Source organism: Sus scrofa, chromosome 18 (assembly GCF_000003025.6).
Source record: "Sus scrofa isolate TJ Tabasco breed Duroc chromosome 18, Sscrofa11.1, whole genome shotgun sequence".
In the NCBI taxonomy this organism is placed as follows: domain Eukaryota; kingdom Metazoa; phylum Chordata; class Mammalia; order Artiodactyla; family Suidae; genus Sus; species Sus scrofa.
Window position 1 is genome coordinate 42,460,880 of NC_010460.4, and position 72,089 is coordinate 42,532,968.

Below are 72,089 nucleotides of genomic sequence, written 5' to 3' on the forward strand. Positions count from 1 at the left end.
GAACAGCAACCTACTGTCAAAGCCAGAAATGGAAGCTCCTTGTTTTAAAAAAAAAACCATAAATCTTCTGAATCTTTTCAGAAGGCTGAGTTCTAGAATGAGAAGTTACTAAGTCAAAACTTTTCGAGGGCTCTTGATATGTATGTCAAAAGGATTTCCAGAAAGGTCCCACCAATTGACATGCCTGATATAAGAGACCCTATCTCACCATATACTGTCAATAGCATTTTTGTACCTCATTTATTGATCTTTTTGAGCATGCCAAGCTGCAAAATCGAATCTAATCGTTGAAAAGAATTTCCTTCTACTCTTAAAGCAGTAAGTCCTGGACTGCTTTTCTCTCTGAGTTTGTAGAATTATCAACGGCCTCACTTCTTTAACTCCCTGTCTCCCTGAGAAACTAATCCGAAAATGCAATTCAGAGTTATTCCTGGCATCAGTATTTTCCTAACCACATACCCATGAACTGACATTCTCGGCAGTGTCCCGCTTGGCTACCCTTAGATTTGCTTTCCCAGGGCAGGCTCAGCTTTCTTTGTTTGCTTTTCTGTTGTCCCCACCTTGTTGCATTCCTGCTGAACTGAGCTAGTTCTGCAAATCTGATTAAATCTCAAACCAGGGCTTTGGACATGATGAAACGACAGCCTCCTTGCCAGCTTGCTGACATGTGATTCATTGCGTTGCTTAGGTGGCCATAAATCAGGAGATTGGCCTTAAGTTTCTGCCTGTGATGGCAAGAGGCAGAGATGTCTATGGGTGCTACTCCCACTGGTTTTGTGGGAATCACAGGTTTGGAAGAGACAGAAGCCAGGGGTGCAATGGGAGCCACTGTGAGGAAGAACGAAGAGTGGGAGTGGAGGAACGAGGGCCCTTGGGGAACGGCCATTCCAAGCCCTCGTCAGAGTGGAGCCAAGGCATGAAAAACCCTGAATCACCAAATAAGAAGGCAGTTCCCTTTCCAGCTCTCCCGGATTCATCATGATCTCATACAGAAAGTCTCAGTCGCACCTCTCAAAGGGCTTCTAGGAGAAAACAGACCTCAGTCCAAAAATATTTCCAGGCCAACACTGTCCAGCTGGAATTTAATAGCATGGTTTGTTTGTTTTTTTTCCTAGAGAATTTATTTTTGTGTTGCTTTCTATTTATTCCAAGTGACCTTTTTTTGTATACAAAGGCAATAGAAAATTTCCTTTAAAATTAGTCTATTAGAGTTGTGAAATAAAGTCTATTTATTTATTTATTTTGCCTTTTTAGGGCTGCACCCAAGGCATATGGAAGTTCCCAGGCTAGGGGTTGAACTGGAACTACAGGTTGCCGGCCTACGCCACAGCCATAGCCACGCAGGATCTGAGCCATGTCTGTGACCTACACCACAGCTCCCGGCAATGCCAGATCTTTAATCCACTGAGTGAGGCCAGGGATCGAACCCTCATCCTCACGGATCCTAGTCAGGTTTGCTACTACAGAGCCATGATGGGAACTCCCAAATAAAGTCAATTTAAAGCAAAAAAGTTAAGCAGATCAAAAGCACAGATGGGACTCAATTGTGGCAAAAAAAAATTTAAGTGACTATGGTGCCTGAATGACTGACATTCGGAAAACACTGTCCCAAAGAAAGAAAGTACTCTGAGACCTAGAGCTCTGTATTTAAAAATTATTCTTTCTCCAATTTAATTCATTCATTTGTTCATTGTTTGGTATAAGAGTGTTTTCAAAGAAACCTTTCTTTCTTTCTTTTTGATTTTGCAGATTCCAGAAAGAAATTGGAAATTGACAATAGTAGGAGAGACTGTCATTTTAACATACTCTCACTTGCTTCAAAGAACACATACCCGAATCTTTGAAAGGTATTTCTAACCACTAATGTAAATATACATTTAACGTTATCAACTGGCATCCCTTCAGGGAACTAATTTTCTAAAGCTGTGTATCCCTAAGTGGGTTGTAGAATTGACCGTGATAGACACGGCTGAAGTAGCGTCTAATAAATCAGCATACTTTATAGTAGAATGGTAACCAGTCACTCATTTTCATCCCTTTACATTCTTTATTTTTTTATTTTTATTAAAGTATAGTTGACGTACAATGTTATGCCAATTTCCACTTTACAGCAGAATGACCCGATCCTGCAGCCTTTACACTCTTTTGGTAAGACTCTCTTGCCCTTCTGTGGTTTAGCGTGGTAGCTCATACTGTCTCTTGCTCTATCACTCAGGTTGTAAAGTTATTGTGGGGGGGGGGTCCCCTGAGAACCTCTATAAGGCTGGCCGTTCGCAACTCAATAGGTAGAAGAAGAAAAAAGTGCACGTGTGTCAGAGATCAGGAGCCTCATGTGACTTGGGGAAAAAAACCACGAGAACCGCTGGACCTGAGTGTTACCAGATGTGGGCTCATGAAACATACTGTAATAATGTGTTCAGAGCTCTATGCATTTTTTTTTCCTAAGCTCCGTAAAACAAAAAAAAAATCTTTAAAACTATCTCCCTGGAATATGTGGGTTTTAGATGAAGGACAACGTGGCCAGCTCAAGGCCTTTCTACTTTCAAGAGCGTGACGCGTTTTATATACACAGGATGCCTGGAGAATGAAGTAGCCGAGGGATCTTACCTGAAGGAAAGCAGTCACTGCAGTTCTAGGGTAGCGCAGAGAAACTCAAGGTATTTTTAAGATACCCCGGTGAAAGACTTGGACCCCTGTTTCTACCGAGACAGGAAGTCCAGCCCATGCATGAGGTTTTCAAGTCTTTCCAGGGAGCTGGCCTCTCCTGGTCAGCCACTGCCCGGAATCCACGTGTCTCTGCTGTCCTGCTTCACTGCAGCGTGGCCATTGCTGCTCCTTCATTCCCTGAGGCACCTGTGTGTATCCGACCTGGCTGGAGATGTAAGGAGAGCTGTTAGGGGCAGGGGTACAGCACAACCCAGCACAGGCACTGATGACGGCGGCATCACTGTTCCAGGTGTCTGGACTCTGGCTACTATAGGAGACTCCCTGCTGGCCTTCTCTCCTCTGGCCATTTCCTGCTCAGACCTCCTTTCCCCCAACACTGTAGTTCCTCTGCTCCCCCTTCTGGGCCCTAACTCCTCCTAGGGTGTGGGGAAAACTCCAATCCCACTTAACATAATTGAGAAAATAATATTACAAATGCCTGTCCCAGTCCAGGATTGAGGCACGCTTTATTTATTTTAGTTTTATTATTTTCAGGGCTGCACCCACAACATATGTAGGTTCCCAGGCTAGGGGTCGAATTGGAGCTGCAGCTGCCAGCCTAAGCCACAGCCACGGCCACAACAGATCCGAGATGCGTCTGCAAAGTACACCACAGCTCGTGGCAACGCCAGATCCTTGACCCACTGAGTGAGGCCAGGGATCGAACCCGCAACCTCATGGTTCCTAGTCGGATTTGTTTCTGCTGTGCTACAACGGGACTCCCAGAGGCACACTTTAGCAAAACTTCGTAGTTATTATTATTTTTTAAATGTAAGGGTTTTCTCCCTCTGGTCCACCCTAGTAATGTAACCCAGAAGCAGAAGCAATTAAATTATGATTTTCACTCTAATATATCACTGATCAGTGTTGTAGGCATGACTCCTTATTCTAAATAGAGAAATTCCAGGACCAAAGAAAGGGGGTAGGGAGTGGATCTTTGCCATGACGTTTGTTTTGTTGGTGGTTCTGTTCGTCTCTTCAGACTTTGCACTGAGAGGCTGGCCCTGGATCCGGATCGCCCTTCTGGCGGGAAGACACACATGCAGCCAAAGATGAATTTGGGAAACGCAGCCACTTGCTCCTTTAACCATGGAAAAGCAGGGCCGCAGTGAGATGGAAGTAGCCCCGTCAGAGTCTCACTCCTACATTAAATTGTTGAAAGTCAACCGGGAGCATCTGGTCACCCACATCCGCAACACCCAGTGTCTGGTGGACAACTTGCTGCACAACGACTACTTCTCCGCGGAAGACGCCGAGATCGTGTGCGCCGGCCCCACGCAGCCCGACAAGGTGCCAGGGATGACGGGCTGCCAGCTTCAGTGGCCGGACAGGGCTTCTCCCGACTGACCTGAATGAAGGGCTTTGGGAGTTCAGTACCTTGGGTGGGATGGCCTATGGGAGTTCTTTACAGGACAGAAATGCGTATCAGCTTATCACACAATTACATAGTTTACGTCTGTGTTCATGTCGAGAACACATGCCTCTTACCCATTCTTTCTCTTTGCTGTGTTCATTGGTTCTCCAACAACTCATTTTCCAATTCACTTTTTACTATTTTTTTTAATGGCTGCACCTGCAGCATATGGAAGTTCCCGGGCCAGGAATTGAATATGGTCGCAGCTGCAACCTACACTGCAGCTGTGGCAATGCCGGATCCTTTAACCCAGTGCACCAGCCAAGATCTAACCCTCATTTTTACAGTAACCTGAGGTACTGCAGTCAGATTCTTCTTCTTCTTTTTTTTTTTTTTTTAGGGCCACACCCGTGGCATATAGAAGTTCCCAGGCTAGGGTCTAATCAGAGCCACAGCTGCCAGCCTACACCGCAGCCATAGCCACAGTGACATGGGATCCAAGCTGTGTCTGTGACCCAAACCACAGCTCACGGCAACACCTGATCCCTGACCCACTGATCAAGGCCAGGGATTGATCCCGCATCCTCATGGATACTAGTTGGATTGGTTTCTATGGCGCCACAACAGGAACTCCCTATAGTGGGGTTCCAACCCATTGTGCCACAGTGGGAACTCCCCAGTTCACTTTCAGTCAGTAAATTCTTTAAATAGAAAATGAACATGAAACACTAGCTGTGCTGCTCATTCCTTGCCTTCAGACTGGAGAGCTGCTGACTGCCGGGTGCGGCTCTGAGACTGGTCCTCGCCTCTGACTGAGGAGTGGCTGCATCCCAGCCTGGGGCCATGGTAAAGGATTTTCCACACTCCACTGGGAGAAGTCTTCCCAGCCCCTAGTTTCACTTTAGCTTTGTGTCGCCTTCTGAAAAATAGAATGTGAGACTCAACACTCCTTCTTGGAGAGTGGAGTGACGAAACTTGTTTGAAACATGATCTCTCTGGGCTCAGAGGAGACCAGAAGGGTGTCTGGGAGAAACACAATGGAACAGTGTTGTGATCCGCGCCCCCCCGCCCCCGGCGAACTTTTAATAAGACAGAAAGCTTTTTTAAGGTACACCTTACATGGCAGGCTGCCTTCCCTGCTGTGTGCCCCAGTGCCCACCTCATTAGACCCACAGGGTGAGTTTCTTCCCTCAGCACTCATTCCCAGAGAGCAGTAGTGTTAGGTTCAGGGGGAAGAGGAGGAGTTCCCTGGTGGCCTAGGGATTAAGGATCTGGCGTTCAATGGTCACTACTATGGTGCAGGTTTTATTCCTTACCCATGAACTTCTGCATGCCACAGGCACGGGCAAAAACAAACGAAGAACAAAAAAAAAAAAACCAGAGGAGAAAAGGAGGGAAAAGGGAATTCTAGGGATAGGCTCAGCTCTCACTGGGAGTGCGACTTTTTTTTTTTTTTTTTTTTTTTCTCCTGTTTTCCAGACTTCGCATGTGGCTCACAACATACATTTTTTCTATTTCTTAGGGCTGTACCTGTGGCATATGGAAACTGCCAGGCTAGGGGTCAGATCAGGGTTACAGATGCTGGCCTATGCCACAGCAACACTGTAGGATCTGAGCCACATCTGCGACCTACACCACAGCTTGCAACAATGCCAGATTCCTTAACCCACTGAGCGAGGCCAAGGATCAAACCAGCATTCTCATGGACACTATGTCAGGTTCTTAACCTGCTGAGCCACAATGGGAACTCCTGTTTTATTTTTAGTCTTATGGAAGCCTCTGGTTTCTTAGAACCTCATGGTTTTTCTTGCTCAGGTGGTCCATGTCATAGATTCTGGGCCTTTAGTATCTCACACCTGCTGGGTGGAGAGTCCAGCTGGAGGCTGTATACAGCCTGCGTGTGGGCCTCTCCAGAGGGAGGACACCCCAAGTGCCTGCTCATAGCCTAATTCTTTTCTTTCTTTCTTTCTTTTTTTTTTTTTTTTTTTTTTTTGCTATTTTAGGGCCTCACCCACAGCATATGGAGGTTCCCAGGCTAGGGGTTGAATTGGAGCTACAGCTGCCGGCCTGCACCACAGCCACAGCAAAGCAGGATCCAAGCCACATCTGTGACCTACAACACACGTCACAGCAGCGCCAATTCTCAACCCACTGAGCGAGGCCAGAGATCGAACCCATATCCTCATGGATCCTAGTCAGGTTCATCAACAGCTGAGCCACGAGGGGAACTCCTACAGCCTAATTCTTGTGCCCCAATAGGTGCGCAGAGTTCTGGACCTGGTGCAGAGCAAGGGTGAGGAGGTGTCGGAGTTCTTCGTCTTCGTGCTCCAGCAGCTCGCAGATGCTTACGTGGACCTCAGGCCTTGGCTGGCCGAGATCGGCTTCTCCCCTTCCCAGCTCGTTCAGAGCAAAGCTGTCGTCAACACCGATCCAGGTACGAGTCAGCCCAGGGCAGAAGGCAGTCACCCAGCAGGCAAGGCCCCCAGGGCTTGAAAATGCCATCTTTGTGGGCCCAGCAGGAGATAAAGGCAGTGTCCACCTCGCCACAGGCTCAGCAGCTGTGTTCCTTTGAGAAAAGGAGAGCTGCCCTTGTCACCCTCGTGCAGCCCAGGGGACCATGCTTGAACTGACCACACGTGGCCGGTCTGGTGGATGTAGGGGCCCGTGGAAGTGTAGGAATGGCCTCTGTTCTGACCTCTTGCTGACTTCCTTTTCTGACGTATATGGACATTTTAGTGGTTGTACAAAGTCGAGTTTGCATTTTTTTTTTCCCTTCTTAAAATCTTTCCAAATTTGATTCTAGGCAAAATATTCTTCTGTCACTTCAACTGTCTGTCCTTATTTCCAAAGCACCAGGGCCTCCGGTTAGTTAAATGATTAGTTCAATGGGTATTAATGATGTGCCCACCATGTGCCAAGGCTGGGTGTGCTGGAAACTAGGGGTACAGTGGGGAGCAGACCCAGATGTGATTCCTGTACCCCCTGACCCAGGGAGCTCAGAGGTTAATGCAGGGAATAAATACACAAATGTATAATTGCAAGTGGTGATAAGGACAACAGCAGCTCTAGGTGCTGTGAGAGCCCATAATTTGACCATGGTCGGCTCTGGGGACCTGGGGATCTTCCTTCCAGGCCTGAGGTCTCTCGGCTTTGAGACAGTTATTGGCAACATACAAGCCCTGATCTTTCAAACTCTGATTTTTTTTTTTTAAAGAATCCAGTGTGACCTTGAAAATAGCGTGACCTTGAAAATAACAACAAAAGACCACGTCCCAGACTGTCAGATGTGTATATGGTGGAATTCAGGCCAATCGGCAGAGTGTCAGGGCCACACTCTTGCTTCTGCGGCCCCAGCAGATACCCACCAACCATTGCTGCCTTCTTACCCTTCCTGCTCCCACCCGCCTCCCTTTGTTTCCCTCCCCCACGAAATAAGGAAAACATCTCTGTGATAAAGCGAAACACCTCTCCACGGGATCCTTTAGCCAGCTCCTGTGACTGTGTCATTTACTCTACAAGAAGCCAGATGTAAAAGACTACGTTCTCTCTGATTCCCCTTTTTTTTTTTTTTTTTTTTTTTTTTTTTTTCTTTTTTTGGTCTTTTTCCAGGGCCGCACCCACGGTATATGGAAGTTCCCAGGCTAGGGGTCTAATCAGGGCTCTAGCTGCTGGCCTACACCACAGCCACAGCCACACAGGACCCAAGCCGTATCTTCGAACTATACCACAGTTCACAGCAACGCTGGATCTTAACCCACTGAGCGAGGACAGGGATGGAACCTACAACCTCATGGTTCCTAGTTGGATTCGTTTCCACTGAGCCACGATGGGAACTCCGTTTTTTTTTTTTTTTTATTGTTGCTGTTGTTGTTGTTGTGATTGCATTTATATGAAATACCTAGGAAAGGCAAAATCATAGAGTCAGAAAGCAGGCCAGCAGTTTTCTAGGGCCAGGTGTGTGGCAGAGATTTTCTGCAAATGTGCTTATGATGGAGATTGTAGTATTGTAGTGACGTTTGGGTAACTTTACAAAAACTATTGACAACAATATCTGCTGTAAAATAAGAGAATTTATTTTATCATCTGTACATTTTGCTGACTAAAATTGTAAAATGCAGAAGTCACTTCACAAATTTTAAGCAGACAACCAAGTTGGACTAAGTTGGTAGGAAAGGATTATAGATGAATCTGGAACTGTGTATGTGTATCATTAAGGTCCCCGAACTTTGATTTGGTTATTTTTATTAAAGTGTATTTGATTTACAGACTTGTGCAAATTTCTGCTGTACAGCAAAGTAACTCAATCATATATATATGCATATACACATTCTTTTTTAAAATATTATTTTCCATCAGGTCTAACCTAGGATATTGGATGTAGTTCCCTGTGCTAAACAGTAGGACCTTATTGTCCATTCATTCCAAATGTAATAGTTTGCTATGTATTAACCCCAAACTCATAATCCATGCCACTTCCTCTCCCCTCCCCCTTGGCAGCCATGTATCTGTTCTGTGTGTCTGTGGGTCTATTTTGTAGATAGGTTCATCTAATGTCATATTTTAGATTCCATATGTAAGTGATACAGCATTTGTCCTCATTCTGACTGATTTCACTTAGTATGAGAATCTCTAGTTGCTTCCATATTGCTGCGAATGGCATTATTTCGTTCTTTGTTATGGGTGAGTAGTATTCCATTGTATACATGTACCACAACTTCTTAACTCGTTCATTGATGGACATTTAGGTTGTTTCCTGTCTTGGTTAATTTGAATAGCACTGCAATGAACATAGGGGTGCATATATCTTTTTGAATTATGGTTTTGTCCAGATATAAGCCCAGGACTGGGATTGCTGGGTCATATGGTAGTTCTATTTTCAGTTTTCTGAGGCATCTCTATACTATTTTCCATAGGGGTTGTACTGATTTACGTTTCCACCATCATGGTAGGAGGTTTCCTTTTCTCCACACCCTCTCCAGAATTTGTTATTGGTAGACTTGTTAATGATGACTGGTGTGAGCTGGTACCTCATAGTTTTGATTTGCATTCTCTAATAATTAGTGACATTGAGCATCTTTTTATGTGCCTCCTGGCCACCCGTATGTCTTCTTGGGAGAAATGTCTATTTAGGTCTTCTGTCCATTTTTTGATTGGATTGTTTATTTGTTTTGTTGTTGAGTTGTATGAGTTGCTTGTAAATTTTGGAGATTTTTAAGTCCTTGTGGTTGCATCATTTGTAACTATTTTCTCCCATTCAGTAGGTAGCTTTTTTGTTTTTATGGTTTCCTTTGCTGTGCAAAAGCTCGTAAATTTGATTAGACATGACTTGTTTGTTTTTATTTCTATTACCTTGGAAAACTGACCTAAGAAAACATTTGTATGGTTTATGCCAGAGAATGTTTTGCCTATGTTCTTCTCTAGGAGTTTTATGGTATCATGTCTTATGTTTAAGTCTTTAAGCCATTTTGAGTTTATTTTTGTGCATGGTGTGAGGGTGTGTTCTAGTTTCATTGATTTACATGCGACTGTCCTATTTTCCCAGCACCACTTGCTGAAGAGACTTTTCCCCATTTTATATTTTTGCATCCTTTGTTGAAGATTAATTGACCGTGAGTGTCTGGGTTTATTTCTGGGATCTCTATTTTGTTCCATTGATCTGTATGTCTGTTTTTGTACCAATACCACACCATTTTGGTTACTGTAGCTTTGTAATATTGTCTGAAGTCTGGAAGAGTTGTGCCTTCCGCTCCCCCCACCCTGAATTGGTTTGGCAATTCTGGGTCTGTTAGGGTGTCCTATAAATTTTTGGGTCATTTGTTCTAGTTCTGTGAAAAATGTCATAGGTAATTTGATAGGGATTGCATTGAATCTGTAGATTGCTTTGGGTAATATGGCCATTTTAATAGTCATCATTCCTCTAATCCAGGAGCATGGAATATTTTTCCATTTCTTTGAGTTGTCTTTAATTTCCTTGATTAATGCGTTGTAGTTCTTATAAGTCTTTCACTGCCTTAGGTTTATTCCTAGGTAGTTTTGGGTTTTTTTAGTATGATTTTTAAAAGGGGTATTTTTTTAATATTCCTCTTCTAATATTTCATTGTTAGTATACAGAAATGTAACCGATTTTTGAATGTTAATCCTTGTATCCTGCTACTTTGCTGAATTTGTTGATCAGTTTGAATAGTTTTTGTGTGGAGTCCTTGAGGTTTTCTATATATAGTATCATGTCATCTGGATAGAGTGACAAGTTTACTTCTCCTCTTCCATTTTGGACACCTTTTAATTTCTTTTGTTTGTCAGATTGCTGCAGCGGGAACTTGCAATACTATGTTGAGTAAAAGTGGTGAGAGTGGGCAACCTTGTATTGTTCCAGATTTTAGTAGAAAGTCTTTCATCTTTTCTCCATTGAGTATTATATTGGCTGTGGGTTTGTCATAAATGGCTTTTATTATGTTGAGAGATGTTCTCTCTATAACCACTTTGGTAAGAGTTCTTATCATGAATGGATATTGAATTTTGTCAAATGCTTTTTCTGCATCTATTGAGATGATCATGTGTTTTTTGACTTTTGTTAACGTGGTATATCACATTAATTGATTTGTGTAATTTGTGTATGTGGAACCATCCTTGCAAACTTGGGATGAATCCTACTTGGTCATGGGTATGATCTTTTTATGCTTTGTCAGAATTGGTTTACTAAAATTTTGTTCAGAATTTTGCATCTATATTCACCAGAGATATTGGCCTATGATTTTCTTTTTTGGTGGGGTCTTTGGTTGTGGTGTTAGGGTGATGGTGGCTTCATAGAATATCTTTGGGAGTCTTTCCTCCCCTTCAGTCTTTTGGAAGAGTTTGAGAAGAATTGGTGTAAGTTCTTCTTTGTATGTTAGAATTCACCTGTGAAGCCATTTGGTCCTGGACTTTTATTTGTATCAAGTTCTTTTAAATTATGTATACTGTTTCACTTCTAGTGATCAGTCTGTTCAAATTATTCATTTCTTCTTGATTCAGTTTTGGTGGGCTGTATATTTCTAGAAAGTTGTCCATTTCCTCTAGGTTGTCAAATGTGTTGACGTATAACTGTTCTTAGTATTCTCTTAGGTTTTTTGTATTTCTGATGTATCCATTGAGAGTTCTTTTTTATTTCTTATTTTCCTTATTTGGGTTTTCTCTCTTTCTTCTTGATGGGTTTGTCAGTTTTGTTTACTTTCAAAGAACCAACTCTCGGTTTTATTCCTTTTTTCCTATTTTTTTAATCTCTAGTTTATTGATTTCCTCTCTTTATGATTTCCTTCCTTCTGCTGACTTTAGGTTTTGTTTGTTCTTTTTCTAATTCGTTTTGGTTGTAGGTTTATGTTGATTATTTTAGATTTTTCTTCTGTATTGCTATGAACATCCTTCTAAAAGCTGCTTTTGCAGCATCCCATAGATTTTGTATAGTTATGTTTTCATTATCATTTGTCTCAAGGTATTTTTTAATTTCCTTTTTGATTTCTGCATTGACTCATTGGTTTTTTAGTAGCATGTCTTTTTCTCTCCATGCAGTCCATTTTGCTCATTCCTTTTCCTGTGGTTGATTTCTAGTTTCATGCCATTGTGGTCAGAGAAGATGCTTGAAATGATTCATATACTCTTAAGTTTGTTGAGGTTAGTTTTGTGCCCTAGTATGTGGCCAATCCTAGAGAATGTTCCATATGCACTTGAAAAGAATGTATATTCTGGGTTTTTTGGATGTAATGTTCCAAAAATATCAAGCATAACTGCTCTATTGGATCATTTAGGAGCTCTGTCGCCTTATTGATTTTCTGCCTAGAAGATCTGTCCATTGATGTGAGTGGGGTGTTAAAGTCTCCTACTATTATTGTATTTATATCAATTTCTCCTTTTATGTCCATTAGTGTTTTTTAATGTATTTTGGTGCTCCTATATTGGGTGAATATATGTTGACAGGTATAATATCCTCTTGTTGAATTAATCCTTTTATCATTAGTTTCCTTCTTTATCTTTCTTTGCGGCCTTTCTTTTAAAGTCTATTTTGTCTAATATGAGTATTGTGACTCATACTTTCTTGTCATTTCTATTTGTGGGAAATATCTTTTTCTATCCCCTCACTTTCAATCTATGTGCGTCCTTTGCCCTAAGGTGGGTATCTTGTAGGCAGCATACTGTAGGCTTTTTTTTTTTTTTAATCCAGTCTGCCACTCTATGTCTTTTGATTGGAGCATTCACTCCATTGACTTTTAAGATAATTATTGATAAGTATGTATTATTGCCATTTTAAGCCTTGTTTTGCAGTTGACTCTGTTTCTCCTTTGTTCCTTTCTTTTTCTTGTTATGGTTTAATGATATCCTTTTATTTTATGCCTATTCCTCATCTTTTGGTTTCTATGAATCTCTTGTTTGTTTTTGATTTGTGGTTGCCCTGTTTTTCAAGTATGTTAACCCCTTCTTGTATCTGCTTGCTTTAGACTGATAGTCATATGGCCTCAAAACACATTCCCAAAAAAAAAGAGTCCATATTTTCTTACTCTCCTTCATCGCATTCCTTACTCACATTTCATTATTTCAGTGTTCTTTTTTACATCTTCATGTTGATCCTTTTTCTGTTCATTGTGTTTATCATCACTTTCACAAAGGAGATTTTTTTCCTTTTTGATCTGTATATCAGTTTAAGCAATTTCTTTCCACTTATGATTCCTCTATCCTGTATCTTCCTCCTCCTTTCCTCTTTAGAGGAGACCTTTCCATATTTCTTTTAGGATAGGTTTAGTATTGCTATATTCTTTTAGTTTTTGCTTATCTTAGAAATCCTTTATTTTTCTTCTATTTTAAATAATGCTGAGTAGAATATTCTAGGTTGCAAACTTTTCCCTTTTAGAATTTTGGATATATCTTGCCACTGCCTTCTAGCCTGTATCATTTCTGTAGAGAAATCAGCTGATCGCTTTATGAAGTTCCCTTGTAATTAACTCTTTTTCTCTTAATGTCTTATAGAATCCTCTCTTATCCTTAACTTTTGCCATTGTTAGTATAATATTTCTTGGTGTAGGTCTCTTTGGTTCATCTTGTTGGGGACCCTCTGTGCTTCCTGTATCTGGTTATCTGTTTCCTTCTTTAGATTTGACATTTTTTGGCCATAATTTCTTTAAAAACATTTTCAATCCCCTTTTCACTTTTTTCTCCTTCTGGGATCCCTGTTATGCATAGACTGGCATGCTTTATAGTATCCCATAAATCCCTTATATTGCTTTCATTTTTTTTTTTCATTTGGTTTTCTGTCTGCCGTCCTGATTGGGTGATTTCCATTATTCTATCTTCCAGGTCATTTATTTGTTCCTCTGCACTATTCATTCTGCTTTTCCCTGCCTTTAGCTCAGCTTTTGTCTTGGCAAATGAACTTTCTAGTTTTTCTTGGCTCCTCCTTATAGTTTCGAATTCCTTTTAAAAGTATCCTGTATTGCTGTTGATAGCTGTTCTTAATTCCTTCACTATTTTCTTTACCTCCTTTTCAAACTCAGTGTCTGTTAGAAGAGGTCTGTTTCATTGTCTGTTCCTTCGGGAGAATTCTCCCGTTTTTTTAACTGGGCATGGTTCCTGTGCTTCTTCATTTTGCTTACGTTTTTCTTACTCTGAATTTAGGGAAAATAATTATCTATTATAATCTTGGAGAGCTATTCATATGCAGGAGTATCCCAGGTTGTGTTTACTAGTAGGTTTTTTTTGCTGCCTTATTTTTTTCTTTTTTTCCTCTGGCAAGGGCTACTTTTGGTTTGGATTCTTGCTGCCTCTTTTCTTAGTGCTTGCAGGCTATTATCCCCTTGATAGAGGGCGTGCAGGTGCATGGCCTGCACATGCTTCCAGGGGAGTGGGGGAAATGGGCAGCACCTGTAGGCAGTGCCTGATCGCCAGACCCTTGGCAGTGGCAGTGAGGTGGGGTTGGTGCCTGGGACCCTCAACAGCAGTAATGGCAGGGCATGTGCATTTCCAGGGAGGTGGGAACGACAGGTGGTGCTTGGTTGCAGGGCTTTCCAAGGTGGCAACCCATGGGGTGACTGGGGCAGCAGGTGGTGCTTAGTCATGGGACCCTCAGTGGTGGATGCCTCGTCCACCTGTGAGGTCTGAGATAGCTGTGTGGAGGTTTGCACTTGCCCCTGTAGCTCATGTAAGAGGCACCCTGCCACCTGAGAGCCCACGTGTACACAGAGAAAGAAGTTCTTATGGCGATGCCAGCTCCTTTCCTCTCGCACTCCCAGATGATGCTGCCTTGCTTCGCTGGTGTACCCAGGCCTCCTCCCATACTCTCTTGGGTGCTTCCGTACAGCTAACCATAGTCCTCTCCCCAGAACTGACCTCTGAAGCCTAAGCCTTAGTGCTGAGCCCCCACCTAAGTATCTCAGGCTGTGGCATGCTAGGTGGAAGGACCAGTCACCTATGTGGCTCTCTTTCTGCTTTGCCCTCCTCAGACTGGCTGCTGCACTTTTCTCCGAGGTTTTTATGCCCCCCATCCCAGCTGATCTCCCCATCATTAAGGTGTTCTCCCAGATTCCTTTCCTCTTTCATAGCTCCCTCTCAGGTGGGCTGGTTCCATCTGATTTTTTTTTTCTTTTCTCCTTTTTTCTTCCTTTTGTCCTATCCAGTTATGTGTGAAGGGGTTCTTGCCCTTTTGGAAGTCTGAGATCTTCTGCCATAAATGTTCTATGCAACTTGTTCTACATGTAATTTTTTCTTCATGTGTTTGTGAGCTCCATGTCCTACTTCTCCACCACCTTGATCCCAGACCCAAAAACTATTTTAAAGGGATTAATGGAACACCCTTTTTTGTCTGGAGTAAGTTTACTTTGTAGCTCAGGCTTGCTAAGAGCCCGGAACCCATGTCAGCGTGTTAACTCAGGTACTCTCCTGTGGGCAGGGCAGGGCTGCCCTGGGGCACGTGCTAAGCATTGTCGGTGATCCCCAGGCTTCATCCTGGGGACTGGGGCTGCAGTGCTTTGTGTGGTACAAGAAGCCTGGTTTTCCCCTTAGTTTATTTACTCAGTTGCAGTGAAGCATGGCCCCTTAGTAATCCATGTCAATGTCAAGTGTATCTTATCCCCAAAAGTTTTGGCATGGGATTTTGTGAGACTATCTGTTGTTTTAAGAGCAGTGTAATAAGCACAAGAAATTTCTTCCTTTTGCTTTTTTTTTCTTTTGTGGCTGCCCCCAGCATACAGAGTTCCCAGGCCAGGGATCAGATCCAAGCCGCAGTGTGACCTACAGCATCCTTTTAACCTCTTGTGCTGGATGGGGGATTGAACCTGCATCCTGGTGCTGCAGAGATGGGGCCAATCCCACTGCGCCACAGCCGGAACTCCAGTTTCTTCTTTTTCCATGCAAGACTTGCTTGAGCTGTTTGAGCAGGTCTCTGGGGTTGGGCTGGGGCGGCAACTTTGAGGGGCTTTGGTTTTTAGCTGGAGTTCAATGCCAACTTGCACAGAGGAATAAGGGAGGCTGTCTCAGACACTGATGCCTGTTGACTGGCTAAGTCTGAGGTCAGGCAGAGGGTTCAGGCCCAAGGACACACAGATTCTGGAGTGCTGGCTCTTTGCATGTGAGGAGTCCTTGCTCTTGGCCTCAGGGTCCAGGCTGTAGGTTTGTGTGGTTGCTTCGCCACTTGAGACCCCCCCCACCCCATGGATGCCCTTTCCCCCGTGCCTGCCTCTCTCTCCCGATCTGCCTCCACCTCTCACCTGGCCCCACTCTCCCTGCAGTGAGCAGATACTCCCAGAAGCTGCGTCACCAACTGGGCCGGGACTCCAAGTTCATCCTGTGCTATGCCCAGAAGGAGGAGCTACTGCTGGAGGAGATGTATACAGACACCATCATGGAGCTGGTGGACTTTGGCAACGAGAGCCTGGGCAGTGTAGGCAGCCTGGCCTGCCTCCTGGACCCCTCCACGGGCGTCCTTAACAAGGAGGGCGAGACCATTTTCATCTTCGGTGACGCAGGGGTGGGCAAGTCCATGCTGCTGCAGCGGCTGCAGAGCCTCTGGGCCTCTGGCCAGCTGGATCCTGGGCTCAAGTTCTTCTTCCACTTCCGCTGCCGCATGTTCAGCTGCTTCAAGGAGAGCGCCACCCTCTGTCTGCAGGACCTGCTCTTCAAGCACTACTGCTTCCCGGAGCAGGACCCGAGGAGGTGTTCACCTTCCTGCTGCGCTTCCCTCACACCGCCCTCTTCACCTTCGACGGCCTGGACGAGCTGCACTCGGACTTCGACCTGAGCGGCGAGCCGGACACCTCCTCCCCCTGGGAGCCAGCCCACCCCCTGGCCCTGCTGGCCAACCTGCTCAGCGGGAAGCTGCTCAAGGGGGCCCGCAAACTGCTCACGGCCCGCACGGGCGTCGAGATCCCGCGCCAGCTCCTCTGGAAGAAGGTGCTCCTGCGGGGCTTCTCCCCCAGCCACCTGCGCGCCTTCACCAGGAGGATGTTCCCCGAACGCGCCGTGCGCCAGCGCCTGCTGGACCAGCTGGAAGCCAACCCCAACCTCTGCAGCCTGTGCGCCGTGCCGCTCTTCTGCTGGATCATCTTCCGCTGCTTCCAGCACTTCCACGACGCCTTCGACAGCTCCCTGCAGCTGCCCGACCGCACGGTGACCCTGACCGATGTCTTCCTGCTGGTCACCGAGGTCCATCTGAACAGGACGCAGCCCACCAGCCTGGTGCAGCGCAACACGCGGAGCCAGACGGAGACCTTCCGCGCCGGCCAGGGCACCCTGCGTTCCCTGGGGCAGGTGGCCCGCTGGGGCATGGAGAGGAGCCTCTTCCTTTTCAACCAGGAGGAGGTGCAGGCGTCCGAGGTGCAGGAGGGGGACCTGCAGCTGGGCTTCTTGCGGGCAGTGCCAGAGTTGGGCCTCGGAGGGGACCAGCAGTCCTACGAGTTTCTCCATCTCACCCTTCAGGCCTTCTTTGCCGCCCTCTTTCTCGTGGTGGATGACAGTGTGGGCCCTCAGGAGCTGCTGCGGTTCTTCCAGGAGTGGGTGCCTCCTGGGGAGGCAGAGGCCGCGTCCTGCTTCCTCCCCTTCCTCCCCGGCCAGTGCTTGGGGGGCGTGGCCTGGTGGGGGAGGACCCCTTCAAGAACAAGGACCACTTTCATTTTACCAACCTCTTCCTGTGCGGGCTGCTGTCCAAAGGCAAACAGAAACTCCTGCGGCACCTGGTGCCCGCCGCCACCCTGCGCCGAAAGCGCAAGGCCCTGTGGGCTCACCTGTTCTCCAGCCTGCGCTCCCACCTGAAGAACCTGCCCCGAGTTCAGTCGGGGGGCTTCAGCCAGGTGCAGGCCATGCCCACCTTCATCTGGATGCTGCGCTGCATCTACGAGACGCAGAGCGAGAAGGTGGGCAGCTGGCTGCCAGGGGCATCTGTGCCAACTACCTCAAGCTGACCTTCTGCAACGCCTGCTCGGCCGACTGCAGCGCCCTCTCCTTCGTCCTGCACCACTTCCGCAAGCAGCTGGCCCTCGACCTGGACAACAACAATCTCAATGACTACGGGGTGCGGGAACTGCAGCCCTGCTTCAGCCGCCTCACGGTCATCAGGTGAGGCTGCCGGGTTCAGGGAGCCTGGGGCGGGGGCAGGGACTGGCATCGTGGGGCAGGGTCTCCTGGATGATCCTGGGGTTCATGACCACAGGCCTTGGAACATCCAGACCTTCTCTCAGGGCAGCCAAGGGCAAGGAGCAAAGCTTCAAAGTCAGATGGACCTGGATCGGCCCCAGCTGGTCCACCTTGATCCTTGAACAAGTTGCTTAACCTTTTTGAGCCTCAAAAAGGGTCCTCTCTGGAAAAAGAAGATGCTCATGGCCTAGCAGTTACAGAAATCACAGTGTGCATTTATTGAGAAAGGGTGTTACCTGGTTTAATGCTCTTAACAGCCCAGGAAGGTAGGTGGTGTTATTATATTCATTTCCGCACATGAGAAATTTATGCATTTAGCAAGTGAGAACTTATATCTATTTTGGCAAATGGAGGCACAGAGAAGTAAGTTGCTCAAGGTCATACAGCTGGGCCACGGCAGAGCCAGAATCATAGCCTATCTTTTGAGGTTCACGGGAGGCTCAGAGATAGCTGGTGAAAAGTTTCCGGCACGTGGAATCTTTCGTGATGGCTGAAAAAGCAGACTTTGTGCTTATTAGCATTAGTTACTTTCCATAGTCAAGGTTGGCAGCCCTGAGCTGCCAGGGATCTCAGTAGAGAAAGCTCTTACTTTGTTTCCTATCTGATGGTTTAGAGGAAAGAAAGTCAGTCTTCTTTCTTTTGTCAGCATTTTCTGTATACACTACTCTACGGAGGTTTCAATTCTCTACTACTTGGCTCATGCATTTCTGAAGAGCAGAGGGATTTGGAACTGATTCCAGGTACTGTCATACCAGTGCCAGAGTGTGCATTGTGTGGGGATGGGTGGGATGTAGCAAGCCCAAGCCTGCCCTGGCCTGGGAATTGGCAAGCTTATTATCTAGTCTTGGAGCTCTTAACTGGTGACTCTTTGCAGCCTTAAGCAGCCTCACCCTTTGCCCATTTCATAAGAAACTCTGCACCAGTATGGAACTCTGCACCAGTAGGCTGGTCCCTAAGTTTGTCTCCAAACCAGTAAAAGAGAAAGCAAAAAGAAATGGACAACCCTAGGGAAGCATTTTGAGCTCCCTAGGGCATCACTGAGGATTGGGTTTGGTTGAGAGTTCGAGAAAACTTAAAATATCAGTGACTTAGATAGATTACGAACTTATTTGTCTCTCATACAAAAGTCTAGAGGAGGGCAGTTTGGGGCTGCTCTAATGTCTCCATTGACCCTCAGGAGCCCAGGCTTTATTTGGTCTTGCTCCCCTGCTGTCCTTACTACCTGCTTTCCACTCTTGGCCCAGAATGGCTGCTCAAACTCCAGTCATTTAGCTGACATTCTAGCCTCTAGGATGAAGGAAGGGCAAAGGACATACCCATTCTTTTAAGAAGATTTCTCAGCTGTTGCTGTGAAACTTCTGTTTAAATTTCACTGGGCAGAATTTAAATCACATGTGCCCAGCTAAAAAGTGAGAGATTCTCTAAGTGTTGATATTGGTGGCTCTGCCACCCTGAGATATTCATGCAGTGTATGTATACGCTGTGCCCTAGCACCAAGGTGGGTACCATGAGGGGAAAGGTCCAGACTGTTGGACCTGATTTTTTTTTTTTTTTGTCTTTTTTTTAGAGCTGTACCTAAAAAGTGGAAGTTCCCAGGCTAGGGGTCGGATCAGATATATAACTGCCAGCCTACATTGCAGCCACAGCAACGTGGGATCTGAGCAGCCTCTGCGACCTACACCACAGCTCCCTGCAATGCCAGATCCTTAACCAGGGATTGAACCCGTGTCCTCATGGGTACGAGTTGGGTTCATTCCTGCTGAACCACAATGGGAACTCCTGACCTGATCATTTTGATGTGGCCTAAAAAACAGGCTTTTATCTATTCAGCCTTTTACTTATTACAGAAATCAGCTTGGGGCCCAGTTAGGCCCCTGGCTTGTGGTGTTTATAAAGTTTTATTAGAACACCGTTTATAAATAATACTCATTTATTTACATATGAATAAATAACATTTATTTACATATTGGCTGCTTCACTCTGCAGAGTTAAGTGGTTGCAGTAGGGACCACATGGCCTGCAGGGACTAAAACATTTGTTAGCTGACCCTTTACAGAAAAAAAGGCTGATCTCCCTGAACCTGACCCTCACCTCATCCCCGACATTCGTCCGTCTCTGAGCCTTAGTCCATCTCTCAGCCTCACCTAAAGGAGGGGGCAGAGGATTGAAAAGATCAGAGCGGTGCGTTATAGAGATTATTTGGTAGTTTAAAAAAAATTCTTTTGCATTTCAGCCAAATCAAAATGTCCTGCTAGAATAGAGGTTTTGAGGAGCAGTTCCAGTATGTGGCTGGCCCCTGTCCCAGACACATCTGTCATTCTGGAGCCCTCGTTGCCCTCTCAGAGCCTGGCCTGCTGAAACAGCAGGTGCACTAGAGAGGAGGGCAGGGGTGCAGCTGCCAACAGCTGCCTCTTCCCACTGTTTTTCCCTTTTGCCATTGAGCTTCCTGTACTGGGCGGAACCGCCCCACAGGAGCTGTCTCTCTTGGCTGACCTTTTCAGGTGGCAAGTTGGGTTTAGCACATCTGTTTCTGTATACAAAGGCGCTTGGCATTTTGGGTGGGGCACTTCTTGTGGGGACAGTCCCGCCTTTTGCAGGACCCCCCACCGTCTCTGGCCCCTCTCTCGAGATGGTGAAACATTCCCTCCCCAGCCTATTACCGCTAAAGGCAGAGGCCACACACTTCCAAATCCCGTGGTCTGCTACTGTGTAGCAAGAGCCACATCGACACGTGGGCCACTGGCAAATGCAGGCTACCAGAGGTGGCTGTCCAAATGCATCCTTCACGTGTCCCTTGTAGTCCTTCTGTTGAATCTGTGCTGTGGCCTCGCTGACGGGCTGGTTTGGGCAGATCTATTGGTCCCACAGAGGCCAGGCTCTTTGGGGGCCATTTGGCTGGCTGCTATGGCTATTGCCTCTGGGGGTGGGACAGAATTTATAAGTGAGAAAACTCCAGGACCTAGAGGCTTCTGGATCCTTGTGGAATTGAGGCTCTTTCATGTGATCAGAGCAACTACTCTGATACACTTTTTTTGTTTGTTTATTTTTTTGGCCATGCCCACGGCATGCAGAAGTTCTGGGGCCAGGGATCGAATCTGCGCCATGGCAGTGACCTGAACTGCAGCAGGGACAACGCCAGATCCTTAACCGCTAGGCCACCAGGGAACTCCAATGATTTTTAACTTTCTTTGCTGGGTTTTTTTTTTTTTTTTTTTTTCTCCAGACTCAGTGTAAACCAGATCACTGACAGTGGGGTGAAGGTGCTATATGAAGAGCTGACCAAATACAAAATCGTGACATTTTTAGGGTATGTATTTCTCAAGGACCCTGGGACAACTCTGTGGTAAGAATACAGAGCAGCGGGAAATTGCCATTCATGAGGTTTGCTGGATGCACAACTGATGGCCCCAGGGCACCAGAAAGTGCTCTGGATTGGGAGCCGTGGGTTCTGGGTCCTGCTTTTGGCTTGGCCAGCAGCCCACTCTTTGAGCAAGTCAGGAAATCTCATTGAGCCTCAGTCGTCTCATTGCCCCTGGATAACTGGGATCCTAACGTAGACGAATAGTTTTATAGGTGGTGACTGTGGAATGTGGTGACAGAATACCTGGGGATGTGTTTTATGAATGTGAGACTACTGTTTATGTGGTAGACTTTATTACTCCGGGTCCGTGATACAGCATCCGGATCCCTTGGGGCGAGACATGAATCGGAGATGAGTGTTAATGCCACCCAGCAGTGACATGGCCACTGGGGTCTAGGGCAGCACCCCATTTCCAAATACGTTATTATTTCTGCAGCAAAATGTCCATGTTCGTATCAGTTGGGATAAAGACCGCAAATAGTTTCACATCAGTTGTCAAAATAGTTAATGAAGAACTTTGGGCTCTTAGAGCCTTTGGGATTTTGGGGTCGGAGAAGTTGAGGGCCACGCCAGCTGGCTCCACGGCCACTGTTTTGTTTCGTTTGCTGTTTAGGGCTGCACCTGCAGCATACGGAGGTTCCCAGGCTAGGGGTCGAATCAGAGCTGCAGCTGCGGGCCTATGCCACGGCCACGGCCGTGCAAGATCTGAGCTGCATCTGCATCCTACATCACAGCTCACGGCAATGCCAGATCCCCAACCCACTGAGCGAGGCCAGGGATCAAACCCACATCTTCGTGCATACTAGTCGGATTTCTTCCTGCTGTGCCATGACAGGAATTCTGCCCATAGCCACTGTTGACTCTGAGCCAGAGCCAGTCTTTTGGCTTCTTTGGGCCTCAGTTTTCTCAGCTGTCACATGAGGCCACCAGCACTCTCGGCTCTGGAGTTCCACGTGACTGTGGGACACCGGAAACCTGTCTGCTCACCGCTTGCAACTCCCTATTGTTGAATTGGTGTCAAGTGGTAGCATGACTGAAAGGTAGACACTAAGGTGGCTCCAGCGCTCAGAAACTTTTCCCCTTCAAGATGCTGATCATGGAGTTCCCCTCGTGGTTCAGTGGTTAACGAATCCGACTAGGAACCATGCGGTTGCGGGTTCGATCCCTGGCCTTGCTCAGTGGGTTAAGGATCCGGCGTTGCTGTGAGCTGTGGTGTAGGTCGCAGACATGGCACAGATCCCATGTTGCTGTGGCTGTGGCGTAGGCTGGCAGCTATAGTTCCGATTAGACCTCTAGCCTGGGAACCTCCATATGCCGCAGGAGCAGCCCTAGAAAAGGCAAAAAGACAGGAAAAAAAAAAAAAAAAGATGCTGACCATAACCCTAATCTAAAAATTCCCCTCACCTACCATTCACTGAGCACTTGCGTGCCAGAGCTCGGAATGTTGGCATGCGAGGGAGCTGTGCTTCTTACCCTGCATCCCGGATGGAGAATCTGGGGGCCAGAGAGGTTAGGTACCTTGCCCCGGTCGTGAAGCTGGGAAAAGTGGCAGAGCTGACCTTGGACGCAGTCAGGGAGGCCCTAGAGCCCCAAACTCTGGTGTCCACGTGCCCGCCCTTTCTCCTTTCAACCCAGCCTTCAGCAATGAGCAGACACTTTAGAAAGCAGGGGTCCCAAATCCTCACGGCTGTGCTTTCTCTCGAAGCTTATACAACAACCAGATCACTGATGTCGGAGCCAGGTACGTCGCCAGAATCCTGGATGAGTGCAAAGGCCTCAAGTGCCTGAAGTAAGTGGGGTGGACGAGGTGGGTCCTTGAGTGGCTTCTGTTGGTCACCCTTCATCATTCAAGTAGAGAATAACTGTCACTAGAGAGCCGCCTTCTGGGTGCCCTGGGGCCACACTGGTCAAATCAGGACATTGGTGTGTGGCAGGCAAGCTGCGGGTGGGGCTCAGATTTTGGAAGGGCCGCCTCCTCGGGGTGTGGGGAGAGCTTGGCGTTTTGATTTCATTAACTCCTGATGGGAACAAAGGCCGCAACTATTGACCCTTTATAGAGGCCTCTTCCCCCTAAGTTCCTCATTGTCTTACTCCATTCTGGCTTCAATACAAAATACCATAAGCTAGATTGCTTTTATTTATTTTTTAAATTGCAAGCATTTTTATTTATTTAAAAAAATGTTTTTTGCTTTTTAGGGCCACGCCCACAGATATGGACGTCCCCAGGCTAGGGGTCCAATCAGAGTTGTAGCTGCTGGCCTACACCACAGCCACAGCAACGTGGGATCTGAGCTGCACCTGCAACCTACAGCACAGCTCACAGCAACACCGGATCCTTTAACCCACTGAGTGAGGCCAGGGATCAAACCTGCGTCCTCATGGACACTAGTTGGTTTTGCTACCACTGAGCCACAACAGGAACTCCCTAGATTGCTTTTAAATGCTAGAAGTTTATTTCTCATGGTTCTGGAGGCTGGAAAGTCCAAGGTGAAGGCGCCGGCAGATTTGGTACCTGGCGAGGGCCCGATTTCTGGTTCTTCAATGGTGTCTTCTCGCCGTGTCCTCACGTGGTGGTGGCGAAGAGGGGAGGAAGCTTTCTTGGGCCTCACTGAAGTCACTAACCTCATTCATGGGGGTGCGACCCTCCTGCCCATGCCCCCTCCCAATGGCTCCGTCTCCTAGAACCATTGCCTTGGGGTTAGGATTTCAACATAGAAATTCTGGGATGGGGCTTGGGTACAAACCTCAGGCCATGGCAGCCATCTGGTTGCAAGCAGGAGCTTGAGCCTTGGCTGTGTCATAGAAGCATTCTGCTGCGGGTGACAGAGTCCCAGGCTTGGAGGAGCCCCTGGTGCTGCTCTGGTGACGGGGTCTACACCTTGACCATTTGCAGTTGAAGCAGGAACCTTCCAGTCTGCTGATGGAAGGAGTGATGCCCAGAGGTCATTTAAAGAATTCCCTGGAGACGTCAGGTCCCTGAGTTTCTGCGGAGAAAACTGTGACCATCCCCTGGAGAGGAATCCCGACTGGCTCTCCTTGGGGCTCTGGGCCCCTCCCTGAGAGGAAGCCCAAGAGAAAGACCAGTCCCTCCCAGGAGGGGCCCGAGGGGCTCTGTCCCAGGGGTGGGTGGCCCATGCTTTTGACAGTGGGAGCTGACCTGTGCACGACTCTCTCCACAGACTGGGAAAAAACAAAATCACGAGCGAAGGAGGAAAGTGCCTGGCCCGGGCTGTGAAGAACAGCAGATCCATCTTTGAAGTTGGGTGAGTAGAGGCGGATGCACGCAGGTGAGCGTGCATAGCCTGCCCTGTATGGGGGAGCACCTGCTGCTCTTTCTGTGGGTACACAGAGCCGAAGGTCCACCGGGACCAGCTCTGGGGCCGTGGCTGCAAACCTCGGTCACAGATGCCCTGATGGGTGGGCCGCCCTGGTGCCTGCGTGGGAAACATGGTGGGAAGTCCCCGGGGTTGACACCAACTTCAGTCTCATGGACTTTAACTCATGCAAAATGCAGGACATGCAAAACCAGCAAATGGGGAGAGCCATTCCAGCTCTATGGGGTTCGTTTCCTCAGACAGATGTTCTCAATCTTAAGAACATTGCATATTCTCTAGAGGCTTCTGTGAATTCAGTTCTTATTGTGAAACACACATCGCGTACCACCCTTACCATTTTTAAGTGTATGGTTCAGTGGCATCAAGCATGTTCATAGAGTCGTAAAACCACCACCACGCTCCCTCTCCAGAACTCTTTATCTTGCAAAACAGAAACATGGTACCCAGGAAACAAGGTCTCCATTCTCCCCTCCCCCAGCCCCTGGCTACCACCATTCTACTTTCTGTTCCCGTGAGTCTGACTGCTGTAGGTAGTCACACAAGTGGGGCATACATCATTTGTCTTTTTGTAACTGGCTTAGTTTCCTGAACATGATGTCTTCAAGGTTCATCCATGTTGTAGCACGTGTCGGACTTTCCTCCTTTTTAAGGCTGCGTAATAGTCCAGTGGTGTGTCTATGGCACGTTTTGTTTGTCCCTTCATCTGTCAGTGGACACCTGGGTTTCTTCCAGGTTTTAGCTCTTGTGAATAATGCTGCTATGATCGTGGGTATATTTGCATCCATCTCTTGGAGGGCCTGCTTTCAATTCTTTTGACATATACCCAGAAGTGGAATTGCTGGATCTCGGGTAATTCTATTGTTAATTTTTTGAGGAACCGCCTTACGGTTTTTCACAGCATCTGTCCCATTTTGCATTCCCGCTGACAGTGCACAAGGGTTCCAGTTGTTGTTTTCTGATGTTTTGAAAGTAACCGTCCCCACAGGTGTGTTTTGATCTCTAATTTTGATTCTGGAGGCTGTCTAAAGATTTTTATATAGTTAAAATATTTCCCCTGATTATGAAAGAAAGACAGGAGTTCCCACTGTGGTGCAGTGGGTTAAGGCTAGTGTCGCGGAGGTGCTGGTTCGATCCCCGGCCTGGGGAACATCCATGTGCCCCATATGCCGCAGGTGTGGCCAAAAAAAAAAAAGAAAAAAGAAACATAATTTTATTTGTGAACTATGGAAAATAGATCATCTTCTCAGAAATAATTACTGTCAACATTTGAGGTCAGTTAAGCTTTCTTGCTCTCTCTCTTTTGCAACGTGTATGCTCTCTACAGTTTTTTTTTAAATACAGTAGAGGTCAAACTGTATGTACAGAATTTTATTCTGCATTTTTCAGTTAATCTCATGTCATGAGTCGCTTTCCACTTTATTAAAACTTTGATTCCATTCAACTGTATCCAGTATACAGATTTCTTAGGCAAAGCCCTGCAAACTCTCATTTCTGGGGTTTTACAAGCCCTGCTGGCGGGGCCACAGGCAGGCAAGCTTGCCTGTGAGAGTGTGTAGCTGCGGCAGCCCTGCCTCTGCTGTGCGTGGGCCCGGCAGACTTGCTCCCTGTAGACAGCGCCCCTCGGCCTTTTGGGACTAGCTGGTGCGTGTGACAGGCCCAGCACTGTGCTGAGTGCTTTGCATATGTGAACTCCCTTAGCCTCACAACAACTCTCCGAGGAGATGCTCGCCTCATCCCCACTTTACAGAGGCGCAGGCTAAGACCTAAGACACTCTGTGTTTCCCCCGAGCCAGCACCTACACGTGCACTGGGAGTTGGGGGTCAAGGCCAGGATGGGAGCCCAGGTCTTCCCGTGCGGACCCTGGATTGAGCCATATCCTCACAGGGTGGCTACTGTGGGGGAAAGAATAGGGCTTGTCCGCGCAACTCCCCACCCAACCTGCGGCGATCGGAACAGCACAGTTTGGTTACAGCCTCTCTACATCCGAAGAACACTGCTGATCAGGCTTCTTTTTTTTTTTTTTTTTTTTTTTTTTTGTCTTTTTTGTTGTTGTTGTTGTTGTTGCTGTTTCTTGGGCCGCTCCCACGGCATATGGAGGTTCCCAGGCTAGGGGTTGAATCAGAGCTATAGCCACCGGCCTACACCAGAGCCACAGCAACGCGGGATCCGAGCCGCGTCTGCAGCCTACACCACAGCTCACGGCAACGCCGGATCATTAACCCACTGAGCAAGGGCAGGGACCGAACCCGCAACCTCATGGTTCCTAGTCGGATTCGTTAACCACTGCGCCACAACGGGAACTCCTGATCAGGCTTCTGAACGTGCCTCCTGACCTTGGCTTGCGGCAGGACCGTGCTTTCCAGAACACCTCTCATCCCTCCCTGGGGCCGAACGGCTGCTGGGAGCCCAGCCCTCCGCAGGCCTTCCTTTCTGGCTGCTGCGAACCGGGATCCCCTGCCGGTGACATGCCTGGGGCGGTCGTGAGCTCAGGCTCCGCCGGGCTGCTTTCCGAGCATTCGGGGGTGAGCCTCGGCCTCGAACTGTGCAGCTGGCCCACTTGCCTTCTGCTCGGGAGGCTTCGCTCTCCTCTCCCTCCTCCGGGGCTGGCATAGGGGTTGCTCTCCAGGCCGCAGCTCCAGGGACGGAGCAAACACACCTGCCCGCGGAGTGGCAGTCAAACCATGGCCACGAGCAGAACACAAGGGATTCGCGTGAGATAATCTGCAGTCTTGCCTCTGCTCGCAGGATGTGGGGCAACCAAATCGGCGACGAAGGGGCGAAGGCCTTCGCAGAGGCTCTGAGGAACCACCCCAGCCTGACCAACCTGAGGTAGTAGCCGCCTTCTGACACCTGCCGTCTCCAGGGCCAGCCTGCTTACCCCGCATCCCTCTTATTCTCCCAGGGCAGGAGCCAAGGGGAAGAGGGGGGCTGGCATGCCTAACGCGGGACGTACTTGTGTGTCGTTTTTCCTTTTCTTTTAAAAAATATTTTTATTGACATAAACTATCAAGCATATTTTGCTTTTATGCTTAAATTGTCAGCTCCGTGGCATGACACGTGCACATACCAATCAGATCAAGACATGGGATACTGGGAGTTCCCCTTGTGGCTCAGTGGCAATGAACCTCACTAACATCCATGAGGAAGAGTTCAATCCCTGGCCTCGCTCAGTGGATTGGGGATCTGGCATTGCCAAGGCTGTGGTGCAGGCTGGCGGCTACAGCTCCACTTCGACTCCCTAGCCTGGGCCCTTCCATATGCCCTGTGGGTACAGCCCGAAAAAGACAAAAGAAAAAAAAGACACAGGATATTGCCACCCCCCTTGGCAGTCTCCTGGCACCCCTTGAGGGCCAGGGAGGAATCCTGGGGTCCAGACAAAACTGAAAAGGACACTGGGCAGCAGATTCCTGCCCCTTCGTCATTCTCAGGATGGTGCTGGTACAAGAGGGGACCCACCCCTTCTGTAAACAGACCTGGTCCTCCCCGGCCCTCCTTTAGGCCTCTGGCCAAATCTCTGCAACTTGGGTGTCTCCCGATTGCCCGCACCCTTCCTGCCACCGCCAGAGAGTCTAGTGGTGGAGACAGTGGCAGAGTTCCTTCCCTAGGAGAACAGAGGGCACTTCCCCAAGCTTCATGGGCGGGCGCCTGTGAGAGGTCAGCCCTCCCAGGCGGAGCTCACCAGGCTGCCTCAGCCCACAGTCGGCACTGTGACCCCATCGCGCCGATGTTCCCTTTCCTGTCTGGCCTCTCTGTGGGCATCGGCGCCTGTCCTCCTGCTCTGAGCCTGCGCTCTGCAGTGACAAAGCCTATGCTGCTGCTGGCGAGGCTGAGCACTTCTGCTTCCTGCCTCAAGTCCGCCCGGGCAGGGGCCTCCTCCAGGCAGTCTTCCCGGCTGTTTGCATTGCTGAAACCAAACCCACATGTAGACGTGTTTGGTGGTGGGTGGTGTTTTTAAATTTTTAAATTGAAGTATAGTTGATTTACAAAACAGAAAGAGACCCACAGACATAGAAAACAAACCTGGGGGGAGGAATAAATTTGAAGGTCGGGATTAAGAAATACACACTGTTATATATAAAACAGAAAACCAACAAGGACCTACCGTATAGCACAGGGAACTATAGTCTATTTTGTAACAACCTATAAGGGAAAAGAATCTGAACAAGAATGTGTGTGTGTGTAACTGAATCCCTGTGCTATACACCCAAAAATAGACACTTTTTTTTTTTTTTTTTGTCTTTTTGCTTTTTCTAGGGCCGCACCCACGGCATATGGAGGTTCCCAGGCTAGGGGTTGAATCGGATCTGTAGCCACCGGCCTACACCACAGCCACAGCAACGCGGGATCCAAGCCGCGTCTGCAACCTACACCACAGCTCACGGCAACACTGGATCCTTAACCCACTGAGCAAGGCCAGGGATCGAACCTGCAACCTCATGGTTCCTAGTCGGATTCGTTAACCACTGTGCCATGACGGGAACTCCCCCAAAACTAGACATGTTTTTAATAACCTCCTGCAAACATTTTTCTGTCCTAGTCTTGCATTCAACGGCATCTCTACAGAAGGAGGAAAGAGCCTCGCACAGGCCCTGCAGCAGAATGCGTCTCTGAGAATATTCTGGTAACGATGAGAGTCATTTTGAAAGGTTGGGTCTTGGGGATTTTCCCAAAGGCTGTGCACAGCCTGGAATCTTAAAGGCTGGTCTGTCCATTGAAAAGGCTCCAGGCCATCCCTCAAAGGAAGGGTTATCATTTAAATTCCTCCCAGAGAAGATAATAGCTGTTCTCAGAAGCACAAACAGGGACAGAAGGGGTGGGGGAGGAGGCCCCAGGAGCATGAGTTTGAGGCGGTCCCCTTCTTCGCCGCCCTAGGCCTCAGGAAAACCAGGGGACTAGCCCTTCTAACCATCAGGGTATTATAAGAGCATCCTCAGTTGTGCCTTTGGAGTCCAGCTTCCATCCATGCGCGTGTCTCGCCGTTTCCCTCCTCCTTCCTCGGGAGGGAGCTGCCTTCCTCCCCAGGCAGCCCCCACTTTCCCCAGGGAGCCACCTCCCGATTTGGCCTTGATGCTCCAGCTCATCTGTCACCTGTCACAGGAAGCCGGCCGTTTTCTCTCCTTCTCTATACTCCCGGGCCACTAATTCCTTTCTAGTATTCCACTCTTCATTTTGCAGTTTTTTACCCTATTTTTATTTTATTGTATTTTATTTACTTGCCCGTGTCATGAACTACTTCCGGGTGAGGAGGTTCTGTGACTTGTCTCCATACCCTCCTCCCGAGACATTGGCGAAATTGTTCAATGAAAATGTTACCATTATGAGAATCCTGATCCTAAACCTGCTGGCCAGTAAATGCATTTTCCTTTTCCCCTCAAAAAATCCTTTAAAAGATTTTGAAAAGTAAGACAAGCTTTTTTTGGGGAAAAAAAAAAAATGAGACACTGAAGTCTGGAAAGTAGGAAGTGAAAGTACCTCCCCCTTCATGTTTTCTAAATCTTTTTTTTTTTTCCCTAGCATTTGAGTGTAAGTTCAAATAAATATCCCTTTTTCTTATACAATAGAATAGCATTTAGCAAGTGGCTTTTAAAAAATATCTGAATCATATACTGCACACATGTCCCCTGCCCCTCATGTCAGGGTCTCCATCTCAGCACTGTCAGTCTTTTGGTCCAAATAGTTCTTGTTTTGTTGAGAGGTTCTTCCGTGCATTATAAGATGTTCAGCAGAATTCCTGGCCTCCACCCATTAGATATCAATGGGGTCCCCCAGCTGTGGCAAGAGAAATTGTCTCCAGGCCTTGGCAAGTGTCCCCTGGAGGGGAAATCGCCCCGGTTGAGAACCACAGCTCTAGGTGGGTAATGATAGTGTCAATCCAGCATCTTCGAAATACTGGCTGTACATCACGCATTGTTCCCAACCGTTTCCGTCTATCAACTCATTCTCGCTACCAACCTGCGAGGTCTGTACCATTACTCTTCACACTCAGTGGTGCAAAACTCAGGCCCAGAGCAGCTCAATCCCCTGCTACCGTCACGCTGCTAGTAAGCCATTCCCAGCCGGCGTGTGTGTCTCAGAGCATCTTAAGTGCCATGCTCTTCTGCCCCTTTCTTCTTCCTGCCTCATTCTCTGTAAGGCCGCACAGCGCCCCCTGGATGTCCACTCACAGTTTATTTTGCCGGTTGCCTCTATTGATGCTGAAGTATGTTCACATCTTACATTATGACCGAAAAGACTGCAGTCAATGCTGTGTGTATAGGTCCGTTGTGTGTAATGTGTTTGCACACTGGAGGGTCAATTTCTAGACGTCTAATCATTGGCTCAAAATGTAACACATTTGAAATTTGCCTAGACACTCCCAATTGCCCTTCAAGGAGTGATTTTTTTAAATGTTCTTTCTATTCCATTCTCCTTCTTCATTTATTCTTTCACCCATGGGCATGGCAGGGTCCAATCCTGATTACAACCAGGAGCTTCTAGCCCTCTATGCTTTATTCCGACCACGTCTGGATTTTAAGAACAGTGGAGAGACTTCCTGGATGTTCAGAACTTGGGTTCTGCATAACTGGCCTCAGAGCAAAGTGATGAGCACATTTGAACATGCAGTCGGTGGGCTTTTCCGCATCTTCATCCAGCTGCCTCAGTAACACGCCGTCCAGTATTCAGGGGATCCTAGGGGCTGGGTGGGGACCCAAGAAGCAGGCGTTGGCCCCTCGCTTTCTGTGAGCCCCTGTCTTGAGATCTGAGGACTCAGCAAGGATGAGGAGGGAGGCCCTGGCAGCAGGGCTAGGAAGTAGGAGCTTGGGTGAAGGGTAGGCACTAGAATTGAACCACCGTTTGTGTTCTGTGGGGCTCAGAGGCTGGGCGTGGAGCCTGGATTTTCAGCAAGTGAGCTGGAGATGCCTGGGCTGGGATCCCCCTTCTGTGAACTCGGTCAAGAGCCTGTGCCTGGTGGGGCTGTTCTGACACTTCCTTTCTTTTCTAGGCTCACCCAAAATGAGCTCGATGACGAAGTGGCAGAGAGCTTAGCAGAGATGCTGAAAGTCAACCAGACGTTGAAACACTTATGGTAATCCAGATTTCAATACTGTGCTTTTTTTAAAAAACGGTTTTTGAGAAAAAATTCATATACCATCCAAGTTACTCTTTTGAAGTGCACGATTCAGTGGGTTTTAGCATATTCATAAGGCTGCGCAACCATCACCACTATCTAATTCTAGAACAGTTTTGCCAACCCACCCCCCTACCCCCGAAAGAAAACATGCACGAGTTAAGCACTCACTCCCATCCTTCTCCTCCCTTCATCCCTGGCACCTAAAATCTGCTTCCAGTCTCTGTGGATTTACCTCTTCTGGGCATTTCATCGGAATGCAATCATACGATGTGTGACCTTTGGTCTGTGTTCTTTCACTTGCATAAGTTTTCAAGATTCGTCTCTATTGTGGCATGTATCAGTACTCCATTGTTTCTTATGGCTGAATGGTATTCCATCGTATGGGTCGCCCTCCTTGTGTTTGTCCATCGGTTGGCGGACATTTGGGTTCTTTCGACTTTATGACTATTTTGAATGATGCTGCTGTGAACATTCACACACCTGTTTGTGTGGGAACACCTTTTCGTTTCTCTAGGGTATATACTTAGGAATAGAATCACTGGGTTACGTGGTCTCTCTGTGTGTAAGTGCCAAACTTTGTCCAACGTGGCTGCACTGCTTACATGCCCACCAGTCATGTAGGAGGGTCCCCATTTTCTCCACATCCTCATCAGCACTTGTTATGGTCCATCGTTTTGGGTCATGCCATCCTAGTGGGCGTGAAGTGTGTTTCATCGTGAGTTTGGTTTGCTTTTCCCTGACCACTAACGATGTCGGGTTTCACGAGCATCTTGGTCATTTGTGTATCTTCTCTGGAGAATTGTCTCCACGTCTTTTGTGCATTTGTAAATCTGGTGATGTGCCTTTTTTTGTTTTTCCTTTTGGCCTCAGAAGTTCCCAGGCCAAGGATCCAACCTGTGCCACAGAAGCAACCCGAACCATTGCAGTGACCGTGCCAGATCCTTAACCTGCCGTGCCACAGGGGAACTCCAGGGTTATGTGCCTTTTTATTGTTGAGTTGTTAGTGTTCTTTATATATTCTGTGTACTGGTCACTTACTAGGTACACAATTTGCAAATCCTTTCTGTGAGATTTTTCACTTTCTTGAGAGTGAGCTTTTGAAGTCCCAATTTTTTAAATTTTGATGAAGTCCAATTTATCGGGGGTTTTTTTATTATTATTATTTCTTTAGTTGCTTGTGCTTTAGGTATCTTACTAAGAGGTCATTGCCTAACCTGAGGTCACAAAGATTTCCTTTAAGCGCTGTAGTTTCACTCTTACGTTAAGGTCTTTGATCCATTTGGGGTTGAGTCCTGCCTATGGCACAGGTGTGGAGGTCTAGCTTCATTTCATTGCACGTAGGGATCCAGGGGTCCAGCACCACTTGTTGAAAAGATGCTTTCCCATTTGAAAGGCCCTGGCACTTTCGTCAAAAATCACTTGACCACAAATGTCTGAGTTTATTTCTGGATTTTCTGTTCTAGGTCATTCAGCCACGTGTTTATCCTTAGGCCAGGACCACACTGTCCTGATCACTGTAACTGGGGGATAAGCTTTGAAATCAGGAAGTGGGAGTCTTCCCACTTTGTTCTTCTTTCTCAATATTGTTTTGGCTATTCTGGGTCCCTCGAATTTCCATATGAATTTTAGATTAGCAGGTCAGCTTCAGTTAAAAAAAAAAATCCAGAGTATTCTATGTTTCTACGTTTACATTTGGTTGGTTTATTTTTGTTTGTTTAGTTATTTTGCTTTTTTGAGGTTTTTTTTTTTTTTTTTTTTTTTTGCTTTTTAGGGCCATGCTTGTGGCATATGAAAGTTCCCCGGCTAGGGGTCGAATCGGAGCGACAGGTGCCAGCCTACACCACAGCCATAGCAATGAAGGATCTGAGCCACATCTGTGACCTACACCACAGTTCATGGCAATGCTGGATCCCCGACCCCACTGAGCAAGGCCAGGGATCAAACCTGCATCTTCATGGATTCTAGTTGGATTTGTTTCCCTGCACCATAACAGGAACTCCACATCTGGTGGGTTTTTTCCCCTTTTCTTTATGGCCTATAGCCTTTTTTTATGCCCTTCCCCAGGTGTCAGGCCAGCCCCTCCAGGGAGAACAGAGCTAGAACAGGGTTAGAAAACAAGCCTTAGCTCTTTGTGCGTGCACAGACCACGCTGGCCGTGGTGAAGCTGGCCCCAGTGGGCATGTGTGGCTGAGCTCTGCCAAGCTTTTTACTTCTCCTCCCACTGAGCCTTGGCTAGAGGCAGGTCACCCACCCCCAGAAAGGTGTAAGTGGTGCCAGTATTCACCACCGTGGAAGAGGTGATTGGAAAACAGAGGTTAACTGAATGCAGAATGCTGTGCTCACTTCTGGGTTCTAGTTTTGCTCCTTTTTTTGCAAAAATGTCCACGTTGCATTGCGGTCGTGCTTACCAGAAGGTCGTCACCTCTGCTACTGAGCCCAGGGCGCCAGCCTTTGGGAGGTGTGGCGGGGATCCCTGGGCCATGGCAGCAGCACTGCCACCTAGTCCTGGGTGCTCAGGTGACAGGAGCTCCCTTCCTCTGGGCAGAGGCTGTGAGAATGGCTTCGTATACATCCTCCTACTGGAACCTCACATCCCGGGGATAGGGGGTGCTCTCGTAGTTATTCCCATTTTACAGATCCGGCAACTGAAGCACAGATAGCTGATTTCTTCAAGGACCTATAGCTGAGAAGCGAAGAACGGGTTATGCATGTGAGGGGAACTTTTAATCACTATGAGATACTGCATTTCTGTAATCCCATCAGTCACCATAACATGACCCTTTATCCTGCTGGTAGGACTGCCTTCTTGGATCAGAGGCTAGAATTTCTAAGGGTCAAGTTCAGCAGCAGCTTTAATTCTACACATAGCAGGGGCTGAGGAGTGAGCCTGTGATGAAGCTTAGACACATCGATGCCTTGTGCTGCAGGTGTTTCCTGGGTGAGTTGGAAGCATAGCTTCCCAGGAGAGCGTTTCAGGAGTTGCCCCAACTTCCCAGCTCTATCTGCAACCTTTGCTTCCTTGGGATGACTGCTTCCCAGCAGAATGGGGTGCTTTTCACTGGGACCCACGAGTAGCAGCCGACCTGTTTCTCCTCCCTCCCTCTCGAATGGTGGAGAGGACATGGGACCATCTTGGAAACCTGTGTTTCCCCCAAAGAAGAGAATGGCCAGCTCTTTAAATACTATTTAACTTTAAACATTGCCTTGCCCCCCACCCCCCCCAAAAAAGGAGTTCCCATTGTGGCTCAGCTGTAATGCACCCGATTAGTATTCGTGAGGACTCTGGTTTGATCCCTGGCCCCACTCACTGGGTTAAGGATCTGGTGTTGCCGTGAGCTGTGGTGTAGGTCACAGATGTGACTCCAATCTGGTGTTGCTGTGGCTGTGGTGTAGGCCAGCAGCTGTAGCTCTGATCTGAGCCCCTAGCCTGGGAACTTGGAGCTTCCATTTGCCGCAGGTGTGGCCCTAAAAAAGCAAAAACAAAACAAACTGCCTTTCTTTAGCCACCTGGAAGTGGACATCAGACTGCCTGTTCCCCAGATGAACCGAGTTTTTGTTCAGACTGGTGGTCTCCAAACCATTTCGATTGGGTCCGCGATGAAAAACATCAAGCACACACACGTGTGTGTGTGTTCATGTATTAAACTACCTGCATGTGAATGTATAGATACCTTATACTCAGTCCCAAATAGACAGGAAAATTAATCATTGTAACGTATGACCTTGATTCTCATGGGCCTGATCTAGATAAGCCTGGCCAGATTAAAGGTCGCACGGACTCGGTTCTTCCTCTGCCCCGTCTGTCCTGTAGCCCATCACACCCTTCCGACCTCGGAGCGAAGCAGGAGGATTTAATCCAGTATTATTTTCATACAAGAGATATGTTCTTCTTTCAGGCTTATCCAGAACCAGATCACAGCCAGAGGGACTGCCCGGCTGGCGAATGCCTTACAGAACAACACTGGCATAATGGAGATTTGGTAAGACCGACGCACTGCTTGTTGCAATAATTCTATTAACGACGACGGGTGACTCAGCACCACGGGCTGTATGCCACACACACTGGGGGGCAGTCTCGCTTTACTTCTCATCTTCTCAACCCTCTGTGAAGGAGGTAGTATCATCTCTGTTTCGCAGATGTGGAAACTGAGGCCCAGACCAAGGTCACACCGAAGAGGAGAGGCTGGAATTCAGCCCACACTCTGCCTCCATAGTGGGGGCTCCCCTCCCCAGCCCTGCATCCTGCCTGCAGTCCTGGGCTGCTTGGGGGCAAATGGACCGGGAGAGGGCATCCCCCTGAAAGTGAATCTCTCTGAGATCCAAACATGCCTGTTGGCCGTGTTGGCCCAGAGTTTGAAGCTCCTTCTTTGCTTCTCTGGGCTTCCAGGCTGGATTTGGGCAGAGGGTGGTCTTTTCTGACTTCCGGTTTCTGCTCTGAGGACTCGCTTTTGCTGGCAGAGGAAAGCAGGCCATCGGCCTGACTGCAGAGTCGAGCCTCAGTCCATTTCTTGCACCTCCCACAGGACACATACGGCCCCGAGGTGGGACTGGGCTCGTCGTATAAGCGGTGGCCGGACAGCCCATCAGCAACAGTTAAGTGCTAGGGAAACAGCAGTTAACTGGACAGAAAGGGCCCTGATTGCTTCTGAGTACTGGTATAACTGAGCTGAGAACAGGGGGCTCCATGTCCCTGAACCTAGACCCTCAAGCACTCTGGTATTTGCTGTCTAACCTGGGCCTGGCCTGAGACAGCCCAGCACAGGGTGAGGCTCAGACCTGCGTGGAGAACCTGCCAGGGATGGGGCTGGGTTCCCCTTGGGGACAGAGACCACAGGAGTTCCTGCTTCCACCGTGGTCCCTGAGGTCTCCAGAACAGCCTCACGGTGAGCCAAACCTTTAGCTCAGGGAGTAGTTACTCGTTAACGCCAGTACTTAAATTCTTTACGACTGGGGAGAATTTCACAGCCAAAACAAATAAATCAAGGTCCAGCTAGCTCCCTGACCTCAGCTCCTAGAGCAGTGGTTTTTAAGCTTGAGTTCCCATTGTGGCTCAGGGGTAATGAAGCTGACTAGCGTCCATGAGGATGTGGCTTCAATCCCTGGCCTCACTCAGTGGGTCAGAGGATCTGGCATTGCCGTGAGCTGTGGTGTAGGTCTCAGATGAGGCTCGGATCTGGTGTTGCTGTGGCTGTGGCATAGGTCAGCCCCCTCAGCTCCTCGGAGTCAGCCCCTAGCCTGGGAACTTTCATTTGCCGTGGGTGTGGCCCTAAAAAACAAACAAAAACCTTTGCTTTGGAACTTGTTAGTGAAGCATCAGATCAGTTTGGTGGGTTGCAACCAGCACTATTTAAAAAATGAAATGGGGCAGATGAATGCTCTATGCATAGTATGATATTATTTCATAATCTTGTTTCAGATGTGGGTATGTGCATATGCACAGAGGCTGCTTCACAATGTAAAATGCTGTTCTTATTTGGGGTCACAGTCAAACACTGTCCCAGAGAGGAGAGCCCAGCTCCAGCCAGCTCAGTGGAGGGGCTGGAGTGGGTGCACCTGCAAAGCTGAGCCTGCTTCTCAGCCTGGAAGGCCCTGGAGAGCCAACGGGGTTTTAGTTTGCATTCATCTCCAGCCACCCTCAGCCTGCGATCCCTCCCCTGGAACCGCCCTGTTTCCTGATGCCTCTGTCTTTCACGGGCAGCAGGCAGAGGGGGAGAAGAGGGAGACAGGCCAGGCTGCAGAACAGCTTTGGACCCCAGCTGACTTTGTTCTCAGCGGCTGGTTAGAATGGTTGTGAGGATAGGCAGCTGCTTGAATTCTGTCCAGCTTGAAAATGGGCCTTGCTCCCTCCCCGCCTCCAAGGCCCACTGTTCCCACGCAAGGAACTGTTCTTGGAGGACCAGATGTCTAGCTTCAAGGCAGGCTGTGCAGAGGCTGAAGGAGGTGCAGGTGTGTCAGGAGGAGTCAGAGAAGAGGGCAAGACCGAGGGCTCGGGGCCTGGCCCAGGAGCATCTCCACTTCAGTCCCTGGCTCGTCGCAGGTATGTGACTCCATGGGACCAGGGCTGGGGATGAGGGAGCATCTCTGTCTGGAGCCACCACTGGCACAGATGACCTTGAACCATCTCCCCGGACTCATCATCGGTCCTGCCATTTTCCTGCCTCATCCCTGTCCAAAAAGAACTTGAAGTTAGAAGACCCGCAGTGAGTTCTGCCTTCAAAGACAGAAATGGAAGCGTTCAATGACCTGACATTGCAATTGATAGCATTTACTACACTCCATGGTAATGGCTGTCTGGGAGCTCCTTGACGGTCGGGCCTGTGTCATGGTCACTGCTGAGTCCCCATGACTCGGCACTGAGCTTCAGTGCTTCATTTGTGAGACAACAAAGTGCTTGGGTGCCAGGCGGTGTGTTGGCACCAAGAATCCAGTGGGAACAGCGTGGACCTGTTCTCACAGGTTTATCATCTAGTGAGGGAGATAAACAGTCAAGGAAAACATTATTCAAGTAGTTATTTAATTCCAGTCATGACGCGTGCTGGAAAGGGGGACGCTTTTTCATCTAGGTTGCCCATCTCCACTTCACTTGGTTGTTCTGGGGATTTGTCTTGTTCTTTCGCCTGGAGCATGTGTGTCTGCCGTTGCATTGGGTCTGGCGTTCTGTGTTTGCGGTCTCCTTTCTGCAGGCTGCAGGGGTGTGGCCCCCTTGCTTCTGGTGTCTGCCCCCTGGTGGATGAAGTGGATCCCGGGGCTCCTGTAGGCTTCATGGTGGGAGGGATGGTGCTGGCCCACTGGTGGGTGGAGCTGGGTCCTGTACCTCTGGTGGGCAGGGCCGTGTCAAGGGGTGTGATTAGAGGCGGCTGTGTGCCTAGGAGGACTTAAGGCAGCCTGTCTGCGCAGGGGTAGGGCAGTGTTCCCACCCTATTGGTTGCTGGGCCTGCGGATTCTCAGCCCTGGGGGCTCCTGGGTGGGGCCCGGATTTTCCAAAATGGCAGCCTCCAGGGGAGCTCATGCTGATGCCCTGGAGCCTCTGCCTCCAGTGTTCTGCTCCCACAGTGAGCCACAGCTGCCTGAGCCCTGCCTCCCTAGGAGCCCCTCCAAGACCTGCAGGGAGGTCTGGCCCAGATTCTCATGAAGTCCCCCCTTTAACCTGGCACCTAGTGCACATGGAAGCTTGCATGTGCCTTCCAAGAGGGGATTCTCTGTTTCCCCCAGTCCTGTGGGGCTCCTGCCCTCAAGTCCGGCTGGCCTTGTCAGGCTGGGGACCCCGACATGGGGTTCACGACGCTCACTCCTGGGGGACAGTCTCTGTGATACGGTTATTTTCCAGTGTATAGATTGCCAACCCACTGAGTATGGGATTGGCTTATATCATGAAAGCACCCCTCCTACCGTCTTGTTGTGGCTTTTTTGCCTTTAGGTGTATTCTTTTTTTTTTTTTTTTTTTTTTTTTTTTGTAGTTTCCAGTCTTTTTTGCTTATGGTTATTTAATAGTTGTGATTTTGGTGTTTTCATGAGAGGAGGTGAGCTCAAGTCCTACTCTGCCATCCTGTCTCTAATCCTAGAAAGGGGAAAGCAAAGAAAGGAACCTAGTATAGAAGAGGTCTCAGGAAAGGTCTCTCTAAGGAAGTGGCTTTTAAACTGAGTCAGGGAGGATGAATAGGAGTTGGTCAACTGAGATGGGAGGGAAAGTGTTCCAGGTAGGGGGAACAGCATGTGCAAAGGCTCTGAGGCAGGAAAGAACATGATTCCCTTGAAAAACAGTAAGAAACTAATGTGCCCTGTGGTTCAGACAGAGTGGAAGAGGGAGCACCAGGAGGTGGAGGACATGGGAAAGACTAGACCACAAAAGGTCTGTAGGTCATGTTATGTATTTTGGTCTTTATCCTAAAAGCAACAGAAAGTCATTGAAGGGTTTGAAGCAAAGAGGAATGTGGTTAGATTTACATTATAAAGAGGCCACTGTGCCTCCTCTAGGAATAGTCCTTAGAACATTGCAGTGAGCTGGAGAAAAGATGATGGGTGCTCAGACCAGGATGGTGGTGGTGAACATACAGCCAGGTTCCAGGGAGCCATTCTAGAGATGTTTAGGGAGTAAAATGGAACTTCGTGATAGAATATGAAGATGAGGGAAAAGGAATCAAGGCTGACCGCCCCCCCCAGGTTACTAACTTGCACAACTGGATGAAGAGTGGTACCATTTATCAAGCTAGGCAACCCTGGGGAGATGTGGCAACTTTGAAGGGCCTCGGGGACATCCAAGTGAGGATGCCAAGCAGTTAAGTGGCTCTACAGTAGAGAGGCCTGGCCCAGGTCGCTGACATATGGATGAGGTCAAGGATAGATGAAGTTGCCTGGGAAAGAGGGCTGAGCCCTAAGCCAGGAAGAACTTTATGATTTAGAGGTCACATGGAGGAGAATATAAAAAGGCAACTGAGATGGAGTGGCCAGATGTAGGAAAGAAATCAGCATAGTATCTTGCCATGGGTAGGTAGTATTTCAAGGAGGAGGGAGAGGGCAAGATAACCAAATGCCTGTGAAGGTCAAGAAAGACAAGTTCTGAAATATCACTTAAAGTCAGGTTTATAGAGACTAGGGGTGACTTTAGTGAGACCCAGTCCATAGTGTTATAGTAACCAGAAAGGATTAATATTCACAGCAAAGAAGTCATCAAGATGGCAGAGTAAGAGGGTGTGGCACTCACTCCCCACTATAGATACATCAAAAATACATCTACATGTGGAACAGGTCTCATGGAAAACTAACTGGAAACTGGCAGGAGAACTATACAACAAAGGCTGCAAGAAAGATGCTCATGTAATAGGGTAGGATGGGGGAAAAAAACATTGAGTTGGGACCTGTGCCCCTAAGAGGAGTCTAAGAGGATAAGCAAGAGCACATAGGTGGACACCACCCCAGGGGTTGCTACCATTACCAAGAGCCATGTGTCCAGGCACTGCCCATTGCCACCAGTTCCCTGGGACCATGCATGGCTATGCACCTGCACACCCACTAACAAGGGGATAATGGCCTGTGCACACTGAGGGAAGAGACAGCAAGTATCCAAACCAAAAGCAGCCCTCTTGCAAAAAAAAACAGTAAACTCACACAAGCTACCCAGGGGCACTCCTGCATATAAATAGTGTTACCAGACTATAGTAGATAATTGTTTCTCCTAAACTCAAAAAGTAAGAGAAATGAAGAAGCAGGGAATCCATTCCCAGTTAAAAGAACAGGAGAATTCCCCTGAAGGAGCAAAGAATGAAACAGACTTCTCCTGTCTAACAGACACTGCGTTCAAAAAGGAGGTATTGAACATACTGAACGAAGTCAGAAGAGCTAGCAGCAGTAATGCAGATTACTGTAAAAATGAACTAGAAGCTTATAAGGATAAGCCAGGAAATTTTAGAAAGTTCCTTTTCTGAGTTGAAAGCTGAGCTAAAAAGCAATGAATAGTAAAATGAATAATGCAAAGGAACAAATCAGTGACCTGGAAGATAGAATAATGGAGCTCACCCAATCAGGACAGCAGACAGCCTGCCAAATTTAAAAAAATGAAAGCAATATAAGAGACCTACGGGATAATATAAAGCATGCCAATCTATACATAATAGGGATCCCAGAAGGAGAAGAAAAAAGAGTATTGAAAATGTATTTGAAGAAATTATGGTTGAAAATTTCAAACCTAAAGAAAACATATTGAGATACAGGAGGCACAGAGGGTCCCCAACAAAATGAACCCAAAGAGACCTTCACCAAGACACAGTATAGTAAAAATGGCAAAAGTTAAGAGGATTCTAATGGCAGTAAGAGGAAAAAAAAAGCTAATTACAAGGGAACCCACATAAATCTTAAATCTATCAGCTAATTTCTCCACAGAAATCACACAGGTCAGAAGAGAGTGGCAAGATATATTAAAAATTCTGAAAGGGAAGGTTAAGGCTCCTGCATTTTTGCCACTAGGGCTCTGGTCACTGCTGTGGGTACAGGTTTGATCCCTGGCCTGGGAACTTCCACATGCTATGGTTGTGACAAAAACAAAACAAGAGACAACCTGAAATAAATGCTGCAACTCTTATGTAAAAAAAAAAAAAAATGCTTTACAAAATTCTGAAAGGGAAAGATTTGCAACCTAGAACACTCTACCCAGCAAGATTATCATTTAAAATAATAGAAATAAGTTCTCAGACAAGCAAAAACTAAAAGAATACAACAATACCAAACCTACCCTAAAAGAAGTATTGAAAGTTCTCCTCTAAATAGGAAAGGAGTAAGAAGATATAAGATGGAGGAATCACAGTTGGAAAGTAACCAATTAAATAAGCCGGTATACAGATCAAAAAGGAAAACAAAACTATTCATGAAAGTGATGATTAAACACAAGGAACAGCAAAAGTTCAGTCTAAAGCAAGCAGATATAGGAAGGGGTTAACATACTTGGAAAAACAAGGCAACCACAAATCAAAAACAAACAATAGATTCACAGAAAACAAAAAGACAGGGACATAAGCATAAAATAAAAAGAAAACAAACCACAAAAAGAAAAAGGAATAAAAAAGAAACATGGGGTCAACTGGAGAATAAGTTTTAAAATGGCAATAAAAACATCAGTAATTACCTTAAAATGTCTATGGACTGAATGTTCCAATCAAAAGACATAGAATGGCAGACTGGATTAAAGAAAAAAATAACAGGAGCCTGCAATATGATGCCTACAAGGTACCCACATTAGGGCAAAGGACACACACATAGGTTGAAAATGAGGGGATGGAAAAAGGTATTTCATGCAAACAGAAATAACAGGAAAGCAGGAATCACAATACTCATGTTAGACAAAATAGACTTTAAAACAAAGGCTATAAAGAAAAGGACACTATTAATGGTAAAAAGGATTAATTCAACAAGAGGATACTACACTCAACATATATTCACCTAATATAGGAGCACCCAAATAAATTAAAAAATACAGACATTAAAAAGAGAATTTCATGGGAATACAATAATAGAGATCTTAACACCCCACTCATATCAATGGACAGGTCTTCTAGACAGAAAAAAGGCAACAGAAATCCTAAATGACCCAATAGAACAGTTAGACTTAATTGATACTTTCAGGACATTACATCCAAAAAAACCCCAAATATACATTCTTTTCAAGTGCACATGGAACATTCTCTAGGATTGACCACATATTGGGGCACAAAACCTCAAAAAATTTAAGAGTATAGAATTTATTTCAAGTATCTTCTTTGACCACGATGGTATAAAACTAGAAATCAACCACAGGAAACTAAATGAGAAAAAAAGTGACTACATGGAGATAAAATAACATGCTGCTAAAAAGCCAGTGGGTCAAGGAAAAAAATCTTGAGAAAAATGCCAATGAAAATATAAGCATACAAAATCAATGGGATGCTACAAAAGCAATTCTTAGAGGGAAACCCATAGTGATACAGACCTTCCTCAAAAAGTAAGACAAATCTCAAACAATCTAACCTATCACCTAAAAGAACAAATAAAACCTAATGTCAGAAGAAGGAAGGAAATAAAGATCAGAGAGGAAGCAAAGATTACAATCCAGTAAAACCATGACCTGGTTCTTTGAAAGGGTAAACAAAATTGACAAACCTATGGCCAGACTCAACAATAAGGAAAGAAACCCAAATAAGAAATGAAAAAGAGGAAATCTCAACTGACACTGCAGAAATAAAAAAAAATACTATGAGCAATTATAAGCCAACACATTTGACAACCTCGAAGAAATTGGACAAATTTCTAGAAACATAGTCCACCAAAATTAAGACATAATTTGAACAGACCAATCACTAGAAGTGAAACAGAATATGTACTTTTAAAAAAACTCCATACAGATAAAAGTCCAGGATCAGATGGCTTTACAGGTGAATTCTACCAAACATACAAATAATAACATGTCAATCCTTCTCAAACTCTTAGAAAAGATTGAAGAGGGGGGAATAGTCCCAAAGACAATCTATGAAACCATCATCACCCTAACACCCAAACCAGACAAAGATACCACCAAAAAAAAAAAATTATAGACCAATATCTTTGATGAATATAGATGTAAAAATTCTCAACAAAATTTCAGCAAACCAAATCCAACCACACATAAATATGTCATGACCAAATAGGATTCATCCCAAGTTCACAAGGGTGGTTCCACATATACAAATCAATCAATGTAATACACCACATTAATAAAAGTAAAAAAAAACCCGCATGATCACCTCAATAGTTGCAGAAAAAGCATTTGAGAAAATTCAACATCCATTTGTGATTCAAAAAACTCTTACCAAAGTGGTTATAGAGAGAACATATCTCAACATAATAAAAGTGCACAGCAATATAATAGAGAAAAGCTAAAAGCCTTCTTGCTAAATTCTGGAACAAGACAAGGATACCCACTCTCACATTTATTCAACATAGATTTGGAAGTCCTAGCCACATCAATCAGAGAAGAAAAAGAATTAACATTCAGAAATTGGTTGCATTTCTGTATACTAACAATGATGTATCAGAAAAGGAATGTAAAAAAATACCTTTTAAAATCACACTCCAAAAAAATAAAATACCCAAGAATAAGCCTGAGCAAGGAGGTGAACGACTTATATACCGAGAACTTTAAAATACTAATAAAGTAGAGCTGATTCAAAGAAATCAGCAATATACCTCATGCTCATTGACTGGAAGAACTATTATTAAAATGGCCGTTCTATGCTAAGTAATCTCTAGATTTAATGTGATCCCTAACAAATTACCCATGCCATTTTTCAAAGGACTAAAATAATCCAAAAATTTATATGGCACTATAAAAGACCCAGAATTGCTGAAGCAATTGGGGAGGGGGAGGAAGCGGGAGGCATAACTCTCCCACACCTCAGACAATACTACAAAGCTACAGTAATCAATACAGTGTGATACTGGTACAAAAACAGACATATGCATCAATGGAACAAAACAGCCCAGAAATAAACCCAGACACCTATGGTCAATTAATCTTCAACAAAGGAGGCAAGAATATAAAATGGGAAAAAGTCTCTTCAGCAATTGGTGCTAGGAAAATAGGACAGTTGCATGTAAATCAATGAAACTAGAATACAGCCTCACACCATGCACAAAAATAAACTCAAAATGTCCTAAAGACTTAAGACATGACACCATAAAAGTCCTAGAAAAGAACATAGGCAATACATTCTCTGACATAAACTGTACAAATCTTAGGTCAGTCTCCCAAGGCAATAGAAATAAAAATAAGCAAATGGCACCTAATCAAACTTACAAGCTTTTGCATAGCAAAAGAAACCATTTTAAAAAAAGACAACCTATGGAATGGGAGAAAATAGTTGCAAACAATGCAAAATAAGCCTTCAGGACTTAATCTCCAAAATCTACAAACAACTCAGACAACATAAAAACAATCCAATCAAAAAATGGGCAGGAGATCTAAATACACATTTCTCCACAGAAGATCTATGGATGGCTAGTAGGCACATGAGAAGATGTTCAAAATCACTATTAGAGGAATGCAAATCAAAACTATAATGTGCCACCTCACACTGGTCAGAATGGTCATTATTAATAAGTCTACAAATAAATGCTGGAGAGAGTGTGGAGAAAAGGGACCCCCCCCCCCACATTGTTGGCGAGAATATAAATTGGTACAGCCATTACGGAAGTTCCTCAGAAAACTAAAAATAGAATTACCATGATCAGCAATCCCACTCCTGGGCATATCCATATATCCAGACAAAAGCATAATTCAAAAAGATACATGCACCCCTATATTCACAGCAGCATTATTCACATTAACCAAGGCATTGAAACAACTTATGTGTCCATTAACAGGTGAATGGATTAAGAAGCTGTGGTACATATATACAATGGAATATTACTCGGCCATGAAAAAGAATGAAGTAATGCCATTCGCAGCAACATGGATGCAACTTGAGATCATCATACTAAGTGAAATAAGTTAAAAAGAGAAAGACAAGTGCCATATGATGTCACATATATGTGGAATCTAAATTACGGCACAAATGAACCTATCTACAAAACAGAAAACTGACTCACAGGCATAGAGAACAGACTTGTGTTTGCCAAAGGGGACAGGAGAAGGAGTAGGATGGACTGAGAGTTTGGGGGTAGTACATGCAAACTATTACATTTAGAATGGGTGAGCAACAAAGTCATCACCACTTTAACATAGTATTGGAAGTCCTCGCCCCATAGTCAGACAATAAAAAGAAAGAAAAGGCATCCAAATTGGAAGGGAAGAGAGAAAACTGTTACTATTTGCAGATGACATGCTATTCTATATAGAGAACCCTGAAGTCTCCACTCAAAAACTCTTAGGACTAATAAGTGAATCCAGCAAAATTGTAGGATATAAGACTAATATTCAGAAATCATTTTGTGTTTATATACTCTAAGGATGAAATAGAAAGCAAAAAAAATCCTAGTTAAAATCACATTAAAAACTTGTTAGGAATACATTTAATCAAGGAGGTGAAAGACTTATAGTCTGAAAACTCTAAAACATTGATGAAGGTAATTGAAGATGATTCAAAGAAATGGAAAGATACTCCATGCTCTTGGATTAGAAGAGTTAGTGTTATTAAAATGGCCATACTACCCAAAGCAATCTACAGATGTAATGCAATCTCTGTAAAAATACTCATGACACTTCACAGAACGAGAACAAATAATCCTAAAATGTATATAGAACCACAAAAGATTCTGAGTTGCCAAAGCAATTCCAAGAAAAAACACATTTGGAGGTATAATGCTCCCAGACTTCAGAGTATACTACAAAGTTTCAGTAATCAAAACACTGTAGTGTTGGCGCAAAAACAGACACATAGCTCAATGGAGCAGAACAGACAGCCTTGAAATAAATCCACATACCTAGGGTCAATTAATGTGCCACAAAGTAGGCAAGAATATACAATGGAGAAAAGACAATCTCTTCAATAAGCAGTGCTGGAAAACTGGATAGCTGTATGTAAAACGAGATTAGAACATTCCCTCACACCATACACAAATATAAATTCAAAATGATTTAAAGACCTAAAGTAAGACCAGAAATCATAAAATTCCTGGAAGAGAAGATAGGCAGAACACTCTACGACATAAATCTTAGCAATATTTTTTCTTGGGTGAGTCTTCTAAGGCAAAAGAACTAAAAGCAAAAATGTATGCAAAAACCTAATTAAACTTAAAAGCTTTTGTGCAACAAAGGAAACCACTAGCAAAACAAAAGGACAATTCTAGAATGGGAGGAAATATTTGCAAATGATACAATGAATGAGGGGTTGATATCCAAATATACAAACAGCTCATACAATCCAACATCAAAAAAACAACTTGATTAAAAAATGGGCAGGAGTTCCCACCATGGCTCAGTGGAAATGAATCTGACTAGTATCCATGAGGATGCAGGTTCAATCCCTGGCCTCTCTCAGTGGGTTAAGGATCTGGTGTTGCCATGAGCTGTGGTGTAGGTCGCAGACGTGGCGCGGATCTTGTGTGGCTGTGGCGATGGTGTAGGCCGGCAGCTATGGCTCCAGAACCCCTCACCTGGGAACCTCCATAGGGTGCGGATGTGGCCCTAAAAAGACAAAAAAAAAAAAAAAAGGCAGAACACCTGGACAGACGTTTTTCTAAAGACATGCACGTGGCCAGCAGGCACATGAAAAGATGCTCAACATTGCTAATTATTAAAGAAATGCAAATCAGAGCACAGTGAGGTATCATATCATGACCATCATCAAAAGTTCTACAAACAACAAATGTTGGTGAGGGTGTGGAGAAAAGGGAACCCTCGTACATAAATTGGTGTGAACATAAATTGGTGCGCCCGCTGTGTAACACAGTATAGAGTTTCTTTTCAAAAACTAAAAACAGAACTACCATATGATCCAGTAATTCCACACCTGGGTATATACCCAGAAAAAATTAAAACACTAATTTGAGAAGATAGATGCCCCCCAATGTTCACAGTAGCACTCTTCACAACAGCCAAGACACGGAAGCAAACCAAGTGCCCGTCGGCTGATGACTGGATTACGATGTCACACACACACACAGGAATATTAGTCAAAAAAAGAACCGCAATGAAATTCTGCCATTTGCAGCAATATGAATGCACCTGGAGAACATTATGCTCTGTGAAATAAGTCAAAGACAAATACTCTATGATATCAGTTATCTATAAAATCTAAAACATACAAATGTTTACATTTGCAAAGCAGAAACAGAGTCATAGAAGATTAATATGGTTACAAAAGAGGGAAGGGGACAGCACAGATTGGGGCCATGGGAGTAACAGATGTGAATCACTGGATGTGAAATAGATAAGCAGCAAGGACACACTGTACAGCCCAGAGAATTATCCCCGTGATCTTGTAATGACCTGCAACCGAACATACTCGGCAAAAATACTGCATCGCCTTGCTCTGTACCCGAAACTAACGCAACGCGGCAAATCAACTATGCTTCAATGTTAAAAAAGAAAAAAACCCCTAGTATTTGACAGTCGGCCTCAATTTCAGGGCTGTATGAAGCCCAAGAGTGTGTTAGGAACGCGGGTTGCGAAAGAGAACGTCCGATCATCCCTCACACTGACCTGTGTTGTTTTTCTCCACCAGCTTAAATGGAAACCTGATAAAGCCAGAGGAGGCCAAAGTCTTTGAAGACGAGAAGCGGATTGTCTGTTTCTGAGCCGTTGTCTGACTTGGAGGTTTGAAACACGGCCACGGGCAGCTGAGGCGGGGCTTCCGGGAACCCTGCCTTCAGGGTGCAAACCAACCTCCGTGCAGGGGCCCTGATTGGCAGAGTCCCTGAGCAGCGGTGACAGTGCCTCAGAAAAGCACAGGCTGTTTCAGTGACTGTGAACACACTGTGAAGAGGGGTTAATGCACAGCCAGGTGCATTTTCATCTGCAACTAGAGGAATGAGACCTTGAGCTCTGACGAACACCTGCCCAAAGCCCAGGGGGAGTGAGTGGATCCTTGCCCTGTTCCCTGAAGCGTTGAGGGCAGGGTGCAGAGTTGGTGCCCTGTTTCTTGGGGAAGAGGTGCTCAACGAACAAGAGAGTTTTTACCTGAAATGTTCTCTTCCTCTGAAGCCCTCCCCAGTTCGCAGGTGGCGATCCGGCGGTGTGTAGGGGGGTCTGGTTGGGAGTCAGGGCCAAGAGAAGGACCCACCACACAGGCTTCGGTTTGGGTCCTGGAGTCTCACTGTGCACTGACAAAGATCGCAGGCTGCCCTCCTAGCCAGTCTGAGGGACAGGACGATGCCTTGGTGATGCTGAGTCTCCGCTCAGCCCTTCACGTGGCGGGGCTGGCCTCTGGCAGGCTGATGCTGTGCGCAGAGGTGCCCCGGGCGGGAGGAAGGATCAGTGCCCACCTCCAAAAGGAAAAGCGCCTGGATTGCCCTTGGGCCCTGGCACCCAAACAGGAGCTTCTTCCTCTCTTGCCCTGCTGGGGGAGGGAAATCTCTTCTGCCCCCAAGCAGTTGTGAGGGTGACTGAGTCACAGGCAAGAGTCAGGGCCCCTGAGGCCCCAGCCAGCAGAGCGGGCCACCCCGGGGGGCACGTGGGGGATGCTACGTGGGGGAGGGGGCCCAATGACCAGGTAACTTTGTTCTTTAGGTAAAATACCAAAAACACTCATTATTTCTAATTGCCTGGATCTGGGATTTTCAAAAGGGACTTGGGGTGGTGAGCGTGCTATGACCCCTGAACCCCAGGCCTGGCTCCCTCAGAGGCACTCACTGCATGGGGGGCGGGGCCTGGGGTGCTGTGGGGCGAGCCTGACCAGAGAAGGCCAGAGGCATCCTCTCTGTGATCCTTTGAGGGCCCCTCACCTACCACAGGACCAGAAACAGCAGAAGAAGCATTGGAGGCCTTCCATCTGACCGCTCGATCCACCAGGCGGCTTCTAAGAAGAAAGGACTTGAGTCTGGTGTGGCAGAGGCCAGGATACACTGGCAGGGCTGAGTTCCACAGCCCTCACCGCTGGGCTGGGGTGAGTCCTGGCCAGCCAGCCTTGACATCTGCTGCCTTCCTCGGCTGTTCACTGCCCGGGGGTGCACCGAGGTGGGCCCGCATCCCCTGCGGCAAGAGGCACCAAGCATGAGAGGGGCAGGGGGTTCTCCAGCGGAATCTGCGAGTTCTCAGAAGCCCAGCTGGCTTTCTGCTGCAGCCCCTGTTAGGAAGGGAGCAGTGCAGGAGGTTAGCCCTGAAGGCAATGGGGAAAATCCCACACAGTCACTCAGCCTCAGGGGACGGTTCCCCTAAAGCACTGCTTTGGGGGTTCCTATCCCCCCATTTGAGTATTTGCCTACTTGTCACCCCCAACAGCAGCAACTCTCTGGGCCGCAGACACAACCAGAAAGGACAAAGGAAAGAGCGTTGGGAAGTTCAAGGTCAAGGGGCTTAGAACAGACTTCAGACTTGCCGAGAGAACCACACTCCTCAGCGGACGCCTTCATATTTTATTAAAGTGCGAACGCTCAACTTTTAAGCCTAAAATGTACCCAGAAAGTGCCAAATATTACTGCTTTTAGAGACTGTCAAAACTGCTGCCTCTAAGGGAAGTTGGATTTGTATGGTGTTGACCTAAATTCTGACTTGGAAGTACGTTGATCATCTAGATGGTAAATGATAGATGTTCTGTTTTTCTTATAAAAGTGCAACCAGCCTCCTAATTTGCTGGAAAGTTTCTCCAGTACCCAGAGGTGAGCTCCTGTGCAGAGAAGTGGAGGCTTTTCCAAATCAAGGAAAAGAGTTGAAAATTGGGGGAGGGGCTACGAAGGAATTTCGTGAACTTGGGACATGACTGTTTCTTTCCACGGGACACATGGGTTGATTTGAGGACAGAAATTACAGCTCCCATTTTTCAGACCTACATTTATGGCACGTCCATGCTGACTGGGAACTTAGGAGCGGTGTCAAGTCACTGTGGGGCTTTGGGCCACGTCCTGAGAAGTGGGGATCCCAGAGTACCGGCTCGTGGGGCTGTTGTGAGGATTAAATGAGCCGATACATGGAAAGCGGTTAGCACAGTGCCTGGCGCAGGGTTGATGCCCCACATGTGATGTGATGGCATAAAACCATTTCTCACCCGCAGGTGTCCTCTTCTCACTCTGAGACTTAGAGAACTTCCCAAAAAGGTCAAAGATGGGACGGACTGAAAGTTCTCAAAGCTCAGGTCTAAAAACATTCAGCATCAAGCCTCCTGCACTACCCTAGCTTCCTCAGGGAAAAGCATAGCTGTTAGTTGTCACCATTCCTGCCGAAGGGCCCCACCATCGAAGTGTCACTCACTGGATCGAGGGAGGTGCCTTCCTATCTTCACAGTAAGAACAGAGAGGACGCTGGCACCACGGCCCAGAGCCGGGCCCTCCAGCTTCTGACAGGTGTCCCTTTCAGGTCCCCAGCTCAGAAGGCGCATTTGGCTCCGCGGTGTTGGTCCTTTTCCAGGTGTGACACACGTCTGCTTCCAGTAACTAATTGCTCATTTACAGGAAAACAACCAAACCAAACCCTTGCTCTGGAGCTGAAAGGCAAAACGGTGACCATTATCCCAGGCTCCTAGACAGGAATTTTAATGAAAATGGAATTAGCTGGTAAGGAAACCAAAGCTCAGGTTACCACACGGGGGGCGGGGGTGGGGGTGGGGGGGAGAAGTTGAGGGGGGGGTCCCTTCCCAGCCTGATGCTCACAGCCGTCAACCTAAGGTAACTGCACCCAAGACCAGCTGAAAACTTTTAGAAGCACAAACCCCTGAGAAGTTTATAGGTCCCCAGTGTTCTGTAATATTTTTTAAAAGATTTGAAATAAAAATAAGTTACAAAATAAGTTCAAGGGTGTTCCGTTTCTGATTTTTCCCACAACTCCTCGGGTGCTTTTATGAGCAAATAACATATCAAAATACCTCCAGCTTTTTTTCCCTTTGTCTCTGTCATCGTATTTTGCTTTTGCTATCAAAGCAGTATCCATATTAGAGACCATTTTAAATAATGCTTATGACCCAAAGCTAACACAGCTACTTTAATTTCTGCATGTCATCTTCCCATGTTTTGCCTACTTTGAGACTTTTTATTGTAAAATACACAATTTACCACCCTAATGTTTAAGGGGACAGTTCAGTGGTATAAACACGACCATATGTTGTGTAACCATCACCAACACCCACTTCCAGAATTAGTCTTCCTGTCAAACCAAAACTCTATACTCTGTGAGTAATAGTTCCCCATTTTCCCTTCCCCTGAGCCCCTGGAAACTACCTACTTTCTGCCTCTGATTTTGACTATTCTAGGTCCCTCATACGAGTAGAGCCATACAGTATTTGTCTTTTTGAGCCTGGCTTATTTCATTTACCATAATATCCTTAAGGTTTGTCCATGTCAGAATTTCCTTTTTTAAGGCTGACCATTTTGAGACTTTTTTTTTTTTTTTGGTCTTTTGTCTTTGTGTCTTTACAGGGTCGCATCTGCGGCATATAGGAGATTCCCAGGCTAGGGGTCTAATTGGAGCTGTAGCTGCCAGCCTACACCACAGCCACAGCAACGCCAGATCCGAGCCATGTCTATGACCTACACCACAGCTCACAGCAACACCAGATCCTTAACCCACTGAGTGAGGCCAGGGATCGAACCTGCAACCTCATGGTTCCTAGTCGGATTCATTTCCCCTGCGCCATGACGGGAACTCCTGAGACATCTTTTCACATAGTTATAAACACAGTGTACGTTTGCCGTTTCTTTCAAATATTTTCCCACATTATAATCTATCATCTGTATTCTATTTGATCATTTGCTTAGTTATGTTCCAAGAGCCAGACATTCTGGTTTCCAGATTGGCTGTGGTGGTCGTGGTGATTATTAGAGACAAGTCTATGGAAGTAAAAATGTCTTTAGGATGATTCCTTTGGAGTGAGATTGGCAAGTCAAGTGAATTTTTCTTTCTTTCTCAATCTATGTGAACCCATCCAGTTTAGGAGCCTCAGAAGTGGCTTAGAAGTAGGTGGAAGTTGGAGACCAATGTCATGTCTCCTTTGAAAGGGGATGAGACTCCCTGCCCTGGACTCTCACCCTGGACAGTCCAGGCACTGCCCGCACATGCAGATGTGTTACAGCCACACATGGGCACTGGAAACAACCACAGCTGCTGGGAAGAATGAGTAACCCATAAATCGGCAGCTGTTTTCAAGCAGCATCGTGCACGATGACCATGTGCGACTGGATAGGTGCATCTTCAAAATCAGTTTTCCTTGATCTTAAATACTTCTATGTGTGCATGTATCTCCACTTTGCCTGAACAAGTCAGTCTGACTGGACCCGTGAGCACTGGGTCAAATGGAAACTAATTCGTCCCCCAACTACCCTATGAAGTAGGGGTTACTTCCTGAGTGAGGAAACTGAGCATTTGGGCAGATAGGATATGCAGCTTGTCTTACTACTGAGGTTGTGCATAAAAATAGGGAAGGAGCAAAACCCCTTTAGGAAAGGGATTTTTGGCAAATGTAGATGGTTGGACCTGATAATATCCACAATTTTTGAGCTCACTTCACCTCCCCTGTTCTGCCAGTGGGGACAGTGACACTGGGGAGGAAACGACTTGCCCAAGGTCATACGCATCATCGTCAATTGAATAAGAACTAGAACACAGGCCTTGTGGCTGGCCTGACCCTCTGTTCTGATGGTTTGTGACCTCCAGTTCATTCTCCAACTGACCTTTTTTTTTTTTTTCCTGCCAAGCCTATTCAACTTGATTCCAATCCACTAGGGCAAGTTAAACAAAATGAACTCTTCCCCCAAGGACACAGCTGGGGTCCCTTTAGTGTCCCTTTGTTTGGGAAGCCTGGTCTTTTTTCCTTTATCCGTGGTGCTAAAAGTTACAGGACCTTGGCTCATGTTCACAAGCCTCACTGACTGAGTCACAGGGCCAGGAACACCCTGGAGGATGCTGGGTGACACAAGAGTCTGACCCTTCAGAGCACACAGGCTTCACCCCCCAACCTTGGGACTGGACCCGAGGAAGTAGGTGCAGTCCAAAGAGGCGGAGAAGGTCGAACTGGGATTATTTTCATCACAAGAGGGCAGTGTGTATCCAGCAATTAGTCCATTATGCAAGCAGCCTGAAGGCCTCGGCTGCGCAGGGGGTCTGATGACAGACCCAGTGTTCTACTTACATAAAAATCCAAAGTACAGAGTGTTAAAAGCAATTTCATCATGAGCTCACTCATCCGTGATTTCAAAGACATTTGGAAAGTAGCAAGAGTGGTCCCCAAGGCATATATAACCACAGTGCTACAGCAAAGCCTGCGGGTACCGAGGATCTGGATTCAAATTCCAGTGCCACCAGAACCCGTGTGATCTTGGACAAATGACTTATCTTTTCTTATTATTTCATCCATAATAATAGTGCTCCCTGAGAGTTCCCATGGTGGCTCAGAAGAAGAGAACCTGACTAGTATCCATAAGGACACAGGTTCGATCCCTGGCCTTGCTCAGTGGGGCAAGGATCCAGCATTGCTGTGAGCTGTGGTGTAGGCCGGCAGCTGCAGCTCCGACTGGACCCCTAGCCTGGGATCCTCCATCTGCCGCGGGTGCAGCCCTAAAAAAAAAATTTTTTTAATTAAAAAAAATAAATGTAGTGCTCCCTTTGCAGGGTTGTTGGGTTATGGGGACTACATTAATTAATAGTGCCTGACATGGAGCCTTAGCAAGGGGCAATGCTTAAATCTAATCAGGATTTTCCCTCTGGCACTAACTTAATGAGCTTCAGAGATAAGAAAAGAGGGGTTGCTGGTGCCGGGCTATCCTTCCCCCCTTAAGAGCCCCTCGGAAACAATACTGCCATTTTCAACCTCATAGCAAAGTCTATACTTTCAAGTAGCTCAGACGCCAGAAGCCATGTCCAAGGCTGGATACCTGTGGGAGAAGAACGAACCATTCCTTACACTTCACGTTGTCTTCCTTTTTTTTTTTTTTTTTTGGTCTTTTTAGGGCCACACCTGCGACATATGGAGGTTCCCAGGCTAGGGGTCAAACTGAAGCTGTAGCTGCTGGCCCCTGCCACAGCCACAGCAATGTAGGATCTGAGCCTCGTCTGCGACCTACACACAGCTCACAGTAACGCCGGATCCTTATCCCACTGCTCAAAAGACCAGGGATCGAACCTGCGTCCTCATGGATGCTAGTCAGATTCGTTTCCACTGAGCCATGATGGGAACTCCCATTCACTTTTATTTTGTTAAGGAACCACAGGTCCAAGTCATATTCAGAAGCAGGGATTAGAAAAGCTATAAACCTATTTGCATTTTAATTTGATTTCCCAGATGTCAGGGTGCAGTATCTGGCTTTCCCTGCTATCACCGTATGGCTGAAGGTCATTTCTTTCTTTGTGCTCAAGATGTGGTTCCCCGGCTCTTGCACTGTTCATTCACTCATTACCATTGCTACTGATCCTCCTGCCTCCAGCAGAAATGAATAGTGGGAGTCTTGAGAGCCAGCCAGAGAGAAGAGGAGGAGAGAAGGGTAGGGCCGGAGGCAGATCAGAACAGAACTGGCAGGGGGGTGAGCGGTGGGGGAAGGTGGCTGGGTTAACTCCTAGCATCCTGACTCCCACCCAGATTCATATCCCCCGAGCACCATGTCTAGGAACTGGCCCTGTGTGTCTGGGCCCTGAAGTTGTACGGAGCCGGCAGCTCTTCACCCACCGAGCCGCTCTGGGGGGTGTCCCAGCTGCCCACTGCTGCTTTTAGGTCTCCCAGAGGATACTCACTAGACACCGCGGAAGATCTTTTTCCTTTTGCTGAGACAACACGCATTTCCCATCCGTTTTCCCAGGAGGCCCCCTTCATGGTCAACAAACTCCTTCCATTCGAATCATCCAGTCCGGTGTTTCACAACCTTTTTTCCTTATCACCCCTGTAAGGAGACTTTTAAGACTTTTTTTCCCCCCAATCCCCCCTCCCATGATGAAATTCCAATGCCACAAATATATTGTATTTCTGTTCAGGTGCTTTGGCCATGCAGGCCATGGAATGGCGAGGTTCTTTTTTGTCCCCCAAGAACCAGTGTTTACCCTCTTAGGGGTGATATCCCTCCTGGGGAGGGTCACACCCTAGATAATTCTTGTCACCCTTGCCAACTCCAAGAACCCCCCTGTCACCCTAATGGCTGTTCGCCTTTTTACACATTATTCAGCTTCTAATGCAAGAAATCTTTAGGTTATAAATTTAACATTCTGGTTTGTTATTTTCACTCTTTCATCTGTCCTGAAAACACTTTTATTCTATGTGCAAAAACTTTGCTTAAATTATTACTGTTAAAAAGGCCATTTGTGGAGTTCCTGCTGTGGCCCAGTGGGTTAATGATCCCACTTGTCTCTGTGGAAGCACCAGTTGGATCCCTGGCCTGGTGCAGTGCATCAAGCTGTTGCTGCAGCGGTGGCTCAGGTGGCAGCTCCGGCTTGGATTCGATCCCTGGCCTGGGAACTTCTCTATGCTGTGGATGCTGTTTGTCAACCTCCTAAGAGGGACAGTTCTAGTCTGAAGCATTCTGGCACCAGCAGCTTCTGAGATGACAGTCTATGGCATGTCCCCAGCGACGGCCACCGGGCTTTGGGTAGATCTGGAGGCCAATCACGTGTGCCTTTGCTATTGTGCCACTTCCGTTTCTCGCTTCCCGGTCCCCCCACCCACACACCTCCTCCAGGAAACCCAGAATTATCCAGAATCCCCCCTTCGAAATAGGACCCGGGCCCCTGCCCACCGCAGGCAGCCTCCCTCCCACCCCAGCCCTCCCAGCTCACCACCGCTCAACTCCGCTTAATAGTAGAACATTATACCAATTCAAGAAATTGTGAACAAAATGGAACTCATAGGATTATCTCTGTCAGATGCCTTACACATATCAGAAGAGAAGCTGGCTGCTCAAAATGCTCTCCAATCAGACACATAAACCCAGAGACACCTCAGATCAAGTTAACCTTCACGTTCCCTCAGCTGTCTCCCCACAATCCCGGAAAAATTCCAGAACATGGCTGGATCTTCTGAAACAGTCTGATCCCTGGAGCATCTTGGCAAAACTGTGTAAGCCCATCCATCCATCCATCCATCCATCCATCCATCCATCCATCTCACAAACAAATACTGAACACCTACCTCCATGCCAGGCCCTATGGGGCTGCTAAGAATACAGTGGTTCATATCAGGTATGGGATTTGCTTTTACCCTGCTCACAAGTTATTTCATAAGGTAGATACGACTTCATGGATGCTAGCGTGAGACATGAGACTCCTGGGCCGGAGACCCAGCACCTCATTATTCACAGGCCAGCAGGAGCCAGTGGGGAACACAAAGGGGTCAGTAAGGAGAGTGCAGGCAACACCGTTAACTGTTTCTGTCAGTTAAAGTAAGGTTAGTCCTGAAAAGTGCCCATGGATTTAGTGACATAGAGGTTATGGGTCCCCTGAGTAACAGCTGTTTGGTGGCCACTGACAGCAGAGAAGCCACTGGAGGGGCTGAGAAGTAACTGGAAGATGAGGACATGGTTCAAGAAACACGTGAAGGAGAAAAGATAGGACGGTAGCTCGAAGGGGAGGTGGAATCTGGGGAGGGTCACTTCGTGTGGCTTGAGGAGCAACAAGGTCATTGCCAGGGAGAGGTGAACACAGGAGAAGGAGCGGATGGGAACGCAAGGCTCCCGAGAAGGTGTGGAGGCGGGGCTGCCCGGGTCAGAGCCTGGCCTCATCCCCGAGGAGACAGGTGCCCACTAGATGGGTTTGTGAGGTTAGGAGGGGCGTGTTGATGCCACTATCAACATGCAGGGTTAACGCAAGATTTTCCCGTGAACTAATTATCTCTTTGGGCAGAAACAGGAAAGCAAAAACATTCTCCTAAAGGTGGAAACATTTTTAGAAGGATTTTTGCCCATTTCAATGCCCTCTGTATTCAAAAAGAAAAAAAAAAAAAAAAAAAGAAAGAAAGGTCTTAAGTAGGAAGTATTTGCACGCCTTCCCCGCTCCCTTGCCTCAGGAGGAAGGCTCCAGGACCCATCACTGCTGAGCAGAAGGACAGACGTCAGGGACACCGAGAGACCTTTATGATGACAGCGAATCCCTACAGAAGGCTCGCAATTCACCAGACCCTCTCCTGGTTGTTCACAGACTCATCGTTTCTTCATTCCTCACAATAATCACGTGAGGAAACTGAGCTACAGGGAGATGAAAGTAACTCGCCCAAGGTCACACCGTAGGTGAGATGGCAGATACTCCAACACAGACAGCCTGGCTCCAGAGTCTGTATGTTTAACCACTTATGCTACCCTGCTGTCCATTAATAAGTACCTAATAGACAACCTGCAGAGGAGGAGAGACAAGAGGCCCTGCATGGGGCCTGAGAGACCCAAGAGACAATTTGGGGGAGGAATGAGGAATGAAAGGAAAGTGGGACATTGAGAAATGTGGGGGAAATGAGTCCATCCTCCCTCCAAATTTTATCATGAAAAAGATCAACCCTCCAGGAAGTTTCACGTAATGCAGTGAACCTTCATACCCTATATATATGAACAAGCATTAACATTTTACCGTATTTATCTATTTTCAATATATTTTTTCTTTTTGCTATAGTGTTTGAAAATGTTACATACATGATGAAACTTTATCTCAGTATTTTAGGATCTACTAAGAAAATAAGCCATCTCCTACAGTCCTAAGTTTATGATGTATTGGTATTTCATTCTCATATGCGAGTCTGAAGAGCAATTAAAATTAAAATTCTCGGTTATACCTTAAGAAAGCTGAAATAAAAAAAAGAGAAAATCTGTATGACTTCTTATACCCCGGGCTAAGCTCTGAATCAAGGGATTTTTTAATTTTATTTTTAATTTTTTAAATGGATTTTTTTGGCCACCCCCGCGGCACATGAAAGTTCCCCCGCTGTGCCACAAGGGAATCCCAAAAGGCTGTTTTAGATACTGTATCTCATTTAATCCTCACAACAGCCCTACAAAATTATCCCCACTTTACAGGAGAAGAAACTGAGGCACTGAATAGTTAATTGCCCAAGGTCACACAACAGGCAGAAATGACAGGATGTGAACCCAGGCACTGTGGCTCTGGAACCCAGATCTTTCGCCACCACACTATTCTCAAGTCGGTGTCATTAAGGAGGTAAACCACAGCCAAGGACTCTGCCCCGAGGGTGGAGGAAAGCATCCTGCTCTTACCAGGGTGGCCTAAGAAGGAAAATTAAAGGGAAGTAAGGAACTACTGAACGTAAAATCACTTATTTACAAGTTACTCTAATTAAGGGTGAATCTAAGTTGAGCCCTTTAAAGATTGCTTTAAAGTATATAGATTTGGTTACAAATCCACAGGATCTTGAGAAATTGGGCTCATGAAACCTCGGGTCAATTTGGGCCAGAAGTTACATCATTGTTATCGTGTCAATGCTATTAAGCTACATTTATCATGTATTGGTAAATATTTCATTTATATACAGAGAGATCTGCAATGTAATTTTAAACCGAATTAAATATAATTTTTATTAAAACCAACCCTGATATTACAACTTGCTTCAAGGGTTGTGAGAACAGGCTTAAACCTGGACTCTGCTATCAAATATGCGACTGAGATGTACGCATGTGAACGATTTGGCTGATGTGCGCATGAGCACCACAGTATATATGGCAGATTGCTGCAGTAGAGGCTCTGCAGTAAATCACATCTCCCTTTGCCTATGTCACGTGCACGGATAATGGTACACTAGCACACAGACACTAGCAGAAGCCTGAAGAGTACTTGCAGAGCAGGGCTTGCCCTCTCTTGCTGCTGAGGGCGCTTCCACCAGCACGTGAATAATTCCAGCAAACCTGCTGGGGACACACGGTCCAGAGAGTAGTCTGCTCTTATCTCCAGGCAAGTGAGGAAGGCAATGCTAGAGCAACTGGCCCCCAGCTGACGCACCTACTAGCGGCAGCTCCATGAACAAGTATAGGCACGAGCCCAGGTTTCTGATGAACAGAATCCTGAGTTAGGACTGTGGTTTTAAGCCCCTAAAATTTTGAGGAAGTTTGTTACCTAGCAAAGGATAACCGAAACAGTACATAAAAATTAAGGAAGGCTAACTGCTATAATGAACAGATTCCTAAATATATAATGGCTTATCTACCTACAAGCTCATATAATAGTTCAAGGAGGTTTGAGATTGGTGGCAGGGACCTCTGTTGCATAATCACGCAGGAATTCAGGCTGTCAGTTTTTGCCATCGTCAACGTGTGGTACCCAAGGTCCCTTTAGGCATCATAAACTGGATAAGCAGAAGCAGAACACAGAGGGCAGCAAATGGGAAATTTTATTGCACCTGCCTGGTCAAAAAATAGGATATATCTCTTCTGTTCGCATTTCATAGCTCGATCCCAATCATGTGACCAAGCCCAACTGCAATGAAGGAGTCTAGTCGTGTGCCCAGGAACAGGAGCAAATGGTCTGATGACCAACTCAGTTTCATGCTACAGAACTGGATTGGCTTTTTAGGAAATAAAAATCATGTCTGTCAGGGCCAGCATGGCAGAGTGGGAAAACCGGCTAAAGACTGGGAAGATCTGGGCAGGATTTCAGTTCTATCCTTATTAACCGTGTAGCCTGAGCAAATGACCTACGCCATGTAAATCTTCCGTTTTCCCTCTACCAGACAGGGAAACCTCTGTCTTCAGGGGCTTGTTGTGAGGTTTAAACGGCAGGTGCTTGGTAGAGTGTCTGGTACATGATAGGCCTTCAGTAAGTGGGAGCTGATGGCATTAGTGTTAAATTGAGCAGCGTGAGAACTTGTGTGAGTACGGAGAGAAGTAGAGATTAACACTAGGCTATCCAGACAGCAGTAGTGCTGTCATGACAGTTCCAAGTGTAAACCACAAAGTCTAACTGAAACCAGTCTTATCACAAAAGGAGGAGATTTATGAGAAGGCTAGAAAGGCAGGGTGTAGCTCTCAGCATCAAAGACAGACCTTGCTGAACTGGAACCTCTTCCAGGACTCTGGAGATTAAAACTTTTTTTTTTTTTTTCAAGGTTTGCCACATTCTCTCCAATTACAGACATACATTTTGCATGTTTCAGCAGCCTCTAGAATGGCTAATTTTTAAATGTGTGGTAATATTGTGGTTATAAAGAGTATCTTTTATACATATATATGAAATACTTAGAGATGAAATTGTATCAAGGCTTTGCTTTCAAATGATGCATTTAAAATACTTTGGGGGAAGGGAAGTGGAGAATGCATACAGCAGGATCGGCCTTGAGCTGGTAATTGCTGAATTTACAGGACGCGTACATGCTGTTCTCATTACTTTTGAAACTTGAGAGTTTCCACTAAATAAACGAACGAAGGACGACGAGAGCCCAAGACTGATCTCATCTTCTTGAATCTCACGATACAAGAAGAAAGAGGGATGGACTTGGCCCACTTTACAGCAGCGTTTTTCAGCTGTGATGTTTCTGCTTTGGTAAAAACTTGACGTAATGAAGACGAAAACAGAGCTTTGCTCTGCATTATCATCTGTCTGGCTACGCTCCCTCTAGATTCTGAGGCACGTGGCCAAAACGGAATTCCGAAATCAGGCCTCGAGGCTGGATGAACACAACCACAACCTTTTCATGACCAGTGGTTGCTAGAGCACTCACCCCATTCTCCTGGCATCCTAGCCCCTTCAGAAAGGCACAGCTACATCGGCAGCATTTTCCTCAGGCGCCACATATTTAATCAAGTCTCAGGAGAGAACAGGTCAGAGAAAAAAAGCAGGAGAACTGCAAAAATTATGGATCTGCTCTCTAGTGATGGAGACAATAAGCTTTCAGAAGAGTCACGTTGTATCTTGAGGGTTCTAATCGAATATCCAGTACATAAAAGACTGCCTGGTCGGCAGCACAAAATAAAAAGAGAAAGAAGTTGAGAACGAGTTGCTATTTCTTTCTCATAAGATATATGTTCCAAAGGGAAAAACAATCGCTCTCTCTCACGACACCCAAGGTGTGCATGGGTTTTGTAATCATGTTCTATGAACTGGTTGATCGCTTCTGTTACACTGAACGCATAAAAAACAAGGACCGAAGGGAACGATACTAATAACATTAGAAAGAAAAGTCTAGGAGTTCCGTCGTGGCGCAGTTGTTAACGAATCCGACTAGGAACCATGAGGTTGCGGGTCCGGTCCCTGCCCTTGCTCAGTGGGTTAACGATCCGGCGTTGCCGTGAGCTGTGGTGTAAGTTGCAGACGTGGCTCGGATCCCACGTTGCTGTGGCTCTGGTGTAGGCCGGTGGCTACAGCTCCGATTCGACCCCTAGCCTGGGAACCTCCATATGCCGCGGGAGCAGCCCAAGGAAATAGCAAAAAGACAAAAAAAAAAAAAAAAGAAAAAAGAAAGAAAAGTCTAGAGATACAGGGAGCAAGAGTTTGCTGGCCACAATTGAGTGTGCCATCCAAAAAGAAAGAAGGTATTTGGACTATAAAAAAGTTATATCACAATTAACATCTTTGCTACTTAGTCTCAAAATCAAATCATGGTGTTATATCCAAATCAGGTTTTGTTTTGTTTTTTTTTTTGGTCTTTTTGTCTTTTTTAGGGCCACTCCGTGGCATATGGAGGTTCCCAGGCTAGGGGTCCAATCAGAGCTGCAGCCGCCGGCTTACACCAGAGCCACAGCAATGCCAGATCCAAGCCATGTCTGTGATCTACACCCTAGCTCACGGCAACACCGGATCCTTAACCCACAGAGTAAGGGCAGGGATTGAACCTGCAACCTCATGGCTCCTAGTCAGATTCGTCAACCACTGAACTCCCCAAGCCAGATTTTTAATTTTCACGAATGGGACACACTGTCTTTCCCAAAGACAGATACCATGATTTATCCCATCCCACATGCATTTTTGGGGGGCCATGTAACATTGGCATTTTTCTATTGGGTGGTGGGGTCTATGTCTCCTCCCTGTGAACCTGGGAAGACCTCTGTGTCCTCCTCGACCAACAGCACACAGTGGAAGTGACTGTGACTCTCAGACAAAGTCACGAGCAACTCACGCACTTCTGCCTCACTGCTCTTGGAGACAAGCCACCACGCTGTGAGGAAGCCAAGCAGCCAAATGGACATGCTGTGTGTAGGTACTTTGGCAAACAGCCCCATCTGAACCCCCAACCGATAGCCAATGTTAACTCTCACATGTGACGGAGCGTTCAGCTGATTCCAGCCCCAACCAGTTGAGAAATTGCCAGCTCCACCTGATATACGTGGAGCAGAAATGAGCTCTCTGCCAACCCCCGTCCCAACTGCAGATGTGTGCGGAAAATAACATGACGGCAGTTATCTTAAGCCACTAAGGGGTGCTTTATTATGCAGCAAAAATAATTAGAAGAATAAATATGACAAGTTAAATTCATAAAGCTTTTAACTTTTCTTTTTGGCTGCACCTGTGACATGTGGCAGTCCCCAGGGCCAGGGATCAAATCCGAGCTGCAGCTGTGACCTATGCCACAGCTGCAGCAACACTGGATCTTTAGCCCACTGGGCCACAACAGGAACTCCTAGCCTTTGACTTTTTGTACATGGTAAAATGGTAAGTAAAATGTCAAATGAATATTGACTAAAATGTAATATTTTGAAGCTCTCAGGAGGGATGAATTAGACTTACATGTAGCAGCATAAATAGATCTCAAAAACACACAGTAAACAAATTAATAATCAGAATGATATACAATGAACATTTTAAGGACACACTCAAAGCAATCCTATATATTTTTCAAAGATTCATAAAAATCTAATTAAATATATAAAAGGTGGATCAGAAGGACATATATTAAATACTAAGGATATGTATTAAATACTAAGGTGTATGGGAGTGGGAATGGAGAGAAAGAGAGAAAATAATTTCAAAAGAACAACAACAGGGAGTTCCTGTAGTGGCTCGGCAGAAACGTCTCTGACTAGCATCCATGAGGACGCAGGTTTGATCCCTGGCCTTGCTTGGTGGGCTAAGGATCCAGCATTGCCCTGAGCTATGGTGTAGGCCCGCACCTGTAGCTCCAATTTGACCCCTAGCCTGGGAACCTCCATATGCCATGGGTTCGGCCCTAAAAAGACAAAAAAAAAAATACAAAAAACAAACAAACAAAAAAAACATAACACCCCCCACCCCACCCCTGAACCAGAGTGTTCTTTTATGTACTTACTAAGCTTAATTCGCATTTCCTCTGGCGCACAGCTAAAACCCACTTCTCAGCCTCTCAGGTGTAGCCACGTGACTGCATCCTAATCAACAGAATGTAGGTGGAAGTGATAAATGCTACCTCCAGGCCAGGCCCCTGGAAAAGGAAAAACAGCCTTGGCAACTAAAGGAAAGGCTGTGACATTTGCATCTGAATATAAACAGTGATCACAATATATCAACACCCATCAGACAAGGCAGCTTCCTAGCTTCTGGGGGTTGCTGGAGTCCTTGGTGTTCCCTGACTATGGCTGCAGCACCGCAATCTCTGTCTCTGTCATCACATGGCCTACTTCCTGCTCCATGTGTCACCAAATCCCCTTCTCCTCATAAAGACACCACCAGTCACTGGATTTAGGGCCCACTCTAACCCAGTGTGACCTCAACTTCACTCTATTTCCAAACAATCTCACACTCACAGGTACTAGGGTTTAGACTTTAACACAACTTTTTGGCAGATAATTCAACCACAACAGTCACCTTTCAAGACATTTTAAGACTTAAATTCTACAGTTCTGTCTTCCTAGAACTGGTTGTTTTTGTTTTTTTTTTTTTAATGAGTCCTAAAATTGGTAACAGCTTGTCCTTGACCAGATTCTAGAGATACGCATTACACAGGCACAGTATCAATACAATAATCTTTTTTTTTTTTTGCCATTTCTTGGGCTGCTCCTGCGGCATATGGAGGTTCCCAGGCTAGGGGTCTAATCGGAGCTGTAGCCACCAGCTTACGCCAGAGCCAGAGCAATGCAGGATCCGAGCCGCATCTGCGACCTACACCACAGCTCACGGCAACGCCGGATCGTTAACCCACTGAGCAAGGGCAGGGATCGAACCTGCAACCTCATGGTTCCTAGTCAGATTCGTTAACTACTGCGCCATGACAGGAACTCCTGCAATAATCTTCATGAGAACTTTTTAGTCTGAATTTGCACTCCCTTCAGGCCAAATACTTTTCCTGCAGGATACCTGTTACACTGCTAAGTCATGCACACGTCTTTCCAAGTTGCATCATTTCCCTGATGACCATTAGGTATTGCAGTGGTCACTTTGGAGAAATCCGACATGAGGAATGTTGTTCATATGATAGGCATCTTAGCACAAGAAGAAAACAAAATTCCAACTTGCAATGGTCTGATTCTACATTCCATTTGAAGTGCTGTAATGCTGATACTGGTAGATTGTTATGTTACTTATGTAAATGTAGGATAACCACCTAAAAATTATACAAAGAGATATACTTACAAACGCTGTAAATAAATTTAGATGGAATTCTTAAAAATGCTCAAGAAACTCCCAAGAAGTTAGGAAAGATCCGTGAAAAATGGAGGGAATAAAGAGAAAACAATATAGTAGACTTACAACTTACATCTTTTTTTTTTTTTTTTTCTTCTTTTTAGGGCTGCACTTGCAGCATATGGAAGTTCCCTGGCTAGGGGGTCGAATGGGAGCTGTAGCCACCAGCCTATGCCACAGCCACAGCAACGCCAGATACGTAATCCACTGAGCAAGGCCAGGGATCGAACCTGCGTCCTCATGGATACTAGTCAGGATTGTTACCGCTGAGCCATGATAGGAACTCAGACTTACATCTTAACACACCAAAATTACATTCAATGTAAATAGTCTATACACAGGAATAAAAAAATTGATGTAATAGATAAAAAAAGCATTTTTCTGTCTACAAGAAAGAGATGAGACAAATTACCAACATCATGCATTAAAGAGAGAATATCACTACAGACCCAGAAGACATTAAAAAGATAATCAGGGAATACTACAACTCTATACCCATAAATTTGACAATTTAGTTAAAACCAACCAATTCCTCAAAAGCTACAAATTATCAAAATTCACCCAAATGAAATAGGTAACCTGAAGTGTTTTGTAAATGGTAAAAGAAATTGAATTCATAGCTTAAAATCTCTTGAACTCTAGGCCAGATGGTTTCATTGCTAAATTGTATCAAATATTAAAAGAGTAACAGCAATTTTACACCATTTCTTCCAGGAAACAGAGGAGAGGGGACCACTTCTAATTGAGTTTACAAGGTTGCAAGATACAAGATTCACAGACCAAAATCAACTGGATTTCTACATACTAGCAACAAACATATCAAAAATTTGAAATTAAAAACACAAAGCCAGAGTTTCCTGGTGGCAATATGCTATGATCCCCCCCCCAAAAAAACCCCACATATAACTGTTCCACAAAAAGAAAGAAACGCTATATAGTGTAAATCTAACAAAACATGTACAGAATTAGTATAAAGAAAACTACAAGACTCTGATGAAAATACTTTTTAAAGACTTAAACAGAGAAACTTACTGTGTTTATGGATTGAGAAATGATTCAACATATTAAAGATCCAGCAATCCCACTCCTGGGCATCTATCCAGAGAAAACCATGACTCAAAAAGATACATGTATGCCAATGTTCATTGCAGAACTATATACAATAGCCATGGCATGGAAGCAACCTAAGTGTCCACAGACAGAGGAGTGGATAAAAGATGATGTGGTACATATACGCAAGGGAATATTACTCAGCCATAAAAAGGAATGAAATAATGGCATTTGCAACAACATAGACAGACCTAGAAATAATCATGCTAAGTGAAGTTAGACAGTGAGACACAAATGTCATATGCTATCACTTACATGTGGAAATTTTAAAAAGGATATAATGATCTTCTTTGCAGAACAGATTCTGACTCACAGACTTTGAAAAACTTATGGTTACCAAAGGAGACAGGTTGCTGGGGGCGGGGAAGAGGGATGGGCTGGGGGTTTGGGATGGAAATGCTGTAAAACTAGAATGTGATGATCATTGTACAAAAATAAATATAGTAAAATTCAGTAAGTTAAAAGCAAAAAAAAAAAAAAAAAAAAAAGAAAGAAAAAGAAACACATTAAAGATGTCAATTCTTCCCTAATAGATATACAGGCTTAATATAATTTTTATCAAAAACTCAGAAGGATTTTTTGTAGATATAGAGAAGCTTTCTAAATTTATATGGAAATATAAAAACAACATAAAAGAAAAATTTCAGAAAGAAAAGTTGATGGAATCATAGTATTCAATTTTCTAATAGTTACTACATAGTTACAGTAATTATGACAATGTACTATAGGTGGAAGGACAGAACAGAAAAGAATGCCAGAAATAACTTACAGGATATTGACAAAAGGGCAAAAAAAAAAAAAAAAAAAAAAAAAAAAAAGCAAGTCAAAGGAGAAAGCATGGTTTTCCAATAAATAGTATTGAAATAACTGAACAGGTCAGGTTTTTGTAAAAATGAGCTTCAACCTAAACTCACACCTGACACAAAATTAACTCAAGATCTATGATCTAAGTGTGAAAAGTGAAATCATGACTCTTTCAGAAGAAAACAGGAATCTTATGGGTTAGTTGGAGTTCTCAGCCATGACTGCAAAAGAAAACCACTGACAAAATGAATTTTATCAACCCCAAATCCTTTTGCTGTGAAAAAGGCTCTGTTAAAAGGGTGAGAATACAAGATATAGACAAATACATGGATAAGATAAGGAGATACAGTTGAAATTCACAATTCTTGCATGAGACCTCTTTTCAGAATCTATGAAGATCTTGCTAAATTTAGCAAGAGTAAGAAAACAAAAAATTCAATCAGAAACCTACTAGAAGGGCATGAAAAAATTTTTACAATACCAACTGCTGGTGAGGATATAGAGTAAATGGATCTCTCATACATTGATGGTGGGAATATAAAATGGCACATCTACTCTGGGAAATAGCTTGGCAGGTTCTTACTAGGTTAAACATAGACTTACTGTAAGACTCAGCAATCATACTTCCAGGTGTTTATCCTAGAGAAATGAAAACACATGTCCACACAATGATCTGTACATGCATGTTTAAAGCAGTTTTATTTGTCATAGCTAAAATCTGAGATCAAAATGTCCTACAAAAAGTGAATCAATAAAATATGGTACACCCATACGATGGAATACTACTCAGCCATAAAAAGGAACAAACTTTTGATAAATGCAGTAAGTTGAAAGAATCTCAGGGCTACTGTGCTAAGTAAAAAAAAAAAAAGCTAATTTAAAAAGATTATATATGATTCCATTTATAGAAGCTATATATAAATTTCCATTTTGAAATAACAAAATTATAGTGATAAAGAATAGATCAGTGGTTGCCAGTGGTTATAACTATGGAGAAGGTATGATTATAAAATGTTGGCATGAGGTTGTGGTCATGAAAAAGTTCTGTATCCTGATTGTTGTGGTAGTTATAGGAATTTATATATGTGATCAAATGTAATAGAACCATACAGTAAAAAAAAAAAGAATGCTTGTAAAACTTGGTAAAATTTGAATAAGATCTATAGTTTAGTTAAAAGTATTTTAGCACTATCAACTTCCTATTTTTGATAATGAACTATGGTTTTATAAGGTCTTACCACTGGGACATCTGGGGAATTCTAGGTGAAGGTCCACAGGACGTCTTGGTCCTATTTTTCGCAATCCCTTAGGAGTATAAAATTATTTTCAAATTCAGCTAAAAATTGGTAGGAGAGGCTTCCAAATACAGTCCAGGTTCTAAAACCTCTCTAAAAGACTCTTTCCCTAGACCAAAAAAAACGTAAAAAAATTTAAAATCTGCCTCACTTGTACATCCAACCTAAACGCTTTTCCACACCATCTTGTCCGTAATAACTCCAAGCCCCTTACAACTGCAACCTCTATACGAAGAGGTCCCCAATGTGTCACCTTCTAATCCTCGGTACATTCATATCTTTGTGCTATTGTTAAGAATTTCCCAGGTTCCATCCTGGTCCATATACTCCGAAGCCTCTTGACCTCATTCAAGTAGTTCCTTCCTTCCATGGGTGCAGGAGATGCAAAAATCTGCCACTGTAAACCAAAAGGTCATTGGAAAATTGTCCCATTCTAACCAAAAAGAGGAAGAACTAGAAGCCTCTGGGTGACTAAAAGGAGGCCCGAGGGGAACTGTAGCATCTGAATTCCAGTGATGCCCTCGGCCCAACAGGGGGATCATCTCGGACAAAGGACAGAAACTAACGTTTCTAGCTGACACAGGTTGTATTATAAATTCTACAAATATTTCTATAAATATAAAATTATACTTTTCGGAATTATACAATTACAGGCAGATGAATCCCCTATTTCATCTGCTATCCTATGCCAGAATTATACAATTACAGGCAGATGAATCAATCCCCCATTTCCCTCCACCCTCTTCTCTTCCCCTTCTCCTAGATGAACTAGGAATTAATTTTAAAAAATCAAAAACTCATCTGTAGTTACTCACATATGCATCCAGTCCAGATAAAATTCAACGACTTTTTTTTTTTAAAAAGTCTCAAGCTTTACGCACATTGCCTCTTCAAATTTTTCTTGCTAAAAACTAACACAGGAGAAAAAGTTAATTGTTAGTTTGAGTAATGACCTTGGATACGAGGTTATAAGCCTCAAAAAGCAGGAAAGTTAAAACTTTTGACGTGATATACATTTTTGGTTTATGGATGTGGAAGTTCATCGTTTATCAGAAATACAGTTACATTAGAAAAGATTTCACGCACCATTCGTATCCTATCCCTATGGACAAATTGGAATGACTTTAGTTTAAAAACAGGTCTTGGTCTTCTCTGATTTACTATCACATAAAAATGATGCTAGTGTAAAGTACTGGTTTGTACAAGACTTGGATTTAGTGTTTTTCGGATTTGAACTTTCTAAATCTCTTGCATTTCAGGGCGTTGATTTAATTATGTGTAATTCCCTTTTTTTTTTTTTTTTGGTCTCACCCGCAGCATATGGAAGTTCCTGGGTGGGCCAGGGACTGAATCCAAGCCTCAGATGCGACCTACACCACAGCTGCAGCAATGCCTGATCTTTAACCCATTGCGCTGGGCCGGGGATCAAACCTGTGCCTTAGCAGTGAAGCAGGCCACTGCCAGATCCTTAACCAGCTGTTCCACAGTGGGAATGCCTAGTCATATGTAATTCTTATTATGCTACAAACCATAGGATGTAATGTGTAAACTTAAATTACCGTTTCCTGATACACAGTTAACTTTGTTAAGAACTTAGGTTAATATTAAATTGAGTTGAATTAATAAATAATGAGTTAAATGAATAAACAATCTTTGGCTACCTCAGCAATTTTCTAAGAAAAGGATACAAAATGCTGGTCACAACAGTTTTAATTTATCCTTGTTTCCTATTTTAAAAATTACAGAATGACTAAAGAGTAAGTGCAAATGCCTTGGAAAATATTAATTTATTTTTACATCTTAAAATCTATAAAAAATATGAAATGGGCAGCCATAGGGAAAAAAATTTAAAGCTTTTGGTTTTATGTATTCTGGTTCTGTGTTTGGAGGAAATAAAATGTGTTATTTGATTAAGGTAGTAACTAATAAAATGGTGGAGACTATAATATATATTATTGCAACATATAATCTGTGTATTCAATTATATATTATATAATATACGAGACTATAGTATATAATATATAATCAAACCTGAGTCCTCATGGATACTAGTTGGGTTCATTTCCACTGTGCCACAAGGGGAACTCCCGAGTCAAATTAAAACTAGGGCTTTCAGGAGTTCCCATCATGGCACAGTGGAGACGAATCTGACTAGGAACCATGAGGTTGCGGGTTCAATCCCTGGGCTCGCTTAGTGGGTTAAGGACCCGGTGCTGCCGTGAGCTGTGGTGTAGATCGCAGATGTGGCTTGGAGCTGGCATGGCTATGGCTGTGGTGTAGACTGGCAGCTATAGCTCCGATCGGACCACTAGCATGGGAATCTCCATATGCAGTGGGTGCAGTCCTAAAAAGACAAAAAGGCATAAATAAATAAATAAAAATAAAATTAGGGCTTTCTTTCTGTAAAATGACTCAACTTATTCTGTGCCCAGATAGAAAAGCTTATTCTTAAAAATAAAAATCCTGGAGTTTCCTTTGTGGCTCAGTGGTTAACGAATCCGAGTAGGGTCCAGGAAGATGCGGGTTTGATCCCTGGTCTCGCTCAGTGAGTTAAGGATCTGGCATTGCTGTGAGCTGAGGGGTAGGTAGCAGATGTGGCTCGGATCCTGCGTCTCTGTGGCTGTGACACAGGCTGGTAGCTAGAGCTCTGATTCGACCCCTAATCTGGGAACTTCCATATGCTGTAAATGTGGCTCTAAAAAGCAAAAAAAAAAAAAAAAAAAAAAAACTAAAAATAAATAAAGAATTGTGGAATCTATATATTTTGGCATAAACTTGAATTACTTTCACAGAAATTTCCTTTTTTTTGAAAAAAATTAAGTTTCTTATAATCATCACTACTTAATGCTGCTGTTTTTACCTTATCAACTTATAAACTTTTTTTTTTTTTTTTTTTTTTTTTTGTCCTTTTTACGGCCGCCCCCGCGGCATATGGAGGTTCCCAAGCGAGGGGTCGAATCGGAGCTGCAGCCCCCGGCCTACACCACAGCCACAGCAACAACGCCGGATCCTTAACCCCCTGAGCGAGGCGAGGGATGGAACCCGCAACCTCATGGTTCCTAGTCGGATTCGTTTCCACTGAGCCTCGACGGGCACTCCTCCAGTACTTTTTTTTTTTTTTTGTCTTTTTGCCATTTCTTGGGCCGCTCCCACGGCATATGGAGGGTCCCAGGCTAGGGGTCGAATCGGAGTTGTAGCCGCCAAGCCTACGCAGGGGCCACAGCAACGCCGGATCCGAGCCGCGTCTGCAACCTACACCACAGCTCACGGCAACGCCGGATCATTAACCCACTGAGCAAGGGCAGGGATCGAACCCACAACCTCATGGTTCCTAGTTGGATTCGTTAGCCACTGCGCCAAGATGGCAACTCCTAAACATTTTTTTTTTTTTTTTTTTTTGGTCTCTTTGCCATTTCTTGGGCCTCTCCCACGGCATATGGAGGTCCCCAGGCTAGGGGTTCAATCGGAGCTATAGTCGCCGGCCTACACCAGAGCCACAGCAATGCGGGATCTGAGCCGCGTCTGCAACCTACACCACAGCTCACGGCAACACTGGATCTTTAACCCACTGAGCAAGGCCAGGGATTGAACCCACAACCTCATGGTTCCCAGTTGGGTTCCTTAACCACTGAGCCACAATGGGAACTCCCTTACAAACATTTCTTGCAGGTAGATTCTTCTCACTATGTTTTGTGTTTCTATTTTGTTTCCTTGTCAGCTCTTCTTTATTTTTGCCCTTCCCAATTTGAGAATAAAACTTCCAATGTGCCTTTCTTTTTTTT

General features: G+C 45.5%; 1 protein-coding gene across 1 annotated transcript; it reads left to right on the forward strand.

Annotated features, from left to right (window-relative positions):
• Positions 3,788–48,256, forward strand: NOD1 (nucleotide binding oligomerization domain containing 1). The gene is given in 14 exon segments (NM_001114277.1): positions 3,788–3,996; positions 6,320–6,494; positions 15,808–16,223; positions 16,226–17,137; positions 17,140–17,427; positions 17,430–17,629; positions 20,931–21,014; positions 22,774–22,857; positions 24,248–24,331; positions 27,150–27,233; positions 28,942–29,025; positions 31,387–31,470; positions 35,412–35,495; positions 48,180–48,256. Coding segments are annotated over 14 exon segments (2,853 nt in total). The 5' UTR covers positions 3,788–3,795; the 3' UTR covers positions 48,253–48,256.